Genomic DNA, 60,948 nt, shown 5'->3' on the forward strand with positions numbered 1-60,948 from the left:
GGAATCTTTTTTCTAAAAAAGTCTCCTGGGTGTTGGTAAACCACGCTAAAGTTTAATTTCAACATGAGAAAAGAAGGCCTATGCTACCGCTTGGTGTGCTTTATTAAGTTGTCTCCTTGGCGGGGGTGATGCTGCCAAGCATGAAGCTACAACTTGAGGAAATAATTATTTATTATTATTTTATTAAAGTAGAAAAATATATATATTTACAAAACACTAAAATGTCTCCCTAGCGGGGGTAACCCACGCCAAGGAAGCATCTCCATAAAAAAGCCAAGCAAGGCCAGTACCCCAACAACGTCTAGGTAGCAAGTCTCCTTCAAATTTGGGAGTTTGGATCTGACGTCACCATACAACACCTTCTTAGTAAACTGTACTTTTTTGAAAAGAACAAAATCCAAGGATTTGAAATATGAGCATTTTGAAAAGAACTCAAAGGAAATAAGAATTTTTTAAAACTTTCTTGGATATATAGAAGTCTTTCACAATGGTAATCACCGATCAATGAGTTTTCAAATAGCTTTCATTTTATATTCATTGATTCTTTTGAACCGTTAGCTCCCAACTTGGACAAACTTGATCTACCGTAATTAATTCCTGGTCAGCTCATTCTATATTCATCGTTTCTTTTAGGGGTAATGACTTTTTTTTTACTATTCGAGGCACAGAACTTATACTCAAGGAACGGGGGTCTCACTTGTTACACATTTTCGGTTTGTGAAGGTCTAAACCTTTGAATTCTTTCTATATAACCTATATTCTTTGCTCGCTCCTTTCTAGTCTGAGACCCCAGAGTGACTCACATCTCTTACTTCCCAGAAGGTTTCTTCATACTATGATTCCAAGGTTTTTTCCCAACATTTTGATTATTATGCGAGGTTTTCCGCTTCCTATTGACTTTTGCTTTGTTAAACAACTCACAACTTGACTCAACGATACAAGCTTTGTGCACTAACATCGTGTAACCAACAATCTCCAGGATAGCAACCCTATTCTGAATCCGGGGCTTTAAGCCCGGCTGAAAACGTCTAACTCTCTTTTCATCCTTATTTACTTAATGCGGAATCAATCTTGAAAGTTCGATAAACTTAGCTTCCTACTCAGCTACTGACATATTCTCTTGTTTGAGCTCTAGAAATTGAACTCTATTTAATTATCTATGCGTTTAGGCAAATACTTTTCTAGTAATAATTTTGTAAACCTAGAGCGTGTTTGTCCCAGCTTTAAGCTGGGACTTAAAGCTGTTTCCAGCTTTAAGCCGAGAAATGTCTGTTTGTGTAATAAGTCCGAAGCCGGCTTAAAGTCAGAAATAAGCCGGAAGCTGACTTAAAGCTAGAAGTTAGTTTGAGGTACTTTTTTCAGTGACTTAATTTTTTAAAACATTTTCTTTGATAAAAATTACCCATAAGTCATAAGTTACCTATAAATCACTTTTGTTTTTATTATTATATTTTTAATAACTCATAAGTCATTCATAAGTCAAAATTACCCAAACAGAAATTTTAAGCTGTCAGCTTAAAAAATAAGTCACGTTAAGTCATAAGCCATGTTTAAACATAAGCCATAAGCTCATCCAAACAGGCTCCTAGTCTATGATATCACACTAGACTCTTCTAAAACTTGCTTAGCCTCCCACCAATAATTAGCCTCTCAATTAAGCATATAAGCATCAAAGAGAGTTTTCTTGTCCTCTTCTACACCAACTATTTAAAAAGTCTTCTTTATTTCTCTTAGCCATATATTGGCCTCAACAGGATCTATAGTTCCTTTTACTCTAGGGGTTCCAACTATAGTAAGTACTAAACACATAATTTATTCCACACATTCCCAACTAAGATCCACATATCCCCCAAACCTCTTTTCTAACTCAAAATCACACTAGTATAAAATCGGGTTAAATCTCAAAGTGCTCACTGAAGTGAAAGGCTGGTATCAAATTAGTCATCGAACTTAACGGGGTATCAGTTGAATCACTAAAGTCAAAATAAATATCAAATAGATACCTCAAATATGTGCTCAAGAACTAAAAATTATATCTACGGAGTTCCATACATTTTTCTTGAATGCTACTACAACCAAATGAAAAGCTATGAATTCTAGTATTTTGGATAATACAATGAGATTTTTTAGATTTTATCTACTACTTAATTTTGTTTTTTTAGTTATGTTTTATTTAAATGAAAATAATTAGTAGATCAAATTTTAAAAATCTCGCTATATTATCTAAAATACTAAAATTCATAACTTTTCATCTGGTTGTGGTAGCATTCAAGAAAAATGTATAGAATTCCATGGATATAATATTTGGTTCTCGAGCACATATATGAGGTACCTGTTTGATATTTACTTTGACTTTAGTGATTCAAGTGATACCCCGTTAAGTTTGATGACTAATTTGATACCAGCCCCTCACTTCAGTGAGCACTTTGAGATTTAACTTGTATAAAATCTTAACACTACTTTCGCCGATACTCGAACCTATAGCTCTAATACCGCCTATGAATCCCCGGGTCCAGGATGACCTCAATAACCCGACCCGGGGATGTCATTCTAGTAAACACACCGAAATATATCTTCATAATCTCAAACTTAACATTACAACCTAACTTAAAAGCATTCTGCCTTACGTCAGAAGTCTTTCATCACACCTCTAAAAGTTCAAACCACGAGTCTGTTATGAAATACAAATTTAAAATAATTCTGTCGATTACATAACACTTCTACTAAAATTCTACTTGCGAATCCAACCAAGTTTAGCACTTCAATTCATCACACTTTTACCCTTGCCTGAATATCCTTCTCCAAAATTCTTTCCTTTGAAGTTAGTACTGTTACGTAGGAAGATTCATTATGCATCAGGATATCACACAAAGAAGCGATAATGAACAATGCAGTTGACAAAAACTGATGACCACATCAGCAACTAATGGAACCGCATCAGTAAGCGGATATTTGATCAGTATCGAGTATAATCAATATCTGGAGATTGAGTTTGAGAAGGAAATAAAGAAGATTGATACGATATAGCTTATTTATAGATATAAACGTCCGTTTGAGTAAATCAAGTAAGTAATTATAGAAGCTGTGTACTATATAAACACATATTATTAGGTCTTACAAAGACATGAGTAAGAAGCACAACACGAGTAATATTTGTGTAATCTAGCAGCTCTTGAGAACATTATTTTTCTTGAGGGAGTATCGTAACAGTTCTTATAGTGATCAATAAGAGTTGAGTTAAATTGAACCTTATTTGTTGTCAATTCTAGCTTATTCAACATTCGATTGATCAATAGATAAATTCCGCTTAAGTCTATTGATTCAAATCAAGGCCTAACAAGTAGAGCAGGCTGGTTATTTACTACCAGTAAAGATCGAATCATGTCAACAACCGAACAAGAATCACTCAAAATTCTAGTCCTCAACAAAGCTGATTATCCGACCTGGAAAATCATGATGATACTCTATCTCGAAGCTCAGATCCTGACTTCATCGACAGGATTACTAATGGTCATCATGTTCCAAAGAAATTGGTCCATAAAGAAGGAACGACACCTTAACACTATGTGGATAAAACTAGAGCAGAGAAGACACGAGAAGAAAGACTTGAAGTAATCAAAGACTCAAAGGTAAAATCAATTTTTCATAATAGTCTTGATTCTGTCATGTCCAATAGAGTAATTGCTTGTAAAACTTTTAAAGAGATATGGGATACATTAGAAGTTCAATGTCAAAGAACGGAAGCGATTAAAAAGAATCGAAGAGCATTGCTTGTTCATGAAGTTCTTACTGACTCATATGATCTTTTTTTACTCTATTGAACAACTTATCTCTTACTGGAAAAGAATATGAAGCTGAGGATTCCAACACAAAGTTTCTCAGATCATTACCTGAAGAATGGGATAATCAGAGCTCTATCATAAGGCATTAGTATGACTAAAGTACTGTTTCTCTGGATGAAGTATATGGATTACTAAGAACTCAAGACTTGGAGATTCAACAGAGAAAAGCCAGAAAGTTGAATAGAGATTAGTCATCAACACTGAGAGCTAAGACAAGAAAGGAAGTGAGCAGCTATGCTGAAAAGCCTAGAAATCAGATCAGGAATCAAATCTCAGTTACTAAGGACTCTTCCGGAGAAGATGAGGATGATAGTTCTAATGAAGCAAAGATACAGGAGATTATGGCCTGTATAGCTAAAGGACTGATGAAAGTGAAATTTGGAAGAGATAATAGAAAGGTAAACTACAAGAAAGACTCTTCTGAATCAGTAAGTGACAAAGATGGAAGCAAAGTTGATTGATCAAAGATAAAGTGTTTCAACTGTGAAAAGACAGGACACTTTGCAAAAGACTGCACAAAGCCCAAGTTAGATGGAGGCAAAGGCAAGGCACTTTTTACTTCAACCAAAGATTGGATGTACGTTGTAGAATTTCAAAAGCGAGGTCTTCCTCACGTGCATATGTTGGTATGCTTAAGTTCTAATGCAAAGAGAAATCTATAATCCAACGTAGACCACTATCTATCTACAGAAGTTCCTGATCCAATAGAAGATCATGCAGGCTATGCAGCAGTCCAGTTCTTCATGATTTACGATCCTTGCGGTTCTGATAACCCGAAGTCGCCCTGCATGAAAGATTTCAAGTGTATAAGGCATTATCCAAAGAAGTAAGCATCTATATACCTTTGTAATTGTAGGAACAATCGGACCTTGGCCCTGCGTTTTATGATACTAATTAAAAGTTCGAACAGAATATTAACCTTAATCGCTACGGCGCAAGCGATTCAAATCCACGTCTTCTACTGTATTCCCTGATTCTCCTTGGACGAAGTGTGGCCTTCGATCTCCCAAGGTGTGCCTCTCCTTAAAGCTCCGAAAACCCAAAACCCTAGCTGTCTCCTTGAGAAAAACGTCTGCCTCTCTCAAACTCTAGGATGAATTTGTTTTGGTGTGTCTTTCAGCTTTAGGAGAACGAGAATATATATAGGCTACAGTAGGGATCATGGACCATTAGGTCAGGCCTTCCAATGACATTCCGGGCCAGGCCCAATGTCATTAAATATTAATTCAATCCAGTAAAGAATTAATATTTGCACTACCTTTCCTAATTCCGTAAATTAATTGCTTATAAATTCCCCATGTTTAAGATATCGCATGTCCATTAATTAAATTAATTTCTGACAATTAATTTAATCAATATCTTTTATCCTTGATCATCCACTTAACCTTATAATTATGCAAGAACAAATCTGCCTGCAGGGCTAAAGCATAATTATCTTTATGAGCTTTCAAGTGGACATCATCACCCGAATATATTTTGCGGACACGGTTTCCTTCTATAGTCAATATCCCACTCTGTATATAATGTCATTGCCCAATACATAAATTCATAATTTAAAATAAATTACTTAACTTATAAGTCAAGGCATGTGCATTAAATACAAGTGTCAATCACTATATCCGGATTAAGAACTTAAGCATTAATAACATCATAGAATCTTAGTTCTTTATTGTCAGAATTAAAGAAACAATTATTCTACTATTTCGATCCCGTTCAATATACACAAAGTATATAAGTATTATTCAATAGTCAAGATAAACTATTTCCAAATAATACTTCAGCCGTTCCAGTGGTTTGTCTAACACCACCTCGACTGTGAACCTTTATTATATTATATAAGGAGTCTGACAATCTAATCTTCTGCTATCCCATTTGATACTAGATTGTCTACAATATATAATATACAGACAATGTGAAAACATGCATTCAAGATTCTCAAATAATTGTTATATACTTCAAACGAATATTTCAGTATAACCCTAACAATCTGCCACTTATACTCAAGATATTCTTTGAGTATATCAGTGTCTATTACAAGCAATCCACTACCAACTGTAATAACTATGTGACCAAGTATCTGACTCCTATCGCTTCCATGTGCTCCTGAAAAGCCTTAGCTGGTAAGCTCTTCGTGAAAGGATCTGCCCAGTTATCCTTCGATGCTATATCAGCCACAATGATATCTCCTCGCTTAACGAACTGTCGTATGAGGTGATACTTACGCTCTATGTGTTTCGCTGCCTTATGGGCCCGTAATTCCTTGGTATTCGCCATAGCACCAGTGTTATCACAATAAATCGTGATTTGTTGTGGCAGATTAGGAACCACATCCAAATCCAGCAGGAAGTTTCGGAACCATATAGCCTCTTTGGCTGCCTCAGAGGCTGCCACATATTCGGCTTCCATGGTTGAGTCTGCAATGCATCTCTGCTTCACACTCCCCCATATTACGGCTCCACCTCCCAAAGTAAAAACACATCCCAAGGTGGACTTTCTCTTATCCTTATCTGTCTAGAAATCCGAATCGGTATATCCCAGAGGCAATAAATTAGAGGACTTGTAAACCAACATATACTCCTTAGTCCTTCGCAGGTACTTGAGTATTGCTTTGATAGCACTCCAATGTTCCTGTCCTGGGTTTGACTGGTATCTGCTAACCATGCCCACGGCAAAGCAGATATCAGGCCTCGTACATAACATTGCATACATTAGGCTTCCACATGCCGAAGCATAAGGAACTGCCTTCATGCTTTCTATCTCCTTAGGTGTCGAAGGACACTGACTCTTTGATAGAGTAACTCCATGTCTGAAGGGTAAATTACCCTTCTTGGAGTCCTGCATCTTAAAACGAGCTAATACGTTATCTATGTAGGGCTCCTGAGATAAAGCCAACATCCTTTTCTTGCGATCCCTTATAAGTTTGATCCCAAGGATGTATGCTGCTTCACCTAAGTCCTTCATTTCAAATTGTTTGAACAACCATGCCTTTATTGAAGACAACATCTTAACATTGTTTCCAATGAGTAAAATGTCATCAACATAAAGCACTAGAAAAACCACTGCATTTCCCTCACATCTCTTATACACGCATGCTTCGCTTGGACATTGATCAAATCCTTACGACTAGACTGCCTGATCAAAGCGAATGTTCCAATACCTAGAAGCTTGTTTAAGTCCATAAATAGACCTCTTCAGCTTACATACAAGATGCTCTTGGCCTTCTTTAATGAATCCCTCTGGTTGTTGCATATAGATGGTTTCCTCAAGATTTCCATTAAGGAAAGCTGTCTTGACATCCATTTGCCAAATCTCATAATCGAGATGGCTGCTATAGATAAAAGAATACGGATTGACTTAAGCATGACTACCGGTGAAAAGGTTTCCTCATAATTGATACCTTCTTTCTGAGTATACCCTTTCGCAACAAGTCTTGATTTCCAGGCTTTCACCTTTTTGTTTGATCCCCTCTTTTTCTTGTAGACCCACTTATATCCAATAGGTTTTACACCTTTGGGTGGTTCCACGAGCTCCCAGACCTGATTAGAATACATTGATTCCATCTCAGAATCCATTGCCTTTTGCCAAAGACTTGCATCTTTGTCTTGTATGGCCTCTTCGTATGTCCGGGGATCATCATCATGTTCACCAGAGACCAAGTCCGAAGACTCCCAAAAACATGAATCTGTCGGGCTGTCGAATAACCCTCCCACTACGACGAGGAACTGGTGCGGTATTAGTGACCGGTTGCACAGTCTGCTGTGGTTGTTCTACTTGTACTACAGGTTCATTATTCGCCCCTCCCACTAGTTCCTATAAAACGATACTACTCATGGGTTTGTGATTCATTATATAGTCTTCCTCTAAGAATCTTGCATTGGTGCTAACAGTGACATCCCGATCCTTAGGACTATAAAATAAATAACCTTTTGTTCCCCCATGGGGTAGCCTACAAACAGCTTTACTTCTGTACGAGATTCTAGCTTAGTCGCGTTCTTGTTCAGCACATGTGCTGGACAACCCCATATCCGAATATGTCTTAGACTCGGTTTGTCCCCTGTCCACAATTCCAAAGGGGTTTTAGGAACCCACTTAGAAGGTACTAAGTTCAGAAGATAAGCTGCTGTCTCTCAGGCATGTCCCCAAAACGACTTGGGAATCCGAATAACTCATCATCGATCTAACACTCTCTAAAAGAGTCCGGTTCCTTCTCTCTGCTACACCGTTCTTCTGGGGTGTGCTTGGTGCAGTTAACTGGGATTCTATCCCATTCTCTGATAAATATTCCCTGAATTCCCCAAGCAAGTATTCGCCACCACGATCAGATCGTAGTGACTTGATACTTTTATTATGTCGCTTCTCCGTTTTAGCTTTGTACTCTTTGAATTTATCAAAGCACTCAGACTTACGGCGCAACAAATAAACGTACCCATATCTAGAATAATCGTCAATGAAAGTGATGAAATACTCATAACCACCTCTTGCTTGGATATTCATGGGTCCACATAAATCAGAGTGAACCAATCCTAACACTTCTTTGGCTCTATTCCCCTTTGCCTTGAAAGGCCTATTGGTCATTTTACCTTCCAAGCAGGATTCACAAACTGGAAATGGCTCCACTGCCAATGAGCCTAAAGGCCCGTCTACTACCAGTCTTTGAATCCTCCTCAAGTTAATATGACCTAATCTCAAGTGCCAAAGATATGTTTGGTTCAAAGTAGAAGGTTCCTTTCTTTTATTAGAGGTAGAAGATGTGTTGTTCAATACCCTATGTTGTAGTTGCAGTGCAGGTTGACTAGGATTAATTATATACAAATTGTCTTGCAATGTACCAGAACATATAATCCGTTTATTCATCATAATAGAAACATTACGATCCAAACAAACATTATAACCATCCATAGCAAGTTTAGAAACCGAAATCAAATTCCTTCTAAAAGAAGGTACATAAAGACAATTGTTCAAAACCAAAATCCTATCAGAACCAAAAGATAAATGAATAACTCCTACTGCAACTACTGCTACTTTCGTAGAATCTCCCATGAACACGTAGATCTCACCATCTCTAAGAATTCTGGATTGCTGGAACCCCTGCATAAAGTTACAAACATGATCAGTGGCTCCAGTATCTACACACCAAGTGCTCGTAGATATAGCCGCTATAAATGTTTCTGTAACTAGAGAAAGAGACATACCAATATTGTTTGTTTTCTTAGGAAGATGACAATCCTGTTTCCTGTGACCTGACTGCTTGCACCGGTAGCACTTTCCCTTAGGCTTTTTCACACCACCTTGAACTCCCACTGCCTTCACAGCTTTCTGTGTCTGAGCCTTTTTCTTCTTCTTATTGCCTTTCGGCTTAGAGAAAGAACCTTTCTCAGCCACATTCACATGAACACTCTGCCGAAACAATCCTTCAGCTGCCTGAAGTTCTGTCAGCAGTTCCGCAAGACTATACTGCCTCTTGTTCATGTTGTAATTTAAGCGGAACTGCTCAAAACTCTTGGGCAAGCTTATAAGGATAATGTCAATCTGGGTTTCCCCGTCAAGCTCAGCACCAAGGATCTCTATCTCATTCAGATGTGACATCATCTTGAGAACATGATCCCTTACAGGTGTACCTTCAGCCATCTGAGTGTTCATTAAAGCCTTCATGGCTACTTGCCTAGCAGCCCTATTCTGATCTCCAAAAAGTTCCTTGAGATTAAAGAGCATATCCGAAGCAGTGGCCATAGCCTGATGCTGATGCTGATGCTGCAAAACACCCGACATTGCTGCCAGAATGTAACATCGCGACATCTCATCAGCCTTTATCCACCGCTTATAATACTCTTTCTCCTCATCAGGAGCATCAGCAGCGGGCTGCTCAGGCTTGGGTTCATAAGTGCAAAACTTGTACTCCTCAGCAGTCAACACAATATCCAAATTACGTTTCCATTCAATATAGTTGGGTCCGGTAAGTTTCTTATCCTTAAGTATGGTGAACAGTGGATTAAAGCCCATTTTATCCTGAGAATCATGCATGAAAAAATCACATTACACATAAAGAAGGGTGCATTAAAAATTAAGACCTATTGGTTCCTCTAACAATTATTAAAATTAAATGCACTAACCTTTAAACACCATAAGTTTCTGGTACGTCACGATGGGTGACATGTATACAACCTAAATTTATTTAAACGTTACTTCGGTCCTATTACTAAACAATAAGCCACGTTGGGGTGGTCCATATTATTTGTCATAGCTAAGTGTATACCATCATCAAATCTTAAATTATCCGAAACCTATGGAACTTGGTACGCCACGATGGGCGGTATGTATACCTTCCAATATTCTTTGAATAGAATACTTCAATTCAATATTCGTGTCTGGTTTGATTTTTAGGCAGTGGAGGAGTCACATCAGTCTCACTTAATACCCATAAGCCTTAGAAATCGCCCCAAATCAGAGATAATGAAAATTCGTATTTATCCGTATTAATATAGGAAGTTTGTTCCAATAATATCTATAACATTCTAGACACCATAAATTACATGCCACGATGGGTGACGTATACATAATTTATATCCGTCTTTATGTTAAATTACATACAAACAATGATGGAGACCATGTGATTTAATATCATATTAACTCCCTCTCCCACTTAGAATTTACTTTGAGGATTTTAATCTAGATGCATCGCCCTATGTTAGTTCTTCGAAGTCCACATGCATACTATCATGGTAATAGCAACACAAAGAACACATAACATGGCAGCATACTATCATGATTAAAGCATTAATGAAAAAACATCCCTATGTCCATGTCATTCCAGCATGCGAAGGGTTAGTATCACATGGCATAACAACACAGACAAGAAACACATAATAACAATAATCAAGGATTATGTAAATCATAATTGAACACATCCACTATTATGGCCCCCGGAATAACAGCTTCGAACTCATCCTTCGAAAGATTCCTGAAAACTTCGAGAACCCGTTTTGAGGCCTAAACGGCCTAAGAATGCCTCGAAAAATTCTGAAAACAGCCTCAAAAACACCTCAACCGAGCTTTCCCGGGCTGTAGCTACGTCCGTCTCGTTCTGCCGTCTCCGAAAAGTGCTCGTTCACCCAAATCGGACATCGTATGCAAAAGTTACGGCCAAAACAGTGCAGCACTCCCAAAACAGATCGCAGCAGCGTAAGATCTCTGTTTCTTGCAGCCCCGTTGATCAAACAATTACATACAAATTGTACAGACGAACCAGCCTATTCTATTACATCAGATCATAATCTAAAACAATTACAAATTGAATTACAAGATTAAACTATCACGATCAACCCTCGTGATTTACAACAGCCACGATAAACCATGTGGAATCCAAACATAACAGAATAATTAAAACACAGCCATAATAGTGGACAACGACCTGCATCACAGAACCACTACATACATGCATATATAATCATGACATGGACTACATATCATAAAACGCAGAACCGCAACCTGGCTCTGATGCCAATGTAGGAACAATCGGACCTTGGCCCTGCGTTCTATGATACTAATTAAAAGTTCGAACAGAATATTAACCTTAATCGCTACGGCGCAAGCGATTCAAATCCACGTCTTCTACTGTATTCCCTGATTCTCCTTGGACGAAGTGTGGCCTTCGATCTCCCAAGGTGTGCCTCTCCTTAAAGCTCCGAAATCCCAAAACCCTAGCTGTCTCCTTGAGAAAAACGTCTGCCTCTCTCAAACTCTAGGATGAATTCGTTTTGGTGTGTCTTTCAGCTTTAGGAGAACGAAAATATATATAGGCTATAGTAGGGATCATAGACCGTTAGGTCAGGCCTTTTAATGACATTCCGGGCCAGGCCCAATGTCATTAAATATTAATTCAATCCAGTAAAGAATTAATATTTGCACTACCTTTCCTAATTCCGTAAATTAATTATTTAATTCGGCTCCCATATTAATTGCTTATAAATTCCCCATGTTTAAGATATTGCATGTCCATTAATTAAATTAATTTCTGACAATTAATTTAATCAATATCTTTTATCATTGATCATCCACTCAACCTTATAATTATGCAAGAACAAATCTGCCTTTAGGACTAAAGCATAATTATCTTTATGAGCTTTCAAGAGGACATCATCACCCGAATATATTTTTCGGACACGGTTTCCTTCTATAGTCAATATCTCACTCTGTATATAGTGTCATTGCCCAATACATAAATTCGTAATTTAAAATAAATTACTTAACTTATGAGTCAAGGCATGTGCATTAAATACAAGTGTCAATCACTATATCCGGATTAAGAACTTAAGCATTAATAACATCATAGAATCTTAGTTCTTTATTGTCAGAATTAAAGAAACAATTATTCTACTATTTTGATCCCGTTCAATATACACAAAGTATATAAGTATTATTCAATAGTCAAGATAATCTATTTCCAAATAATACTTCAGCCGTTCCAGTCATTTGTCTAACACCACCTCGACTGTGAACCTTTATTATATTATATAAGGAGTCTGACAATCTAATCTTCTGCTATCACATTTGATACTAGATTGTCTACAATATATAATATACAGACAATGTGAAAACATGCATTCAAGATTCTCAAATAATTGTTATATACTTCAAACGAATATTTCAGTATAACCCTAACACTTAGTTTTAAAATACAAACACTAGAAAATACCAGACTAAGAAGTTAGATTGAATAGTGCAAAAAGAGAAATGACTTCTTACAAGGAGAACTAGTGATGATGAATAAATTTAAAAATCACTGCAAGATTGCTAAAGACTCAGAATCCATATTTAGACTCAAGTATGATCAAATATAAATAGAATTAGCCATTGAGAAACAAAGAATTAAGAATTGGGTTAGCACAGGAAAGAGACTATATGAAACTGAGTCCACTAGATCAGGATTAGAAGATCTGGGATACAGATTTGAAGATGACAAAAATGAAAATAAAAAGAAAGATTTAAAAGAAATTTTTGTTAAAGCGATAAACCTGTCGAGATATCAAAAAACTGTATCTAATAACATCATCCGTGATGAAAAAGTTACTCCTCATGAGGAAAAGAAAACTAAAAAGGTTCTCATAAAGAAAATAGATAAAGACAAAAATGATGTCAAAAGGACAATTGTTGTTACTCAAAAGAAGGTAACGGGTAAAAATATTGGATTGATGACAAAAGGTCAATTCAAGAAGAAGCTAGGTGAAGTTACAGGTAAACCTGAACCTAGAACAACTCCTAAAAGAAATAGGAATGGGAAGCAAGGAATTTGCAGAGCAAATAACTATGAATATGCTCCTTTTGCACCTAGGAAGAGATGTTATAATTGTGACAGTTGTAATCATCTTGCTATTGATTGCAGGAAAAACAAGAAGAAGCCAAAAGCTATACATAAGTCTGATGTAGCTGGAAAAACAATGAAAATTAAACAATAAAATTAAATAGATAGTGATGAGATTCACTATCTATTTGCAAATCTAAAGAAAGAATTTCAATTTGTAGCTCGAGTCAGCCATTCGTTCAGGATGATCTTTGACTCATAAAGAACCAAACTATATACTATATACTAAATACATGATACTCTAGCGAGTTTGTTAGGAATATGTGATGCTTGATGATACAAAGTTTGTTTTATTCTTTCTTATAATAAAACTAAATGTAGCTGATCAATGGCTAGCATGCTAAGGCAGTAGCAATTGATCAAATTCACCCATCAATGGATGATGTGGTACTGTAACAAAGCTGGAGCGTCTTAGCAATTGATATGTTGATAATGTATACTTTTAGATTAGCAGTTGATCTATCAATGGATGAGTAGATAGGGTGACCTAATTGTAAATATTTGAAGTCATGTAATTTATCCAAGTGAAGTGAAGATCGATCGCTAGTCATGAAGTATCAACGACTAATAGTAAGTTTATCAATCGCTATATCAATCTCATCAAAGGCTAATCAAGGAAGGCTATCAATCGCTAGTTCAAGGATGCTATCAATCGACAAATTTATCAATTGATAGTTAGCAGTTGAAAGCTACAAGTCAAGTAAAAGACAAGAAGCACATGGGTTGATGTGACAGATGTTGCACCAGTTTTGGAAGCTAAACCAAAAGCAGTTTAGTCAAATATTGAGAACCTCGAAGCCTGCCATTTCTAGCAAAGCAACAAGAATTTCAAACTGCCAAATATTCTATCAAGTCCAAGAAATTCTATATTTGTAATAGCTAGAAAAGGAGTAGGAAAATACTTTTACAGACTAGTTTTGTTTGTAGTAGTATATATTCAATTTGTAAATTTCATTTGACAGTATCAAACACTAAGAACTGAAGAGCAAAGCAGTAGAGATAGCAAGCAAGAAATTATAAGCTTTTGCTCTTCATTCTTTTGTAAGCCGCCAAGTAATTTTTACTTGGAAGGTTCTTAATATAAAAATCTCTCAGGTGGATCAAACAATCCACCTGAAATGTTTAAGATCCTTGTTCTTTAAAGTTCTGTTTTAGTTAAAATATTCTCTTGTAGCTTTGAATATAATCTGTTAAGCAAAAATTGGTTGAAATTTTTGTAGATTGTATTCAACCCCCCTTCTACAATCTAACTTATTGTTTGCATTGTCTGAATAACAGAGTTTCATTTTAATCTCTTGATGTTTTGCTGAACCTTGAGAGAGACTTATTCTTAATTATTCGAATCCTTCCTGGGCTTTTGTGCGCACAAAATCACGCAAGCGTACGTGGTCACAAGTAGTATAGAATCAAATTCAGTTCGTTCCCACAGAGACTGGTGTATTCAAAAATATGCACTTATGCACCAATTTATAGCTATTATTCAATGCTCGGACAAATAACAATTTGGTTGGTTTTATCTAAATTAACTGAATCAAGTCGAATTATAACTAAGAGAATTTAAATCGAATTACTAATGAGAATAAAACATGGGATTCTAACTTCATTATATACTTCATTCAGAGTTATGCCTTATTGATATGTGATGGTTGATAACTAATCTGATAACACGAAATTGATACACGCTAACTGTCGTTATACGTGCACCATACTGTTTCACATCCACAATTAAGATAGAAGGTAAACAGACACCAAATATGCTTAGACCCTATATGTCTGTAATATTTGAAAGCATAACGGTTGAAGAACAAGTTATCTATCAAGATTACATAGGGCGATGCAAGATGGTTAAAATCACACTACTAATCATGTATATCGAATACATAATCCTATGTTCACATGGAAAGTTTTAAATCAATATATCCACTGTCGCTTCAATACAGATTAACACACAACTTAGATGTTAGCTACGCATCCAAATAGAATAAGTACAACCAATACGAAGAAATCAACATTCATCACACAAATATTTAAGGCAAATCAACTACTGAAATCCATAGATAAATCCGCTAGAATGCCACGATAACGTTTAGCTCATAATCGAACTACTCGTCATCATGGGTTCGAATGTAAACATAGTACTGAATAGTCTAAAACAATACGAAAGTACTAGAATCAAAGTTTAGAATCAAATCCGAATGAGCATCCAAAGTTACGCCTACTTCGAAGAATTACAAAGATGAAATGAAATAACTTGATCTTCTCCTCTATAGCCGTCACGCGCTCTCTCGTATGATTCGTTTTTCCTTTTTCTTCCACAAGTCATGTCTTAAGTGCCCTAGGAAGCCCGTAGCAGAAGCCCATTCAAAACATGCGAAACAGGCCCAAGAAAACCTTCAGGACGCGGGGTCGCCGCGCCGCCCCATGGCGCGGGCGCGCCGCTGTGCAGGAGCACGGCGTGGGCGCGCCGCCCGTTCCTTGCCCGGCTCCATTCTGACGCGTCTTTTTGCCTCCAATGCGTTCCAACCACCTAAATAGCCTCCCAAACACCAAACTCCTTCCAAGCCATGCTCTACACACATTAAACAAGAAAACAATCAAAAACACCACATACTTGAGAACAAATTCATCAAGTTAAGCATATATGAAGGCTTCCAAGTGGATGTAAAATCCACTTATCACCTTGTAGCGCGGTCGCGCCACGGGGTACGGTGACCGCCCCACTTCGACGGATTTTTTTTTGTTTTCCTTAAAAGCAAACTCGAAGTACGCGTGGGTTGCCTCCCACGAAGCGCTAGTTTAACGTCTTTAGCTCGACTTGAATTCCTCAGAATCAAACAATCGCAAGCACAATGCTCACCGACTCGCGATTCACCGTTCCTCCGAAATACGGCTTTAATCTCCGACCATTCACTTTAAATGATTCATCCGGTGTTGTCTCAAAAATTTCTATGGCACCATGTGGAAACACCGTCTTAACCGTGAAAGGACCAGACCATCTAGACTTCAACTTACCCAGAAATAGTCGGAGACGAGAGTGGTAAAGTAGAACTTGTTGGCCAACAAAGAACTCCTTATGCACCAACTTCTTATCATGCCCTCTCTTGACTTTTTCCTTGTAAAGCTTATTGTTCTCGTACGCCTGAAGCCTGAACTCGTCGAGTTCATTTATTTGAAGCATTCGTTTCTTACCAGCAGCTGTCATATCAAAGTTCAATTTCTTTAAAGCCCAATATGCTTTATGCTCTAACTCCGCGGGAAAATGACATGCTTTTTCATAGACCAACTGAAAGGGAGACATCCCCAATGGAGTCTTGTAAGCTGTTCTATAGGCCCAGACGGCCTCATCAAGCTTCAACGCCCAATCTTTTCTCGAAGGACTCACCACTTTTTCCGAGATTCGCTGGATTTCATGATTAGATACCTCAGCTTGCCCATTCGTTTGAGGATGATAAGTAGTGGCAACTCTATGATTGATACCAAACCGTTCGATCAGCGTTGTGAACTTGCGATTGCAAAAGTGTGATCTCTCATCACTGATTATAACCCGAGGAGTACCAAAGCGAGTGAATATGTTCTTCTGAAGAAAACTGATGACTACTGCAGTTGTGTTGGTTGGTAAAGCCTTGACTTCAACCCATTTAGACACGTAATCCACAACAAGAAGAATGTAGAGATTATTGCAAGATGAGATAAAGGGTCCCATAAAGTCTATACCCCACACATCGAAGATTTCAACCTCAAGAAGTACATTGAGGGGCATTTCGTCCCTTCGAGAGATATTACCAACCCTTTGACAACGATCGCACTTTAACACAAACTGATGAGCGTCCTTAAAGAGGGTAGGCCAAAAGAAACCCGCCTGCAAAATACGAGCAGCTATCTTCTGTCCTCCATAGTGTCCTCCATAAGTTGAGTCGTGGTAAGCCTGCAAAATTCCTTCAATCTCACTGTATAGAATGCACCTTCTGATAATTTGATCTGAACCTTGTCGAAACAAGAATGGTTCATCCCAACGATACCACTTCGCCCCGCATGAAGAAACTTTTTCTTTTGAGCATAAGACAAATCGGGATGAATGACATTACTCACAAGATAATTCACTATATCTGCAAACCAGGGCTCCTCTTCTTGGATCCCAAAGAGCTGTTCATCAGGGAAAGACTCGTTGATTAACGTGGTGTCCTGGGATGCTCGCGCTTGATCTTCTAAACGAGAGAGATGATAAGCTACCTGATTTTAGTACCTTTTATATCCTTGATCTCCAACTCGAATTCCTGAAGCAAAAGAACCCATCGAATCAACCGAGGTTTCGAGTCTTTCTTCGATACCAGATACCGAATGGTAACATGATCAATGTAAACCAACACCTTCGTCCCAAGCAAATAAGACCTGAATTTCTCGAATCCATAAACAATAGCCAGCAGCTCCTTCTCCGTAGTAGTGTAATTCAGCTGAGCACCATTGAGAGTCTTACTCGCATAGTAAATCACATGGAAGATGTTGTTCTCTGACCAAGCACGGCTCCCACTGCATAGTCACTAGCGTCACACATCATCTCGAACGGCTCATTCCAATCAGGTGCAGTAATAACAGGTGTTGTAGTTAATTTCTTCTTGAGAGTTTCGAACGCAGCCAAGCACTTTTCATTAAATTTGAAAGGCATATCCTTCTCTAACAAGTTGCACAAAGGTTTGGTGATTTTAGAGAAATCCTTGATGAATCATCGATAGAACCCCGCGTGACCAAGAAAACTCCGAATCCCCTTGACTGAGATTGGTGGAGGAAGATTTTCAATTGTCTCCACCTTAGCTTTATCTACCTCAAGACCCTTGTTCGAAACTTTGTGCCCAATAATGATGCCTTCTTGAACCATGAAGTGGCATTTTTACCGGTTAAGAACGAGATTGGTTTCCACACATCTTTTTAGCACCATCGTCAAGTTGCTCAAGCATTCATCATAAGAAGAACCAAATACCGAAAAGTCGTCCATGAATACCCAACATTGGTACCAATCATCTCGGAGAAAATAGCCATCATGCATCTCTGAAAAGTTGCTGGTGCATTACAAAGTCCAAAAGAAAGACGACGGAAAGCAAATATGCCAAAAAGGCAAGTGAAAGTAGTCTTCTCCTGATCCCATGGTGCAATAAAAATTTGACTATATCCCGAATACCCATCAAGAAGACAATAGTACGCATGACCGGCCAACCTATCAAGCATCTGATCAATGAAAGGCAATGGAAAGTGATCTTTTCTGGTGGCTTTATTGAGCTTCTGATAATCCATGCATATTCTCAAACCTGTGACTGTCCGAGTTGGAATGAGCTCATTCTTCTCATTAGCTACCACAGTCATGCCTCCTTTCTTAGGCACACACTGAACAGGGCTCACCCAAGAACTATCCGAGATTGGATAAATAATACCGGCATCAAGCCACTTAAATATCTCCTTCTTTACCACTTCTTTCATGATTGGATTGAGTCTTCTTTGATGCTCAACAGTGGGTTACCCTCCTTAATCAGAATCTTGTGTTGACAATAAGAAGGGCTGATTCCCTTGAAATCTATGATAGTCCATCCAATGGCTGATTTGAATTCCCTAAGAATTCTCAAAAGCTTTTCTTCCTCGATACCTGAAAGGTTAGATGAAATAATCACAGGTAACGTAGAAGCTTCTCCAAGAAAGGCATATCTTAGGTGTTCGGGAAGTTGCTTGAGCTCAAGTTTAGGAGCTTCGACAATAGATGGTTTCAGCCGTTCATGAGAATCTTTCAACTCCGATAACCCAAGAGATTCAATTGGAGGATCCATCCTTCTTTTCCAAGGAGAAGCATTTAAGAATTGAAGGTGTTCTACTTCCTCCTCATCTCCGAATTCAGAGTCACCTGATAGAACCCTTTCCAAGATGTCAGTTTTCAGCCTGTTGTCGATTTCCGAATGAGCTTCAGCTTCGAGCACATCCACTTTAAAGCATTCCTCCTCGTCCGATGGGAGTTTTATAGCATTGAACACGTTGAATATGACCATTTGATCTTGAACTGTCATTATGAGTTCACCCTTTTGAACATCGATTAACGTCTGCCCTGTCGCGAGGAATGGTCTTCCCAAGATGATGGGAATCTTCTGATCTTCCTCAAAGTCGAGAATGACAAAATCAACAGGGAAGATTAGCTTATCCACCTTTACCAAAACATCTTCAACTATCCCCCTTGGGTATGTAATCGAACGATTAGCCAGTTGCAAAGACATATTAGTAGGTTTCAGCTCTGGAAGACCAAGTTGCATGAAAATAGACAAGGACATCAGATTGATGCTAGCTCCCAAGTCATATAAACACTTGTCGAATGACAATTGCCCAATAGTACATGGGATTGTGAAACTTCCCGGATCCTTCAGCTGCGGGGGCAATTTCTGCTGCAGCACCGCACTACACTCCTCGATCAAAGCTACAGTCTCCAATTCCTTAAGCTTGAGTTTCCGCGATAGAATACCTTTCATGAATTTAGCATAACTCAGCATTTGTTCTAGAGCCTCCGCAAAAGGTATGTTGATTTGTAATTTCTTGAAAACCTCTAGAAACTTAGCGAACTGTTTGTCGAGCTTATGCTTCTGAAGTCTCTTCGGGAAAGGGGGAGGTGGATATACTTGATTGACCCCAATATCAATTTTAGGACTAGACTTCTCGGCTGATTCCTTGCTTACTTCCTCGTTGATTTCATTCTTGTCAGTGTCAAAAACAGTTGACACTCTCTTAGATGAGAGCACGGGTGTTTCAACCTGTTGATCACTCTCTTCCTTGTTATGCTCTGTTGATGAATCTTTATCCTTCGTAACCTTTCTGGACCTCAAGGTGACATCCTGTACCTGTTCCTTCACCTCTTTCTTTCTTGGATTGGCCTCGGTATCACTATGAAGAATTCTTTATGGTCTGTTTATCAACGCATTAGCAATCTGTCCAATCTAGTTCTCCAAAGTCTTGATAGACACCGCTTGGCTTTTAATCATTAGTTTCATCTCTTCCCATTCAGATCTTTCGTTGGAAGATTGTCCAGCCACCCCATGATTTTGTTGCTGGAATCCGGATGGATGGAATTGTTGCCTCGGTGTACATTGTTGTTGAAAACCAGAAGGGTTGTAAGGTCTAGCTCCTTGCTGCTAAAACTTGCTGCGGTTGTGGCATGAAGTTCTGATTGTTGCTCCAGCTGAAATTCGGATGATTCCGATTATTCGGGTGATAAGTAGCAGGAGCTGGCTGCTGAAATCTCTGAAAATTGCTCATAAACTGAGCTGACTCGCTAGATATGGCACACTGATTAGTGGCATGAGTACCCGCACAAAGCTCGCAAACAGGAGATGGTGGTTGAGCTCCCAAGTTAGCTAAAGAATCCATCTTCAGAGTAAGAGCCTTAATTTGAGCAGTCAAGGCTGTAGCAGCATCAACATCTAGAACACCTGCTGCCTTCACCTGATGAAGACGCTGAATAGGATTTTGATATTCATTCGCAGCCATCATCTCGATCAACTCATAAGCCTCATCATAGTTCTTAGCCCATAGAGCTCCACCTAATGCTGCATCAAGCATTGGCCTCGATTGAGGTCCCAAGCCATTATAGAAGCAATTAATAACCATCCAATCAGGCATCCGAAGATGTGGACACTTTCGAAGCATCTCCTTGTAGCGTTCCCAAGCTTCACATAAAGTTTCACCAGACAGCTGAGAGAATTGAGTGATAGCATTCCTGATTGCAGCTGTTTTGGCCATAGGTAAGAACTTAGTAATAAATTTTTGAGCCAGATCCTCTCATGTCGTAATAGATCCTGCAGGAAGAGAATGCAACCATCCCTTAGCTTTATCCCTCAGAGAAAATGGGAACAACCTCAATTTGATGGCATCGTCAGTAACACCATTGAACTTGAAAGTGTCGCAGATCTCAATGAAGTCCCGAATATGCGACTTAGGATCCTCAGTCGGAGAACCCCCAAACTGCACTGAGTTCTGTACCATCTGAATAGTGCTCGTTTTGATCTCGAAAGTGGTGGCCTGAATTGCTGGCCTGACAATGCTCGATTGAATGTCATTGTTTTAGGCTAAGAGAAAGCCTTAAGAGCCTTGGTATCATTCGCAACTGGTGGTTGATCACCAATTGTAGTACTCTCTATCTTTTCTGCTTTTACCAATGCTTCTTTACGGGCCTGAGAGCGTGTTCGCATAACGTCACTCAAGTACCTGAAACACACACAAACGAACTAAAGTGAGAAAAGAATCCAAGTCAGTGAACTTTAACGACCTTTGATGACAAGCACATAAACTAAAATATAACACCGAGTCCCCGGCAGCGGCGCCAAAAACTTGTTTGCACAAAAATACACAAGCGTACGTGGTCACAAGTAGTATAGAATCAAATTCAGTTCGTTCCCACAGAGACTGGTGTATTTAGAAATATGCACTTATGCACAAATGTATGGCTGTTATTCAATGCTCGGACATATAACAATTTGGTTAGTTTTATCTAAATTAACTAAATCAAGTCGAATTATAACTAAGAGAATTTAAATCGAATTACTAATGAGAATAAAACATGGGATTCTAACTTCATTATATACTTCATTCAGAGTTATGCCTTATCGATATGTCATGGTTGATAACTAATCAGATAACACGAAACTGATACACGCTAACTGTCGTTATACGTGCACCATACTGTTTCACATCCACAATTAAGATAGAAGGTAAACAGACACCAAATATGCTTAGACCATATATGTCTATAAGATTTGAAAGCATAACGGTTGAAGAACAAGTTATCTATCAAGATTATATAGGGCGATTCAAGATGGTTAAAATCACACCACTAATCATGTATACCGAATACATAATCCTATGTTCGCATGGCAAGTTCTAAATCAGTATATCCACTGTCGCTTCAATACAGATTAACACACAACTTAGATGTTAGCTACGCATCCAAGAAGAATAAGCACAACCAATACGAAAAAAACAAACATTCATCACACAAATTATTAAGGAAAATCAACTACTGAAATCCATATATAAATCCGCTAGAATCCCATGATAATGATTAGTTCATAATCGAACTTCTCATCATCATGGGTTCGAATGTAAACATTATACTAGATGTCCAAACAAATACGAAAGTACTAGAGTAAGAGTTATGAAACAAATTCGAACAAGCATCCACGATTACGCATACTTCGAAGAATTACAAAGATGAAATTATGAAACTAGATCTTCTTCATAGCCGTCACGTGCTCTCTGAATGTTTCTAGGTTACTTGACTTCTCCCTTGAGCTTTTGTTTAAGTCCCCCAGCGATCAGGCCTTCAAAACGCTCCAAAACAGGCAAAACGGGCTTTTTCTCCCGCCAGAGTGGGGTGGCCGCCCTACAAAGTGGGGTGGCCGCCCTACTTCAGGAGACTCAGTAGGGTGGCCGCCCTACAAAGTGGGGTGGCCGCCCTATTTCAGCAGATTCAAATTTTGCACTTCGTTGTTTATTTTTCCTTCTTCGCTTGATTTCCTTGGCTTTCATCCACCATTTTCACTTGGAATTGGCCTCGATCCTCCCTCTAGATACCCTACACAAATCAACACAAAAACCTATCAAAAACACCACATGTTTGAGGCCAAAATCATCAATTTAAGTAGAAACGAAGGCTGCCAAGTGGATATAAAATCCACTTATCAGTTTTGGAAGTAGTTAAGCACTCTTGTACGAGAATATGTGAATCATTTCTTTATTTTAGCTGCCTTTCTTCCAAAGCAATATATATATATTTTAATTTCTTCTTGCAAAGACCTCAAGCTATCTTATATTCCAAAGCAGCCTTGATTCTAGTTCAATGTTGTATATTTTTCTTAAGGTATTCAAGATATCTAGTGATCATTAAATCATACTATTCAGTTCAGTTATGTTTAAAATAATCATTGACTCGCAGTTGATTGATGCATTGTTCATATCTGATGAAAAAGTAAGGATTTATTTGCAGAGAAGAGAATTTTGTTGTACTCGGGGGAATCCTATATTTGGTCCACACGAATAATGATATTCGTGGTAGAGAGGAGAATAAATTTTATTGTCGGTAACTTCAGGCAGTTTGAGGATTGAAAGCAATAACCCTTATGCTAGAAAAAGAGAGAATGATGCGTGTGACGCCTCTTGTAGATTGCAATCAGACCGTGATGGTATCACGGGAATTGGTATTCGCTAAATGGTGGTCACCGAGCCATATAGTGGTACCGCTAGGTTGGATGACCAAAAATTTCTTTCATTTATATTGTTGATTATTCTTAATTACAGCTATTCTTGTAAATTGTATTAATTGTTATTATGCTAAATTCACTATGTAATTATTGTTGTGCTAATTTCAATCATTTAGTGCACATGTTGATCATTCAATTACTCATTCTTGTATCTATTTAAAACCTGTGAACAGTAAAGAGTGAATATGATATGTATCCGAAGGACGGTCTGGAAACAAGCAAGTTAGAAGGAGGGTTAGTTGGAATGTTCTCATGAAGAAGGTGAAGAAGCGACAAGCAAGTTAGAAGGAGGGTTAGCTGGAATGTTCTCATGAAGAAGGTGAAGTTGATTATATTTGTAATATATGACTATGTACTTTGTATTATAATAATAATTTAGACAAAAATTGTCTATACTTGTGAGACAAATACGTTAAGACATGTATGTTAGAAGTGGTGTGACGGCCTAGATTGGGATGTGAGTTTGGAACGTCACCCCAACGATCTCTTAATCTGATAATATCTCCAACTTTATTTATACATTAATGCATAAAAGAGGGACGCATGGACATGCGTGCATGACTTTATACAGATGCTAAATCGATTTAGGAGGAGGGTTAGGTGGAATGTTCTCATGGAGAGGGTGATGTTGGTTATCTTTGTAATATATGACTATGTACATTGTATTATAATAATAGTTTGGATAGTGATGTAAGTAGATGATTGACCCTGATTTGTGTGACGAGAGTTTGTATATTAAGATAGGTATATTAGAAATGATGTGACGACCTAGATTCACGGAATGTGAGTCCTAAACATCACACCAGCAATTTCTTGATCTAGTAATATATCGGGCTTTCTTTATACATTAATACGTAAAAGAGGGACGCATAGACATATGTGCAGGGTTAATAGGCTAAGACACCACTAAACTAACTCAAAGCTTGCAATTGGGTTATTGAACTTAAAAACTTTTATTCAACTAACTGAACTAATATAAACATGCAATTAAGTAACTAAACTACTATAAACTTTCAATCGGATAACTTAACTGATCCTCAACTTGTGATTAGGTAATCAAAGTCTAAAAATTATTAAATTATGCATATCTTCATTTATATACATTTATTTACTCAATTAAAATTAATTTATTTACTTTTTAATATAAAAATTAACAATTGAAATTAATTTTGTCCTTATCAAAATCATAAAAAAGATAATTGTTTAACAATTATATTATAGTATTCGAGATAAAAAATTTAGATTGAGAGAGATTGAGATAGGTGAGAGATCGAGAGAGGATGGAGATTGAGAGAGATTGAGAGAGAATACAAAGGAGAGAGATTAAGGGATGAGAGAGATTGAGGCTATGCTGGACATTGTTGTTGCATACAATTGATTCTCATTCTTTTGGAGAAAGCTGATTTTCAGCTTTTCTAGGAAGTTGTCATAAAATTTCAATATCAAAACTCATCAAAAAATATTATTTTTGATATTATAATTAAAAATATATAAATATCAAAAAGATTGATAGAGAAGACAGTGGAAAGTGGTTAATATTGAGAAAGGAGATAGATTGAAAGAGATGAGAGTGATTGCAAGTTTAATTTTGTTGAATACCGCAAATATCAGCATTCCTCTTGCAGATCAGTTGAAGACCTGGGGTTGGCCAGCTTAATGCTTTGAGATTTGCCTATTCGGAAATGGACATCAGCGAGATGGATGAGATGATTAATGGGGAGGTGGCGGACTCGTTTGTGGGGAGTTTCGGCCCCAAAGGTTCTCTCTAGGCTTATAAGCCACCGATCGGGGAGATGGACTAAGCTTGGCAGTTAGGAAGTAGAGGCTATAGTAGTACTCTATTTGTTGTAAAGGCTATATCTTATCTATGGTCATCAGTTAAGAACCTAGAATCTGATCTTGGTAGCCTTAAGGTTCTAGTTAGGTTGTCTGCTCTAGGATGTATCCAAAGTCTTTTCACTTTCAAGTGAGAAGCCCGTGTTTTAAGTATGAAATTAAATATCGAATTATCAAAAATAAGTTATTTTTGTTAATGGTCATTATTTGAATGCAAGTTTTATTTTCTTGAATTATGTAAATAAATGCTATTTGAGTTGAGTAATCCACTTGCAAGTTTTGGGTTAGTTCGATAAATGGTCTGGTTTGGTTTTTTAAATTCGGTTTCGGTTTTAAATGGTGCGGTTTTGGTTTCAAAACCAACTTTATAAAATATTTTTTTTAATATATTTACTTATCTAATTTTGGCAAAGAATATCTCTAGCCTCTTGCGAGTGTACTCATCTAATCATCTTCATTCTGTCCCTAGCAGTTGATCTAATTATCTAATTATGTTTATTGGACATTACAGTAGATTTGTCCATAATATAAAAAGCTTAGACGGCCATAATGCTACAAAAATATTTTAACTAAATAGAAATCTGGGGTCACTTACTAAGAGGTTACAGCTATATTCTTGCAATTAGGTGTTAATTCCCAATTTCAAAGAAATTTAGTGCATTCTCATACAGGAAGTCATATCTTGGATGAAGCAGTTGAATAGATTATAGTAAATGAATGAATGAATGAATTCAGCAACAAAGGAGAGCATACTAAGAAAGGAATAGACTAATTAAACATGCAGCTATTTCTGTGCTCCAGACATTATTAATATAATATTATTTATATAATTTTATTAGTTTATGTAAAATAATACTCCCTCTGTCGCATGGGATAGTTAACATGAGAGTTGTGCACAGAATTTAAGAAAGTATGAAAAAGTTGGTAAACTGATTAATTTATACTAGTATGCTTGCCCGCTGCGCGGAGCAAATATTATTTTTCTGTAAATAATTTTTGATTAAAACTTTATTTTTTTTTGATGATATAATTAGTGAATATATAAATTTGATATATGAGGTAATACGTTTTCGATTTTTTTATTGTGTTTCTTCGTTCTTGAATGGATATGAATATACGTTTGTTGGTTTTTTTTATTAATTTCCCTTTTGTGCATTATTTTTTTTAGATCGAAAAGTTTGAAAAAATAAAATAAAATTTCAAAACAATATTTTTGTGTAATTAATTTTTTATCAAACTTTTTTTAATTTCATAAAGATTAATGTAAAGAAAATCAACAATCTTTATGCTAACTATTTTTTTGTAAAATTTGAAAATTAAAAAAATTAAAATTTCAAAACATTGATCTGTAGGAGTATTTTTAATGCACTTTGCACCTAATTACAGGTCTAAGGAGTAAATTGGGGTAATTGCTCTGTTTTTTTTCATTTAAGCTCCTCTGGATTGATCCTTCCTCAAAAGCTCTGGTGAGGTATGGTTTCGCATGTAGTAACTGTTTTATTTTTATTAGGTTTGTGTACGAATTTGTTTTGCATGCAACTCCTAATTCATTTGTTCCTTGAACTTATATATGTAGCTATGGAATCTTGGGGTCGCATTGTAAAAAAATTCATCAAGTTCCTCACTGTTGCCGATAGGGAGTCAGATGAGTTGGACTGTAACAAAAATTTCTGATTATTGTCTTTTATAAACTGTGTCCTTTGCTAGCTCCCATTTTTTTTGTCAGAAACTGCCGACGGAGATTGCGAACCAATGTGGGCACCGTCTTGAATTAGGTTTCGCTTTGAATTTCCGAAATGGGTTCCGGATTCCTGTTGTGTTCAACGATAAGAAAGGGACTATTTTTGGGCTTTCAACCTTTTATGATGACTTTGATTTAGTAGGCGGTGAAATGCTGGTTTTTTAGTTCGGTGGGGTATCTGATTTCAACGTGTACGTGATAGGGAATGATCTATCAGAGATTGATTACCCCAATGTGTTCCATTATATGCAGAGGAAGCGGCCTCGAGTGGGTAATGTTATGAACCTAACCTATCTACTAAATTCTTTTTTGTAATTTGATTTGTTTTTATTTTCATTTTGTGCTGTAGTATCTGTGAAAAATGGTGGGATGAAGTTTGTGAACTTTGTGACTGAGGATAATCCATTTTCTGATGAGTTGGTAAGTTGAATGTAAATTTGTCATTCATGTTGCAATCTGTAAGCACAAAATATATCATAAACTTAGGATGTTAGTTCTGGTTAATCTTGCTTCTCCACATTAGTAATTTATCCCTTTTTAGGTGGCTCCCGATTCATTTAAGCAAGCTTGTGGCCTGATTCCTGGATATCAGACCTTTACTTTTAGCAATGGGAAGGAGATTATTGGCGGATATAACCATCAGTCGGGCGTATTTCATGGCATTAGGAAATTTTGCACTATTTTGGGAATTAAAAACTTCAGCAAGTATAACCTTGTGCTACTAAGTTATGAAGAAGGCAGCGTTAATAACATTTCTATTTTCGACGACAACTTCTTGGAGGTGTTGTTTCCTGGAACACCACTTTCACCAGCTATATACATTTGGAAATGTTAGATATTTCCTATGTTTGTTATTTAATTGATGGTTTATAGATGTTTGTTACACTAGACTGATTAGGCCTTAACTCGCATAATCCCTCTGTTGATGGGCGAATCGAGATGACTATTCAGCCCTGCCACATGTATAAATATGCTTATGGGGTGGTAAGAACTTGTAATAGATGATTTAAAATTTGTTAGTCTTACATTGTTGTGATCAGACTGATTTTTTTCCGCATAATTATGCCAGACATATCTACTGAGTACAATCGAGTGACTAACTTCTGGCGACAGACTGACTACATAAATGTGTATTATGGCGAGAATGCTTGGAAGCTGCAGGTCAGAAGTCGGGGCTTCAAATGTCACAGGACAACAATTAGGGAAGGGTGGATGGAGTTCAGAGGTGATATGGGTCTGCAAGTTGGTGATGTCTTGGTGTTAGAGTGTGATGACTACTGTGTTCATCATTTTGTTGTTCGAGTGATCAAGAATGGCAGTGCGTAATAGATATTTCGGTGATTCTTAATTTCTAGACTATTTTATTTTGAACCAAGTCCAATTAGGTGATATTATTTTGTTTGGAAGTAAACTTGCAACAGAATTTGGTGTTCATTAGTAACGTTATTTCCGCACTGTTTAATGGTGATAGGAGAATTTGTTACTTTATTTTGTTGGGAATTATGAAATTGTATATTTGGTTTAGAGATCTGTTCTTGCATTTATATTAAGTTTGTTATTCTGTTATTACTCTGTGGTTAAGCATAACATGCCTGACCCAAAATGTTGGTCGAAAGTGTATTAACTGCTTTGCCGAGGAACATAATAATTTGTGGATATTATTATGTTTGGCACTAAACATGCTTAAAAATTTGGTGTTCATCAGTTTGAGTTTATCTGTACTGTTTAATGGTAATTGTAGAATTTGTAACTCTATTTTGTTGGGAATTATTAGATGGTATTTTGGGGTGTAATAGAGTAACATTTGTAGAGATCTGTTATTGCATTTATATTAATTTTGTTACACTTTTATTATTCCGTGGTTAAGCGTAACATGAATGACAAAAATTGTTGGTTGATACAGTTATTTGCAAGTTGGTATACTACATAGTTGAAATTGAACTGAATTCCACGTAAGGAGATGAAATAATACTTGTCCTTTGTTAGTTAAATAACGTACAATAACTTTGTCTGAATTAGTTTCTGAATCCTAAAGAAGTAAATAAAAAAGGGACACAGATTACTTGCATATATAGTTGCATATATAGTTGAATAGCTTCATTTGCCCAATGTGTCCAGATGGATGTTGTTCCCTTCACTCTGAAGACATTTAGAGTTTAAATTAGTTAGTTTATAAATTCGGTTGCAGTATAAGATGAATTTTTTAGTTATACCTCTGCAATTGAACTATCCGTAGCTTGCTGAGCACCATAATCGATTTGTTTCATCTGAGGTAGGATGGAAAATCCTTCGTAGATGTCCGTTGCAAGATAAACTTCATCCTTGTCTTTGATATTGAATTCCCTTATCTGTAGCTTGACTGTGTACTTTCCGTTTTCCATGTTCTTGAATTATGATGGGAACTTACCCTGTACCTGCATATGGATATATATGTTGTAAATAGGCAAGGTGTTTTTTAGTTGTACCTCTTTTCTGGGTATGGAATTATTCTGTTGTCACATTTGGTGCATCTGTACAAACCCTGTACTTCATCAACCTGCTTGTAACATGATGTACACTCTGAAACCACGGGTCCGAATCTTGAACAGTTTTGATCTAAATATGACATTTAACCTCTTCCCGGAAGAGATAGAGTTATTAAGAGAACCAATTGCACCTATGTACGTAATAGAAAAGAGCTACCTCAGTATAATCTTCCCCCAGTTGCGTAATTGCATCGATGGTCATCAACTTTGGTTCCTTTTTTGCTTGAACAATCCGGCCCTATTGCATCTTAAACTGTGGTTGTCCACTCCTGTGTAACAATTTCTATTGTTAACTTGCACAGCGGATTTTAAAACGATAGACATGCAGATATATTCCTTACACTTTGCGTAACTCTGCCACACTATGGTGATCATAGTTGATGTAGTATGTTGTTGGTGAGAAGTTGCAAATATCAAATTCATCTTTCATGAAAAGAAAGAAATACGTTGTTAGAAGGTGATGAGTAGAGAGCTTATGTGAAGATGATTCGAAATATACTATAGAACACACCTTGAAACACCCCTACTTTCCCAACTGCAATGATAACAATCATAGGTTCCTCAAATTTAGTTGAACTAATTTCTTGTTGAAAGCACTCAGCCAAATCGTTCCAGAGAGTAACGTTTAAGTAAGTCCTATAACATATATACCTAGCATTGTTAGATATGTAAACGGGTTTATTGTAAACGGATTTAGACACTACCTTCTATCTGAGATAGTCATTCTTATTTGTGGCTTATCAGTCCCCTCTTTTGTGTGAACTATCTTCAAGTCATCTCTTCTTCTGACAGCTCCGACCACATCTGCTTTTTGGAAAATAGCCATTGTTTGATATTGTAGGTAATGAACAATGGTGGTAGTTTATGATATGTCCACATACCTGCCAAGTAAGTAGATTGTTTTACGAAGTTCTTCACATCTCCAAGGTCGCAGAAGTCAAAGCAGTTCTGCGGGATGAAGTACTTGCGTTCATCTATCTCCTTTGCTCTAGTTTGATTTGTGAACATGAGTTGCTTGCCAGTGGTAACACATTTCCATTTGTCAAGTTCTGTGTATTCTTTCACTTGGAAATTTGTTATTGTGTACATCCTTCCGACAAAGAAAATTTTCAAAAGCTTTTCCATGAGGAAGGTTGGTACAAAAGCTTGCATCCTAACATTCTAAAACATATAATCGCATAGCAAATATGTGTTAGTTTTAGTAATTATACAATCTAGCATGCTATAGTTTTTGCGGTGAGAGTTACACCTTTGCATCTAGGATTATTAAATTGTAACCTTTGTATGGCTCTCCAATTTTAGTCTTCCCTCTCCATTGGTGAACAAATCGCACTTTCACCCACCAATCTGTTCTGCCTGTGTGGACATTACTTAGATACTCATAGTTGATCGACATTTCTTCGCATTGTTTCCCTCTCTTAAAGTTTGTAATAGATTAATGTCTGTATATTTGTTTTTTGTGTGTTGTAGGATGAATATATGGAGGATATATTGATACTAGGAACCATGTCATTTAAGAGACGCTATTAACTTCTTCATCTGTACGCTTTCAATTAGTGGCAACCATTTGATTTTTCAATCTCTTCATTTTAGAAAGATATACAGTAAAATGGTACTTAAAGTAAATGCTGTCATCTGCACACTTTGTAATAAACTGAAGAGAGATGGAAAAAGAAATCGTTCAATATATAGGCAGCTGAAAACAGGCATGCAGCAAATGATGAATAAAGTGAAGCCTTTAGTAAACTTTCATAACAAAAGTGCTCCGAAAAAACAAAAGAGGAATTGTAGTTAGGTGAGTTCATTACAGGACATTCAATCTGTAATAAAAGTTTAGATTCGGCTTCTGCAACCAAGATTCAGCTGCTTTGTCCTACAGTCACTTCATCACATGACATACATAACAATTAATATTGTTGTTGTAATCCACCTCACGTCAACAGTTATTATGTGTAAAATTTACTGGTTCCATCTTTACGTGCTTGACCCTGCGGTGTGGAGTTTTTTGTGGTAACTGAAGTTCAATAGCATCAGTAGTCTTTCGAGCTCTTGTTTTAGTTGTCGATTCACCAGTGGGAGGGCTACTGCTTTTAATAACATTGGTGTCCTAAATACAAAAAATAAATAATAGTATGTGAGCACGTAAAACTTATATGGTATTTCGTAAAGCTGTGAAACTTACTTGTGAAATCTCAGTTTGTTTAATCTCGGCTGAAATGTATTCAGCCGGATTGTGATGGCTTGATATTTCCTCAGCATCTGATACAGTCACAACTGTGTACATATTTGACCCTTGAAGAACATTTTCCTTGCTAACCAAAAGGGTGAATGTATAACATCTCTTTTCAAACTACTACAGTATTGGTGGAAATTTATCACCATCACCGACCTACATATTCATGTAGTTTAAAAATGTTTTTGTCAAGAGGGACAACATGAAAATAAATTGTACATTGCATGCAAGTTTAATATATGTAGTTTTGAAAATACCTGACTTTCATCGGCAAGAACATCATAAACAGTTTTTCCAGTGACACGGGTGAGCTCTTTATCACTCCACAATACAGGAATGCTACCTGTTTCGTTGGAGCACAACATACAAAACTTATACCTGGACATTGTAATAATATGTTTTTAGTTTCCTAACAATACTTTGGTTTGCTATGTATTTAGAGTAATTAACAGGAATTTAATACCTCCGATCCAGATAAGGCTTAAATTTCCCATATTTTCGACATTTGAATCTTTTTTCCACCAGCTGAAGATCAACATCACAGGGTATACAATAATTACAATATCAGGTCATAGTTTTGTCTATTTTTTGCACAGTCATCCTCACAGCAACACTTTTCTGTTGTCAATACAGAGTAATTAATAAACATTTTGTCTGATTTAGTGCTTGATAATTGGTTAGTAAACTCGCTTGGATGTAATCGTCTTTCAGGGTACGGACTTGCTTCACAGTTAATTTTGAAATCTCCTTCTCATCTTCTTCAACAACATTTGTAACATAAAAGGTTGAAGCGACAATACTGCAATATTTGCAAAGCGTTTAATCCAGGAAGTATAGATTGAATTCCTTATTCTAAAAGTGGTTACCTTCCACGGATAGTTTTGACAACATGGTGTTTTGCAGTTAAGGTAGAATCTTGTTGCGGGGTAATTAGTCAGGCCAACTTCATCTAGAAAATAAGAAAACATCGTTAAATAGATTAACATATTATGACTCAAATACTCCCTAACACTCTTTATTCTTACCTTTCCATTCACTAATCTTTGCACTTGCTATTATTATTATGACAGGATTTTGTAATTTCTGTTCAAGTGCTTTAAGAAGAGTATCTCCTAGTTCATTAAAGAAAGTAACAATAGCATAGTACTTCCCATCTGTTACACCAAACTTGACCATAGACCTATCAACATCGCCTTTGTTATAATTATTCTTGACCGGTTGTCCATCGATGACTCCCACTACATCTAGAATGACATAAGAAAAATAAATAAATGGCAAGAATAAGACTATGTGTATAGCATTACTTATATGCATTACAATGAACTCACCAATTAAGAACCGGTTGTCCTTTTTTAAATTTTCAACATCATCCAAACACTACTAGAATTACTGCCTACGACATCGGTGCTTGGATATCGGTTGCTTAGACGACCGATGTTAAGTTCATTTCAGACATCAGTTTTTTTTTAATCGATGTTATCGTGAAATTTCGACATCGGTTGAGCAAATAAACGATGTCAATAGTTATTTTTAAAAAATGAGAATCGTGAAATAAACATCGGTTCAGAGCATAACTGTTGTCATTTTTTCTTAGACATCGGTTTAAATTATACCCGTTGTTAATTCAAATTTTTAAAAAAACTAAAAAACACGCGGGCTTGCTTTGCCCTGTTTATTTCACAAACATTTCACACTTAACCAAAAATATTTCCCCCACACTGAACAAAAACATCTCCCCCTCTTTCCAACATCTCACGCCACTCCGTCACTCCCGATATCTCACCTCTCACTCACTCACTCCCGACTCCCTCAAAATCTCCTCCGCCTCTCGCTGCCGCCGCATCTCTCTCGTGTCTGTCTCACATCTCTGTCACATCTCTCTGTCTATAACTCGGCCCAATTTCAATTAGGGGTCCAATTGAACCCCAAATTGGATGAATTTTCAATTAATCAAGCTCCAGCTTCGAGAATGCCTAATTTCTTGACCATGCTTTATTTATTTCGATTGGGTTTTGTTTATTTGTAATTAGGGTTCCTTCTTTGTTCAAATTTTTTATCTGGGTTTTTCATTTTTGAACAGATCTGGAGGTTTGGAGCCTTCAAGAGGTTTCAGCGAGCTTGAAGAGGTTTGTTTCATTTTGATTGTGTATAGCTCTGTTATCAGATTTTGTTCGGTGCATATCTGTCCCGAGGTTATAGAATTAGATGCATTTTCCTGAGCTGAAACCTATTTTACAAGGTCTTTGTAAGTTAAATTGTATTTGTTTTGTGGAAATTGGATATTAGATTAAATTTCCTGCATATATTGTTAACATATATATTTCAATGTACAACTCTTTGGGAAGAATATCAAGTGTATATTGATAAATAAGAAGTAAGCATTACCTGAGTAGTGATAGAATCGCATAAATGCATATCGGTACTGTAAGAGTTCACAATTTAAGAAAGCCCTCGAGCAAATAAAAAGTCGGTACATAGTAGCTTACAGCAAGCCTGCCAGAATATGAGAGATAGAGAGATGGAAACACTCCTTAATTCTACATTGGGATCATTTGTCCTGATAAATGAATAACTGGATGAAGTAATAGTCTCCGTGCTTGTCTTTTGATGCATATCTTCTGATGACCTTGCTGTGTATGTAAAAGCTTTAGAAGATTGCCTTCTGATGTCATTAGTTGCATTACTTCTTGAACTAAAATCATTTATCTGGCTTATGCCCTAGCCAAAAGCGAAGTCAGGTGTCTAATGAAACTACAGGTTCCTATATTTGAAGATGCATATAATACATAGATGTAATTTGAGGATGACCAAACAGACCTTGTGCTGCGTAACTATAGACACTACATCAGTAAGGCTAAATGGTATTTTGCGTCAAAGTTGCATATTCAGCCAAATTCATGCAATATCAATATAAAAGATTAGATTATTATTCTACCAAACACGTAATGGAAAACTCATAAATAGTGAATTATTAATTAGTAGCAACATGGTAATTAGGTATATTTAATTTTATAAAACTGTGGGCTCCTAATGGGATTTTTGTTTCTTTTGCAGATTAGGTATATTCTTTTGCAGATTGCTTTTACCTTGATGATTTATCATGCATTGATACTGGCATATATGGGTCAAGCAGCTTACTCATCGAAGAATCACATTAGTAGCTACCAGATCAGTTATTATGTCTCTGCATCCCTCAATGTTATATCAATTATTTCACAGTTAATATAATCAATTCTTTACTACTGGTACTTTGCACTTCATCTTAATATAACTTCTACAATTTACAGGACCAGAGCAATTCTTTTTTTTGCTAAGGGATTGCATGGTTTTGTTGTACCAGACAATTCTTTTCTTTGCTGAGGGATTTGGGCTTTTTTACAATGCCTCAAACTATATTTGTAAGTGTTTTGTTCTGTTTTCCTCTTAGATCCTCATTTATCTGAGGTCTAGTGTTCTACTAGTTGTTTCTTTTTTTGTTTTTTAATTAAAAAGAATTGTATGTATTTCTGTTATCTGGTTCTTTTTAATCTGAAGGGTGCAGATTACTCATCATGGATTTGCAATGTTTCTACATTTGGTCTTGAATTTTGATGCTCAGGCTGTGTTCTTGATTATACTAATTGAATTTATGTTAATTTTTTTTTGAAATTGTAGTTGATGTGTTTCGATAATCTCATTGTAGGTTTTGGCAGACTTATCATCATTATCCTTGTGTAGAGTCTCTAAATTTACGCAATAATATTAATTTACACCATGATTATGTGGGTATAAATTTGGTTGAAATCTGCTGTATACAATGTTGGACATATATCATATTCTAATTCATTTATCAATACAGAAAGTATAAGGTGCCCCGTGCTGATGCTTTTCATCCTTTCTTTTGTTGCAGGAAGCAAAGCAATCAGCAGTGCAACATTTTCTATCATAGACCAGAGACGTCAATCACTTGGCCGTTTTCATGGAGTTAAGGTTGTCCACACCTCTAAAAAGATACACACGGTCAGATCAATATCACTGAGATCAACTGGATGCTCATGATTCGTTGCATTGTTGTAATGATTGGCTTCAGAGACACAAAACACATTGAGAATTATACTCGGAGAAATTGTGCTTGGTTGGATGGTGGATTGTATTTGGTAGCTAGGTACCTAGTTTTTTGGATTTGAAATCGGAGAAGTGGATATATGTGTATATATATATGTGTGTTTGTTTTTTTTGATCTGTTGGTTTTATAGACATGACTTATTGGTTGTATGGACATGACCTGTTTGCATTTATATTTAGTACATTTTGGTTTTAAGCAAAAACAGGGTGGTCATTTAAATTCAGTTCAAAATGGACATCACTTGTATATAAAAACTGATGTTAAAACTCTTGACTTCACAACAGTTTAGTGGAACATAACCAATGTCTAAAAACTCTGTACACATCAGGCAAACATCATAGCTAAAAGTCTAAAACAACTGATTTTAAATATAAGAACAGACATCAGGTACATCCCAGAAGCGCTGTGTAAGCCCAGTTTAGACATCGGGTTTTAGCCGATGTCTTTGCACATGTATCTTTAACATCACATGCGAAGACATCGGTCGAATTTTAGATAGACATCGGGTTTTAGCCGATGTCTAAGGCCTTTTTTCTAGTAGTGAAACAATGGAAATCAAAACTCAGAGGCTGAATTTTCAAAGCAGTTTCAGTGAGTTTGGTGCAAGTCGTGTCATTGTTGAAGTAAATGTGTTTGACATTTTTAACTGCTCGATAAGTTTCATCCCCATGATACAACTTGACAGAGAAGTTTGATATTTGATAAATCGAGCCTTCCTCAAGAAGATTCTTGAATTGTTCAGAAAGTGTAGCAGCGATAAAAGCATGGATTCGATGATTCTAAAATGTAGAAAATGTAATTTGTTAGGTTAATCAAAATTCATCAGTGCTCAACATTCGAACTGGTCTTTGAAGAGTAGTGACTTACAGCATCATCAACAAAGAGTATGTTCAGACCGCAGAACTCTTTGTTCCACATATTAACTCCTTGCCAAATGGCTTGTGCCCTGACGCAAATGGTTCAATCATATCTTGACTCATTCAGATCTGATAAAGCAGCATGTTCGATGAAAGCCATGATACTATACTCAACTGCGGAATAAATGAGAAAAAGAATAACATTAATTTCAACTGCTTGTTGAGGAACAATAAATATCAACATAAACGCGTAGGTGTATACCTTCAGCAGTGATGGAGATGGTAGCTCGCCGAAAGTGTATTTAAGTCTGTGTCAGATGTAAGAGGCTTTATGTGGCCTCAAGAGCAAGGAGACTAATGATAAGATTCTCTACTATGTTAGAGTTAAGGTTTGTGGACACAAACATATAATAATAATATGTTCCGTGTTTGTCATCTGTATTTAATCTATTAAATAAATTTCCTCGTTCGATTTAGTTAAATCCAATCCATGTTTGTTAAATATATAAATGATAATTAATGATATAGTGAGACAGTAAACTGAACATCAAAATACTACTCCCTCCATCCCATTTTAAGTGTCCTGTTTGACTTTTGAATGGTCAAATTGACTACATTTTGACTGAAATTTACACATATAATATAATATTTAAAAGTAAAAAAATTATATCATTATACAGTACATATAATATACTATAAAATGTAATTTTTAATTTTTTAAAATAATAATAAATTTGTTCTTTATGCTTGGTCAAAGATTGGTCAATTTAACCGTTAAAATTCAAAACAAGACACTTAAAATGGGATGTAGGGAGTATTAAAACTTGAATTTATTAACCTAGTATAATGCGGGATTTGTAAAAATGTAGAATTATGAAAACTGCTCTATATTTAAATGATATTTTAAGTGAAGTCATAACTACTTTTAGGTTTTAAATATAAGAACTCACTTCGTTAACGTAACTAAAAATACTTGTAAATATTATTTATTATGGGTCACATTATTATATAAGGCTGTTCTTAGTGGACTGATGGGTACATATCAGGAACAACAGTTGAACACATATGCACTCACAATTCATATCACAACAGTTGAAACGTAATATAAATGTGTCCTAAATGTTGTAATACAAATTTGAGATGAAGTAAAAATATACAATTCATATTATGTAACAAATTTAAATTTAAAAGAAGTAATTCAATTGTTCCACATGATTAAAGAATGATATGTATTGAAATGTTTAGAACATCGGTTTGATCTGGTTGCTTATTTCACATTGATTGTTTAAAATCAATGTTAATTAGAAATGTGTTACGCAGTAACCTATTAGTTATCTTCTAAACAATTGCTAATTAGCCTATAACATACAACATGGTATTGTGATTTTAGACACTTGCTTAATTGTAAGTAGTTTTTTGATTTAGAAGATAATATGTTGTTAGTATAATAGTACATTTATGTTTAGATGTGTCCTCCGGAGCAAGGAGACTAAAGATCATATTTCATAGTAAGTCAAAACAGATTAAAACTCGGTAATTATGAAAGCACTTATATACCAAATTCATTAATTTAAACTTTCGTTAATAATTTTTTAATATTTTTGGATTAAGAAACACCTTTTTAACGTATATGTGAGGCATGAAACGTTTAACGATTAGGTCCGAAATGTTTAAACAAAGATTTCAATTGAAGTTTAATATATAATTCGTATTTGAATTGAAGTAAAAGCATAGAATTCGTATTAAAATTTTGCACATCACCGACCAATGCCTTTAAATGTTAGTAAATTTATAAAGTCTGTAGTGCAGAACAATTTATCAAAGTAGGTTTTCAACTGAATTAAATTTATTAAGAAATATTAATATAATAAACTAAAAGCATACAATACATTCTTAGACCTTAAGAACAAAAGTTGTAATAGGATAATGTATCTGAAGACTTTATTTGTGAAGTTGAATACATCACTTTACGAACTGTTCTTTCAGACCTCAAGCTTCTTCGTTGCTGTGGAGGTGTTAAATTTTTGATGATGTCACATGTATCTGACTTGTTTAGTGTGCAGAAATGAAGATCAGAGTTTAGCTGGAAATCAGAGTTTATCGACTGCCAGCTGGATCAGAGTTTAACGATGGTCAGGGTTTGCAGGCGCCTGATTTCTAGAAGAAGATCTCGATAAACAGGGAAGATAAAGATTAAGGAAGATTATGCAGATCAGGACAGCAGAATATAGCTATTGATTGGATTATTTTAGGAAGCAGATTATTATTAAATCAATCAGTAGATATCATGTAACTGTGTATATAAACAAAGCGTAGGGTTTACTCTAGAGGATTTAAGCAATCGAGTACATTATTCTTGTAACCTAGCAGCTCTTAGTGGTAAATTACAAATCACTAAGAGATTATTTGTAAGCTACTATGTTTTGTGTTAATAAGAGTTTAGTTATTTTATTCTCTTATTCGTGTGTTCTGAATTGATTGTGTTCACTATATACATCAGTATAGTGATTTGATTCGTCCTTAACAGGAGGTAGTCGTGTTAGTTGTGAAAACATATTTGCCATTGTTCTTTTCGCTCTGTAAATACTTTTTTTTTCAATTTCATTGCTGTATGTTGAAATGGTTGAGCTGTTTATGTTGATTTTGTTAGATCCATTACGGTGGTTAATAGTGTGTATACTTTTTTTTTGTAGTAATGGAATCCTCTGGACTTGTTGCTGCGAAATTCTGCTTCAAATTAAGTTGCACTGATACATCTTCGAATGAACTGGTACCACCGTATTTTATTTGACATAGTTTAATCTGCTTGTGTTAATACGGTCATTTGCTACTTGATACTGTTGAGCTTACAGTCCGGAATGGTTACGTGCTGCCACTACGATTGGATACGAGTACAGGTGTTTTGAGTGGGTTTTCACTTTTTTTAAGGATTTTGAGCTGAAAGGGGGTGAATTGATGTTAATTGAGTACTTTGGTCGATATAACATCTATGTTTACATATTGGGTGTTAACGGTTCCTAAATCCGCTACCCAAAATTAGTTCGCTATTATAACGATTGTTATCCCCGATTAAGTAAATAACCTAATTCATAATATATATTGTTTATGCTTTATAGATTCAATCCTAATATATAATTAGTGCATGGATTAATCACAGTGACTATCGGGGATGGATGCTGGAGGTTTGTAAAGATGAATTGTGAATTTGACAGTGATGGAGATGAGATTGTAACTACTGTCAAAATTGTTTCACTGTACTTTAATTTATGCTTGTATTTTTAGACATCATATTGAGCATTTTTCAAGTTCTTATTAGTTATTGTGAAACAGACCCCTCCGGCTGCATTCTTGGAGCGTTGTGAATTTGCTTTACCTAATTGTATTGACTATGTAATCAGCAATGGTAAGAAATTTCGTGGTTCATAGTGTCGAAATGAGAAGAATTTCACGGGCTTGCGGAGTCTTTTTGATATAGTAGGTGTTGCTGGCCTCGGCGTATTCCATATGATGTTGTATGAGTTCCATGTGAAGTTTGTGATAAAAATCTCTGTTTTAGATGGAAATCTGAATGAGATTGTTTTTCCCGGCACTTCACTTTCTATTGGTAAATGGAATATTAAGTTGTATGTTTTCTTACTAAAACTTTCGTACTGGTGTATTACTTATTGTTTGATCCAATATTTGATGTTGTCTATTTCATAGATGGTAATTCAGAATATTCGTCCAAAGGTTCATTTTTCAAGATAGTTGTTGAAGAGAAGCATATGTCCGAGGATTGTTACTTTGTTGTGAGTTGTATTGGATGTAATTTTTTTGATATTTTTTACTATGATTGATTTTGTTCAGCGAGTTGGTGTTCTTTTAATGTTTTTCTTAATTTTTAGGAAATATCAATCAGTTCAGAGAGTTGGTTAATATGTGGGACACTTTTCAAAGTATTAACGCTTATTCGGGAAATGGATGTTGGATGCTCTGCACTCGTAAGAAAGATGGTATGAAGCTTGAGGTAGGTGACGTCCTCATATTTGAATGTGCAGTTGATTCATTCGATCAGTTCACTCTCCAGGTAGTGAAAGATGGTGAAGCAGAAATGTAGAATTTCTGTATCCTCCTTACATTTGGAGTTTTTTACATTTGATAACTTTTGTACTTTTGCGGTTTATTGTTATTCTCCACTGTATTTTGAAGACAAATGTAGTTTGCAAGGTTTCCATTTGGAGTTGTCTACTGGTTACTTTTCTTTGAATTGCCTCGCCATTCAACTCTCTATGTTGCACATAATTAATTTGTCCACATTATCTGTACATAGATCTTAGTCTCTAAAATAGGAATTTGCAGGAAGAAGGCAATGGTTAGCAAGGTGGTCAGATGAGAATTTTAAAATACTGTCATCAGGGAATTTTCTTTAACATTTAGTATTGATAATGTGGTGGATGACTTTATCAATGTGAAATAAAGTTTGTCATGGAATGATTTAGTTTCTGATCATAAATACGATTTTGAATCAAAAGTTATATATTCTGTGTTTAATGTCAAAGTGTCTATTGATAGATTTGCATTGTAAAAAAGATATTAAGACCTGTGGGCAAGCACTGTAGTAAATGACAAATACTGTAATGATCCAACTTTTGAATGCGAAACAAAAACAAACTTCACCAAAAGGTCCCTGTCACTTGTTATGGTTCTAGAAATTACAATTTTCTTAGAATAGGAATACTGCAGAACCTAAACAGTTGGTAAATTGTAAAAAACTTCTTTGAACACTATATTCTGGGTTATATTAGTAGTGACACCCATTTCAGATTCTATATATATTGGAAGTCCTTCCGGGGACGTCACACGGCTGATGGCAACGTACAATTGACCATGATTGAATAGCGGATTAGGTAGATATAACCCCACATTTATCAATAGATTGTCCCTGTGACTTATTAATTGTCATTGCATAACACACCTGCAGGGGCATCTGTTTCCTCATCAACTTGTATGGTAGTTTGGAATCGGTGGGAAAGAGTTCCATTCGAGGGATAAAATGTCTACTGCCAACAAAGTTTCCAGATATCACCTCACACTCTACACAATGAGGAAGTAACTTAGTCACCATCATCCTTGTTCCATTGCATAATCCAAGTGTTTGATTAAGATAACGCATCAGCATCACCACCACTCCAATCTCAGTTTGAGTTCATGGCTAGGAAGTCCAGGAACAAAAAGGGAGTTCAAATATTCTGGAGGGAAACTATGGTTTAAATCAGACTCAGTTCCAGAATAATCCTCCGCATGATCAACACTGTAGTAACTTCGCGACTCCCCCGGGATTCTATCAACAATTTTTGCATTTACATGAGCTACTATGTTGTTGGTTGGAGTTAGTATAGCTCTTTCACTCAAATATTTCGGGTCATTGAAATGTTTTTCAAGATCAGAGAATACAGTAGAAGACATGGATTTGAATCGCTTGCGTCGTAGCGATTAAGGTTAATATTTTGTTCGAACTTTTAATTAGTATCATAAAACGCAGGGCCAAGGTCCGATTGTTCCTACAATGGCATCAGAGCCAGGTTTGCGGTTCTGCGTTTTATGATATGAAGTCCATGTCATGATTATATATGCATGTATGTAGTGGTTCTGTGATGCAGGTCGTTGTCCACTATTATGGCCGTGTTTTAATTATTCTGTTATGTTTGGATTCCACGTGGTTTATCGTGGCTGTTGTAAATCACGAGGGTTGATCGTGATAGTTTCATCTTGTAATTAAATTTGTAATTGTTTTAGATTATGATCTGATGTAATAGAATAGGCTGGTTCGTCTGTACAATTTGTATGTAATTGTTTGATCAACGGGGCTGCAAGAAACAGAGATCTTCCGCTGCTGCGATCTATTTTCGGGGGTGCTGCACTGTTTTGGCCGTAACTTTCGCATATGATGTCCGATTTGGGCGAACGAGCACTTTTCGGAGACGGCAGAACGAGACGGACATAAAACTGTTTTCGAGTCTGTTTTTCAGAATTTTTCGAGGCATTCGGAGGCCGTTTAGGCCTCCAAATGGGCTCTCGAAGTTTTCTGGAATCTTTCGAAGGATGAATTCAAAGCTGATTTTTCCGGGGCCATAATAGCGGATGTGTTTTATTATGATTTACATAATACTTGATTATTGTTGTTATGTGTTTCTTGTCTTTGTTGTTATGCCATGTGATACTAACCCTTCGCATGCTAGAATGACATGGACATAGGGATGTTTTTTCATTAATGCTCTAATCATGATATTATGCTGCCATGTTATGTGTTCTTTGTGTTGCTATGACCATGATAGTATGCATGTGGACTTCGAAGAACTAACATAGGGCGATGCATCTAGATTAAAATCCTCAAAGTAAATTCTAAGTGGGAGAGGGAATTAATATGATATTAAATCTCATGGTCTCCATCATTTTTTGTATGTAATTTAACATAAAGACGAATATAAATTATATATACGTCACCCATCGTGGCATATAATTTATGGTGTCTAGAATGTTATGGATATTACTGGAACAAACTTCTTAAACTAATACGAATGGATACGAATTTTCTTTATCTCTGATTTGGGGCGATTTCTAAGGCTTATGGGTATTAAGTGAGACCGATGTGACTCCTCCACTGCCTAGAAATCAAACCAGACACGAATATTGAATTGAAGTATTCTATTCAAAGAATATTGGAAGGTATACATGCCGCCCATCGTGGCGTACCAAGTTCCATAGGTTTCGGATAATTTAAGATTTGATGATGGTATACACTTAGCTATGAAAAATAATATAGACCACCCCAACGTGGCTTATTGTTTAGTAATAGGACCGAAGTAACGTATAAACAAATTTAGGTGGTATACATGTCACCCATCGTGACGTACCAGAAACTTATGGTGCATTTAATTTTAATAATTGTTAGAGGAACCAATAGGTCTTAATTTTTAATGCACCTTTCTTTATGTGTAATGCAATTTTTTCATGCATGATTCTCAGGATAAAATGGGTTTTAATCCACTGTTCACCATACTTAAGGATAACAAACTTACTGGACCTAACTATATTGAATGGAAACGTAATTTGGACATTGTGTTGACTGCTGAGGAGTACAAGTTATGCACTTATGAACCCAAGCCTGAGCAGCCCGCTGCTGATGCTCCTGATGAGGAGAAAGAGTATTATAAGCGGTGGATAAAGGCTGATGAGATGTCGCGATTTTACATTCTGGCAGCAATGTCGGGTGTTTTGCAGCATCAACATAAGGCTATGGCCACTGCTTCAGATATGCTCTTTAATCTCAAGGAACTTTTTGGAGATCAGAATAGGGCTGCTAGGCAAGTAGTCATGAAGGCTTTAATGAACACTCAGATGGCTGAAGGTACACCTGTAAGGGATCATGTTCTCAAGATGATGTCACATCTGAATGAGATCGAGATCTTTGGTGCTGAGCTTGACGGGGAAACCCAGATTGACATTATCCTTATGAGCTTGCCCAAGAGTTTTGAGCAGTTCCGCTTGAATTACAACATGAACAAGAGGCAGTATAGTGTTCGCAAAAATCTACACGCAAGCGCACGTGATCACAAGTAATATATTTGTTCGTTCCCACAGAGACTGGTGAATTAAGAATACGCACCTATGCAACAATGTATGAGTAATTTTCACTGCCAAGACAATTAACAAGGAAGGGTTTTTTTTTTATACTAATAACTAAATTTACTAATCAAATTCAGAATAGGAAAACACATGGGATTCTAACTTCATTATCGAATTCATCTAGAATTGAAATTACTGATTAACATGCGACTGTTGTTCCTAATCAGACAACACGAAAGTAATACATGCCAACTCTCGTTGCACACATATCATACCAATCAAAATCCACAATTAAGATAGAAATCTCATGGACACCAACAAAGCTCAGACCCTATATCTCTATAGCGGTAGTGTAAGCAGAGAGGTTTAATAGCAAGTCGTCTATCGTGATTACACAGGGTGATAAAAATAGTTCAAGTCTATCACAAATTATGTTTCATTCACATAATCCTATGTTTACATGGCATAGTTCTGAATTCAATCATCCACTCTCGCTTCAGAAAGAATTAACAAACAACTTAGAAGTTAGCTACGCTCCTAAGAAGAAATAAGCACGGCTCATGCAAAGAAATCAACGTACGTCACAAAATCAAGCAATTAATATTCGTTACTAGACTACATCGATAAATCCATTAGAACCCCATGAAGGCGGTTAGTTCATAATCGAACTAATCGACATCATGGGTTCCAATGAAAACATGATAAATAAAAGACAAGAATTAAACGAAATAAAAATACTTGAATTAATAATAAGGATCACACGTTACAGATTTGATGTTCACGATCTCGCTCGAAACTGTCACTTCCTCGCGAAGAACGATCTAGTCCAAATTGATAATGTGCTTGAATGATTAAAACTGAAACTACGATATTGTTCTCTACTCAACTACTTCTACCAGGCTAGGGTTTTACACACGAGAAATTAAATTACATTGACCAAGTCAACCGGGCCTCGACCGCTGCGAAAATCCGTCAGAAAAGCTCCAAAAATCGGCCCGGGGCACTTCTGCTGGGCGCGGCCGCGCTAAACTAGCGCAGGCGCGCTAGTGACAGCAGAAGGTAGCGCGGGCGCGCTAACAAGTAGCGCGGGCGCGCTACTGTCTGTCATGGTGGCCCTGTTTCTTCGTTTCTCGCTCGTTCTCGCGTGCATGTCCTTCCTCGCTCTAGTACCACTTCCGTAGGTGATCACGGTTGCATTTAGCATATGCAACAAGCCCTTTAAACCCCTAGATAGCTCTAGTGGACGAGTGTGCTCTCGTGAGGGTTTGTAGAAGATATACCCACAAAATCCCAAGTCGCGATGAATCCACAATTCTCTATTCTTGCAAATAATGCACCAAAACCAACCTAAAATGATAGAAAATCACTTCATCACCTCAACTCGTGACCTGCACAGAAAAACAATAAAAACACATTAAAAGACACTAAACACTTAAGTACAACCAACCAATTTAAGTGGAAATGAAGGCCTATAAGTGCGTATAAATACCACTTATCACACCCCCAAACTTAAACTGATGCTTGTCCTCAAGCGTCAACGACATTATACAATAATACAATGCAATGCATGAATGCAACTACTTGATGAATGAGTGAACTATGAAGTAATTGTCGTGCCAATTATAATACCTCAGATTGTGCTAATGTTCTCGAGTTTCATCTCTCTCGCTACCAAGTCAATTACTCTTCTATTTACAAGTGTGGAGTGCCAGTGTGTGCAAGCATGCTCTTTTATTGAGACAAGACAAAAACTACTACTCCCACAGAATCCCAATCAAGAATCGTAAAAGTTTAAAACTAACACCCCGTCACTCAAGTCCAACTAAAGCCAAGGTCCCAAAGAATATCCACACCCTTCTATTTTATTACCTATATATTTTTTTTTCTATTGGTGATTAATTGCTTGGTCTAAGGTCAGAGCGCTTCGCAGTGTAAATGCTATACGAACACCACAAGACTTCACACACCAATTATTCACTTTATTCTAGTGGTTTATATTAACTGTGCAATGGTTGAGATCCCTAAAGATTTATGCACTAGTACCCATGTAGCGAGTGTTGGGTCAACAATCCCAAACCACGAAGGGCTTTAGGTTGTTAGGCACAAAGTCCCCTCAGACTTAATTACTCGAGTACTAATGAGCTCAACCTAGTTAATTATACCACTTATTTTTCTAGTGAATTTATTTACTACTATATTTTATTTTATTTTTTTTTTCTTTTTTTTTTCTTTTTTTTTTTAGAAAGGCATATCTACCCCTCAGTTCCCCCAAACTTAAGATTTACAGACCTAAGCTGAAGGGTGCTCAATTCAATCCTAGAATTCATGGAATTTCGTCTAAATCCTATCTCAAGAACATATGTGAATTACAATTTCCAACACAAGCAATTTTCAAGTACTAACCTAGCATTGCAATTGAAACTACTAATCAAGAACTACGCACATAACTCATCATAGGCAATTAACTTGGCTTAACTTCATAATTCATGCAAATGCTCGTGATACTAACTACGACAATAAATAAAAAAATTGAGAAAAATAAAAATAAAAATAAAAAAAAAAACATGAGAAAACGTAGAAAACATGAGAAAAAAAAAATAAAAAAAAACATGAGAAAACATAGAAAACATGAGAAAAATAAAATAAACGTGAACTACATGAACTAACTAACACATGCAATAGTAACATAATATATGCTCTTCCTTAGATTACCACCCCCAAACTTAAAATTTTCAATGTCCCCATTGAAAGTGATAAAAAGGCTAGAGCACCCACATACCTACTCGGAGTCCGAGTCCTCCCCCTCCTCTGCTGGAGGTGAATCAGGTGGAGGATACTGCATCCCTGCTCCGAATACTGGCCACTGAACTGTGACCCCCTGTGCCTGGAAAGCACTACCTAGAGCCTGTGTCAAGTCAAACGCAAACCTCTGGTGGATGTCATGCATGGCGTCCATCCGTCTCGCTAGTCGGCGATAATGAACATCTCCCATCGGTTCGGAGCTCCTCTCCGTCTGAGAAGTACCAGCTCCAGAAGCTCTAGTCTGCTCCCTCCTCACAAATGCTGGACGTCCCCCTGGCATCTCATCATATATGTATCCTAGGCCTCGAGGGTGGGGAACTCCTCCTTCCCACTCTGTCATCCGACTGATCGCCGAATGATCAATAGGTGTTGCCGGCAACTGTAATTGCTCGTTGGCTGGCCAACGCACACCACTCGATCGACAAAGCTTCGTAACAATTGTGCCATATGGAATGGCACCAGTGGTTCCTCCCTGTAAGAACCTCAGAATCCCCTGATGAATAACATGTCCCAGATCAATATACTTGCCCGAGACAATCCCAAAGAGCAGAATAGCTCTATCCACTGTCACCTCATGCCCATGTGAAGATGGCATGATGTTAGCACAGATGAAGGCGTTCCACGCCTTCGCATACCGGTTCAAAGCGGCTGCTGGAAAAGAAACATGTGCCGGCAAAGGAGGTGCAGTCATCTTCCAAGTCGTGTCCGGCACACACATATCATACACCAACCGCTCAAGATCAACCGGATCATCATCAAACCGGCGTTTAGCACGCCCGATCCTCTCAACAACCCAATCTTCTTCATTACGGCGCTTGGCACGCCCCCCAATCACTCTACGGATCGCCTCCGCACTATAATCCACCCGGATTCCCCGCACCACCGTGAATCCATCTCGATTCTCCTTGGCATTAGCATAAAACTCTCGAATAATAGCCAAGGGAACCGCCTCCGGAGCCTCGCAAAAAGACTCCCAACCCCGTTCCTGAGGTTCATCTAAGTTCCTCGCAAAAATCACTCTACACATAGATGCATCATCTAAGTTCATCTGATCACTCTCTTCATCGGTGTACTCAGAAAGTTCTTTCGGAATGACCTGATGAGGTATCAACACACCATCCTCTTCGTGTGCTAATATGACCTTCATCGGAGTAGTAACACCTTTGTCCAAAATCCCGATGTATTTTCTGTTCGCAGTGCGGAGGAATAGGAACATGTGCCTCTTCCATAGGCCAAAGTGTTCCTGGCTGAACGGTGGGATTTTGATGCTACTGATCTTTTGTGTACTCATGTTTAAGGATTTGAAGTGAATAGTGTTTGGATGAGATTTGGATTTTTGAAAGAAAAATATTTTAAATCAGAATTAATTTTTGGAATAAAATTAATTCGAATAAAAAATATTTGGACGTTACAGAGTGTGTATAGGATCTGATACGGAAAAATGGTATCAACCTCGCTCTGATGCCAATTGTTAGGTCCTGAAACGATTGTAGAAGGGGGGGTTGAATACAATCGTCACTAAAAATCGCGGCGGAATAATCTGATTTGAATTAAACTTGTTAATCAGATTTTAATTAATTAATATAACAATGTTTTAAGTCGTTATATAATTAATAAGGTTCGTTTTAATGTCCACTAAAGTTCGTAGAATAAATTCGACAGGATGTATTCTAACTTAGTGATTAAAACAATCGAGTGATCAAAGCACAGAAAACTGTGGATATAACAATTGCAAGTTACAAACAACTTGAAAGCTTTTACAATGCTTGAACACTTGGAAATGAAGAAGTGAAGCCATATTTATAGGCAAGCACTTTGAACTAGGTATGACATTGAAAGGAATGACTTTTAAGCTTAGGAATGACATTACAAAGGAAGATATGACATTGTTACACAAAGCCATGCCCTAAAACAAGAAAGGAATGACATAATTAAGCAATGTCATACTGCATAGGCACGGTATGACATTTTAAACTTGGTCACTAAGTCATTCGGTATGACTTACACCTCCAAAGCCATGTAGAACATTTCGGTATGACATTTATATGTCATAATAACGCAAGTCATACACACAACTGCCAATGCCTGAATGGATGACACGGTATGACTTTATTAAAAGTCATACCAGACTAAGTCAGGAAGCATACACACGGTATGACATTCCATGTCATGCCAGGTTATGTCTGTTGAGAGCAAACGGTATGACTTATCAAGATAAAGTCATACCGAATGATCTACTCACACAAACAGCCATGGTATGGCAATTTTCAGACAAATCAGAGAAAGCCTTGTAGGAGAGCACGGTATGACATTCTTTTATAATGTCATACCGAGCTATTTGATGTATTAAAACAGTTTTAATAATTAAACAAATATTAGATAATTACTCACTTAATTATATTAATTATATAAATTCATAAATTAAATTAATTCGAAGATGAATCAATTTAATAAATAAATTATACAACTAATTTAATTATTTAGAATAGTGAGATAATTAAATAAATATTTATAAAATTGTATATCTTCATCAACAGAGACTTCCGGCAGGATTAAACTTTGTCGATCTTTGTCTTGATTGAACGACCACTTGTAGTTGATGCAGAATACTTAATTGGAGTAGCTGACACACAAATGTACTGTCTGGTTCATCTGTATCTAGCTGAATTAAATTTCCTTTATCAATTAAACATTTGAGAAGTGGCTTGTTCGTCGATTCTTTGTCTTCGTAGTTCTTCTTCATTAGAAACAATAGTATGGAATCTTTTGAATAAATAAAGTATTAAAACTTTATACCTTCTGGACTTCTGGACGTGCTACAAAAGATTATTTGTACACTGAGGCTTGAACATATTAATGAACTTCTTCCAGTGGTGTGCAGCAGCATCCTGAAATTCTTCAGACATATAATTTCAATAAATCACTTGACGTTCTTCGTACGGATTCCTTCAACAGTACTTGCTATTTAACTTGCTTTCTTATCAGAGTTGAGTTGGTACCTCTTTAATTACAAATAGGCTGAACATATGCCTTTCAATCTCCCCCTATTTGTTTGTTAACATAACATGCAAATTATCGAGAGGATAACTCAACTAACTGATAAGACAAAGGATTAAACATGAATTGTAAATAGCAAAAAGTTTCTGGTATTTCATTAAACATTCACCAGAATTCAAAAGATTACATTAGATTACAAAAGGATGTTCTTACTGAACATATATTACAAATCCCTAATGAATCTAAAGATCAACTTCTCCTTCTTCGATATCAGAAGTGTGAAGGATAGGAGTTGATGGTTCTTCCCTGGTTGGCACTTCAGATGTAGTGGATTCACCACGCTTCATTCGTTCCTTTGCCAGAGCCAGTTGATGTAGTACTTCCAAATCCACAGGGTCTTCTCGGAAGTCTGATGGCTGAGATTTAGTAACATGTTTCATCTTTCGAAAGTACTGAGCAACATTCTTTCGAGTGCAGTAAGCAAGAATCACATCATCAGCATCAGACTTAGCTTTAGAAGCAAAGCCCTTGGTTCTTAAGAGAGTGGAGGCAAGAGCAAGTTGTTTAGCTGGATACTTTGGCAAGGCTTCTTCGTTCAGATAGACAGTGCTGAAGATCTCCTTGTGAACGAACTTAACACAATAAGGATTCCTGACAACCTGAGGACTGTTGAATACAGCTTGTTCCAGCAGTTTGTCACGAAGAAGTTCATTCAGGTTGGAGCTGCGCTTTACCTTATTCCGAAGCACCCAGAGCTCAGATACAGAGAATGATTTCAGAGATTCGACAGATAGTCTGAAAGAACCATTCCTCTGTGTATAGACAATTAGCTCCCATTGCTCTAGCAGGTTGTTGACCCCCACAGTCACATAATTTAATTCCAAAGCAAAGGCATGCATAAAGACATCCTCGTCAGAGTTTACCTCTCTAAGATCATAGATCAGAGATAAGAACTTGTTGTCATCGAAAGGCTCTCTTTGAGGTCCATTAAAAATTCTTCTTGCTATGTCCCAGCTTTTTCCTTCTTTCCTCCTTATATCAAGATTCTTCTGCTTGATTGCAGCATCATAGATTTTCTGTTTCTCGATCTTGATTTGTTCTTCTGTGATCAACTTGTCCTCTAGAAGTTTTTGGAAATCACGAAGCTTACGCTTTCTAGCTTCATTTTCAGCTTTGAACTTCCGGACATTCTCCTCATGTTCTAGGTCAACAGGTTCTTCATCCTGAAACAAATAACCCTCATCAAATATACCTTCTTCTCCTTCTGCTTGACGATAGGTAGCATCGAAGATGTCATCATCATCCATATCCTGTGGATAGTCATCATAACTATCAGAATTGAAAACATTATCGGACTGATGTAACGGTTCTTTGCCTTTAGACTTATGAGTTTCTTTGTCAGGGGCAGATCCAGAAGTGGTATTTCCCTTGTTGCTTTGATTTGAGCTATTGCCTCTATCATCCCTGTCACCTTTGTCTCTATTCTCCCCCTTAGTTGAGGGATCCTCTCCGGAGGGTTGATCATCAGACTTGTTGGAGTTTCTGAGGAGTTGATCTAACTTACTGTCGATTGTCTCAAATTTGGACATGTAAAGCTCATGATTAGACCTCATTTCAACAGCCAAGTCATGGATTTCCTCTTTAAGCTCATCCCTGTAAGAATTGGATGGCCTCTCCTCAGTTTTCTGTTGCAGGGTCACCAACTGTGCACCCTTGAGCTTCTCGTTCTCAGCAATCATTCTGGCAAGCTCAGCTCTTAGCTTTGCCATTTGTTCCTCAAACAGAGCAGGGTTAGTGTGTGCGCTCACCTCACGTACACTCAAAGCTGTTTCACTAGCCTCACGTGCATGTGTATCGCTCGGTGTTTGCCTTACATCACTCTTTTCAGTCACTCTTCCTGCTGTACCTGTATATACTACCAATGTCCCCTGAGATGGGTTCAAAGGTAGTGGAGGAACAAATTGTCCTCCGGACGCCTGTGAGGGCAGATTAACTTGCACGCTGCCAAGTTCCGCCTGATCAGAAAATAAAGGGAGATCAGCAAAGTTTTCATAAATAATACATTGATTTTGAAAATCTGTGCACTCAGTAAACATAGTAACCTGTGTATCTGTTTGGGCTGGCACTAGCGTGAGTGCTAGCGCAGTGCTTGACTCTGTACAAGTTACCGCGGCCGGACGGTCAATTTCAATGGCCACATCCTGTAGAGAGAATGGGTCCAGAGACTGTTTATCTGCCATTTCAAAATCTGAGCCTTGTTGGGAAGGCACAGATGAGGCTACAGTTGTCTCCAAGGTTTCCACCCTTTGCTTCTTTGAGGGAGACAGAGCTGTGGGTTTATTCATTAAACTACTCGAACTCCGTTTCCTCGCAACTTTACGAACAGGTTGCATTGAAGAGTTGGTTGATGTGTTTGGAGAAACGAATATTTGTTGAAGAGAATCTTCAGCTAGGTTATGAACCTGTGTGTTGTCAGGTTCATTGCTGGTAGGCTGGAAAACAAAATCAAGGTCACAAACAAGATCACAACCATAATCTGACGTATCAACATTAAAATTAGATGATAAGTTAGAGAGTACCTGAGCTACCTGTAGGTCCTGACGGAAGGACTGCAGCTCTGGGTTGATAGGAGAGTCAGAGGGAAGGGGTTGTGAGGTAGATTGTGTTTGTGGGATGATTTGGGATTGTGTTTGGTGTGGGAGAGGTTCAGATGAAGATGGTTGATGCTCGAAGAGATCATAATCCAAAGTTTGATCTTCAAATGATGGGTTAGATTGTTCTGTTTGATGGATGGGGGAGTGATATGATGATTGGTTGGATGAGTGGTGTGAAGATTGTGCTTCTTGGGATTGTTGAGGTGAATGCTGCGGTTGTTGTTGTTGGAGAAGTTGTTGATGTTGAAGTGTAGGTTGTTGAGTCTGTAGGGGTTGAGGTTCTTGAGGTTGCTGCTGCTGCTGTTGTTGTTGAGGTTGAGGTGGATGAGCCACTTGCATTTGATATGGTTGAAGAGGAGCATTGAACATTTGGAGCAAGTGAGGAGTGGTGATTAGTGGAACGTTAGCAAATTTATTCTTGTTATCCAACTGAGTCATAAGTTTGGTGCAGGCACGAGGAACTTGTGCCACAGGAGAGTTGGAGTAGTGTTCCTTTTCAGCGTCGGTCATCTTGTCATTCAGAAACAGCATGATAAAGCGAGGATAAAAGCATGCAACCTTCGCGTTCTGTTCAACCGATCTGTTCCTCAGAGGCCCTAACTTGGAAAGAATGGCTTGAAGAATAAGCTTTCCAAAGTTAATCCGACGATTGTAAACAATGCTGAACCCAATCTTCTGAAGCAGCGAGGTTATCACATTAAAGTTCTTGCGAGTGGTCGGAGCAAACACTTTAGCCAAAGTGTCGAAGAAAAGATCCCACTCAGGCTTCAGATTGCCTTTCAACATTCTAGGTAAATTAATCTCACCCTGATATAAGATTGTCTCGAAGAAATTGGTGAGTTCAGCTTCGGTAGGGAGTTCAGCAAAATTCTCCCTTGGAAACCCCAAAATCCTATTAACATCATCAGTGCTGATAGTAATCGTACGTCCTCTGTGTACATCTCCAGAAATCCGATGATTATCCAACAAAGTAGTATTCAGAGCTGTCGTGTAGAAGTCCTGAATTGGCTGTATCTGGAGGTCTGCATGAGCTGTAATAGCAGTGCTGACGAGCGACTGGCTATTCAGAAACCGAACCCACGGTCTAAATCGAGCTAAACTAGCCTCGGGGTCAAAGAATCCATTTAAGTTTGTCTCCTCGATAACAAAGCGACCGGCCATTGTTTAAAATTAAAAATTGAATTAAGTGAGAATTTTTCAAATAAAATGATAATTTTCAAATTTCTCACGAATTTCAATTAATAATTAAATATCAATTAATTAAATTAATTAATAATTCGAATTAAAGGGTTAAATTCGAATTAAAACTTAATTTAATTTAAAATGGCTAAGTAAGGTCCCCAAACAAAGTCTTAAGCTCCACTTAGTACAAAAATCCCCAAATACTTTCACAAAACCCTAATTTCGAAATACAAGGCAAAGAGGGTTTCAAATCAGTTGACCCAAATCATCAACAAATCGATTTAAACCTACAATCCACAATCACAGTAGCTCGAAACCGGTGTAAACTCGGGCAAACTCGCTTGAAATCGATTCAAAAACAGTGACTCAGTTCAACTCGGCGACTCGGTTCAAAACTCAACGAAATCGGGCAGCACTTCGACTTGTTTTCTTGATTAAAAGTAGTAACCAGCAAGTTTTTAGGCTTGTAAATCGTAACCAGCAAGTTTTTAATCGAAAACTTGAAAAACTCGAACTCAAGAACAATGTCTGTGCGTGTATACGAGTGTGTGTATAGTGATGAACAGGTATGACTTTCTTTTGTTAAGTCATACGAGTTTTGAAAGGTCGGTATGACTTAACAAAGGAATGTCATACCGAACGAGTGAGTATGATATTGCGTGAAGTGCGGTATGACATTTGCAAATAATGTCATACCGTGTTCTGAACGAGAGGAAGGTGAAAAACGGTATGACTTTCTCAGGGAAAGTCATGCCGCGTTTGCACGGCTTACAGAACACGCCACAGCCGGTATGACATTTTCTAAAAATGTCATACCGAGCTAAAAACAGTTAAATAATAAAAAAAATAGAATATTAGGATTTTTGATTATTAAAAACAATTAAAACCTTTTGCACATATAATCAAAAATCTAATACACATAATATATAATATATTACACCTATATTTTGTAAAATTCAACTTTAATTAAATATAAATACTTATGAATTTAACTTTAATTCATTAAAATGAATTAACTTAAAATCAAATATTTATGCTTAATTAATTTCGAAAAATACAAACTAAATACATATAATTATCTAAATGCATGGAGAATATTACAGGGGAGTATGCAGCACTTAGAAAATTATAGAGACAGATATGAACATGCATAATTACACATAAAATTATCAGATAATTTACAAACAATTATATAAAATCTAATAAAGTAGATATAATTACACAGAAAATTCACAATAATATATAATAATATATATATACAATACATATAAAATATATACAGAGAGAATCATGGCATATTTAACATCCCTAGTTCACAAACCAACTTAGAGAAAGTGGATTCATCAAGTGGTTTCGTGAAGATGTCTGCAATCTGATCAGCTGTGGGTACGAAATGTAACACCACAGTACCATTCATGAAATGTTCTCGAATGAAATGATACCTGATATCTATGTGCTTGGTCCTGGAGTGTTGCACTGGATTGTTTGAAATGGCTATGGCACTGGTATTGTCACAAAATATTGGAATTTTGTCGATCGAAATACCATAATCATTTAATTGGTTTCTGATCCAGAGAATCTGAGCACAGCAACTGCCAGCAGCTATGTACTCAGCTTCAGCAGTAGAAGTGGACACTGAGTGTTGCTTCTTGCTGTACCAGGAAACCAATCGACGTCCTATAAATTGACAACTTCCAGACGTACTCTTTCTGTCAATCCTGCAACCTGCATAATCAGAATCTGTATAGCCGGTTAAGTCAAAACCAGTATTCTTAGGGTACCAAATACCTAAACCAGGTGTACCCTTAAGATATCTAAAGATTCTTTTGACGGCTATAAGATGTGATTCCTTAGGATCAGCTTGAAACCTAGCACATAAACATGTTGCAAACATGATATTTGGTCTACTTGCAGTAAGATAAAGTAAAGAGCCAATCATACCTCGATAGCTTGTGATATCAACTTTCTTACCAGATTTATCCTGGTCAAGCTTTGTGGCAGTGGCCATGGGTGTCTTTGCCGGAGAAGAGTCTTCTAGATTGTACTTTCTTAGAAGATCTCTGACATACTTTGATTGGCAAATGAATATTCCATCTTCCTTTTGGCTTACTTGAAGACCAAGGAAGTAAGACAGTTCACCCATCATACTCATCTCATAGTTACTCTGCATTAACTTAGCAAATCTCTTGCACAAGTTGTCGTTAGTAGAACCAAATATAATATCATCAACATATATTTGAACAAATATCATATCATTATCATGCAATTTGTAAAAGAGAGTTTTGTCTATGACACCTCTAGTAAATTTATTTTCAATTAAAAATTCAGAGAGGGTGTCATACCATGTCCTTGGTGATTGCTTAAGCCCATAGACAGCTTTGAATAGGAAGTACACAAAATCAGCAAATTCTGGATTTTCAAAGCCAGGGGGCTGTTCCAGATATACTTCTTCTTCCAGCTTTCCATTCAGAAATGCACTTTTCACATCCATTTGATAAACTCTGAAGTTGGAATGTGCAGCAAATGCAAGAAATATTCTGATGGCTTCAAGACGAGCAACTGGAGCATAAGTTTCACCATAATCAATTCCTTCTTCTTGAGAATAACCTTTTGCAACCAGTCTGGCTTTGTTTCTCACAACAATGCCATCACCATCTAACTTGTTACGGAAGACCCATCTAGATCCAATTGTAGACTTTCCTTTAGGTCTTGGAACTAGGGCCCAGACTTCTTGTCTCTCAAATTGATTGAGTTCTTCTTGCATGGCAAGAACCCAATCAGGATCAGCAAGTGCTTCATCTATTTTCTTTGGTTCTAATTGTGAAAGAAAACCAGAGAATAGACATTCATTTGTCGTAGCACTTCTAGTCCTTACACCAACATCAGGATCACCAATAATCAGATCAAAGGGATGATCTCTGCTCCAAATCCTTTCCCTTGGAAGTTGTGTCCTTGATGATTCAGCAGTATCATCATTAGGCTGATGTGAATGACTAGTTGATCCACCAGCTCCCCCTGAGCTGTTGCCAGGTTGACTTGATGATCCACCACTAGCATTAGTGGAATCTCCAGCATTATTGCCATTTCCTCCACCATTGCCTGGATCATTATCATTGTTGTCATTACCTGTTGCAACCTCAGGTGGCACATCATCATCTGAATCAGAATCTGGATAGTTGTCAAACCTCAGAGATTCAGATGGATCAGCAGATTGTAAACTTGGTAGTTTAGTGTCATCAAATGTTACATTGACACTAACTTTCACTGACAGAGTATCAATTACAAAAACTCTATAAGCATTATTTGTATAACCAACAAAAATTGCTTCAGATGCCTTTGGCTCAAACTTGTTCAAGTTCTCTTCACCATCCTTGAGAACATAACACTTGGCTCCAAAGACATGAAGATGTTTGACATAAGGCTTCTTGTTGTTATACAGATGAAATGGAGTTTTCATATGATCCTTGTTGATCAAAGTTCTATTCTGGGTATAGCAGGCAGTAGACACAGCTTCAGCCCAAAAGTACAATGGAAGCTTTGACTCAGCAATCATAGTCCTTGCAGCTTCGATCAGTGTACGATTCTTTCTTTCGACGACTCCATTCTGCTGAGGAGTCCTTGGTGCTGAATACTGCCTACTAATTCCCTTTTCAGAGTAAAAGTTGATAAGAGTTTGATTCTTGAACTCTGTGCCATTGTCTGACCTTACAGCTTTGACTGGCACACCTTTTTCCAATTCAACTAACTTTATATGATCAATCACTGTCAAAGGGGTTTCATCCTTAGAAGCCAGGAAGTAAACCCAAGTAAATTTTGAGAAGTCATCTACAATGACTAAGGCATATCTTCCTCCATCAATAGATGCAACATTCACGGGGCCAAACAGATCCATATGCAACAAATGAAGTGGATCTGTAATGGTATTGATGGTTTTGCCTTTGTGAGATGCTCTCTTCGCTTTTCCTTTCTGACAAGCTTCACAAAGATTATCAGTTGAGAATTCCAGGGAAGGCAACCCTCTCACTAGATCTCTCTTGACTAGAGAGTTCATGGTTTTGAAGTTGAGGTGTGAGAGCTTCTTATGCCATAACCAACTATCTTCAGCAGACGCTTTGGCGTAGAAACAGTGAACTTCGTTTCCTGGTCCTGAAGACAAATCAGCTACGAATATATTGCCTTTCCTTATGCCACATAGTGAAGGACGCTTATCCTTGATATGTTTAATGATACATATCTCCTTTTCAAAATGAACATAATAACCTTTGTCACAGAATTGACTGACACTCAGGAGATTATGTTGAAGTCCTTCAACTATTGCAATATCTTCTATGATGATCCTTCCAATTTTGTACTTGCCATATCCCACAGTACGACCTTTGCTATTATCAGCAAAACTGACTGTAGGGCCAGCTCCTTCTCTTATGTCTTCTAGCAGGGATTTATTGCCAGTCATGTGCATTGACGCTCCACTGTCAAGCACCCAGGTAACACGAACAACTCCACTGGCACCCTGCAAAAGACAACTTGATTAGACAGTCTTTGGGACCCACACTTGATTGGGTCCGGCAGTCTTAAAGAACTGATTTCTATTAGGTAATACAACAGAGCCTCTTGGGCTGATATTTGGCTCACTCTTGACTGAACTTACTTCCTTAACAACAGCCTTATAAACCTTGGTTTTAGGCTTTGGAACATAAGTTTCCTTCCTAACTCGAGGAGGACTAGCAGTCTTTGATCTAGCATGCTTATGTTGTGTGTGTTGTCTTGGTGTCGTGTTTTCATTTTTAGCATGCAACTTATTAAAATAAGCAGACATAGTATTGAAAGCACAGAGCATACAGTTATCAACACCACAGAATTTATGACATGAATCAAATGTAGGAGCAACAGGAATATCAGTCATCATAGTAGGAACGTCAACAGATTCTACTCTAACTTTGTTAACAATTTTAAAGTTCTCAGTAGAATGACATCTGTTATCTCTGTTCTTACTGTTCACAAAACTATTAGGCTTGTTGAATTTGGTTCTCTCAGAGTTGACACCTAAACCAGCTTTAGGCAACCTAACATTGCCTTTCACTTTGATTGGTTTCAGTGATGTCGGGATCTCATCTTTCTTCTCATTACTCTCTTTCATTTTAAGGTCTTCCTGTTTGAGTTCATATGTAATGACAACAGGAGTTTCTAACAGAGGTTCAGCTTCTGAGACCTTAAACAAAGGTTGAGGGGAATCTTTCAAAACAAAAGGAATTCCTCTCTCCTTTGCACTCTTCTTAAAGGGAGTAATGTTACTAGCCTTACCTACAGATTTGTTATAGTCAAAGCCTATTCCAACAGTTCTCTTGATCTCTTGTTTATCATTAAGTTCTTTGACTATCATGGAGGCATCCTTAAAGGCTTTACATTTCACTTTTTCTTCGTCTAGCTGAAGTCTTAACGCAATCTCACCTTTCTCTAGAACTTTGACTTTAGCACATTGAAATCCTAAATCCATAGTCAATTGTTCTATTTTAGGTTTTAATACTTTCATCTCATTCATTTTATAAGCATGAATATCTAAGACTAAAGTATCAATTTTAAGATTGGCAGCTTTCAACCTTTTAATAGCATCATCTCTTTCGAGTCCTAATTGCATAAAAAGTTTAGGGCATGTAGGATCTACCTGAAAGCTTCCAGCAGGAGGAGGTGAAGATGATCCAGCATTAGCCATGAGAGCAACATTCCCAATCTGCTCTTCTTCATCACTGTCTGTATCATCCCAGCTTTTCCCTTCTGCTAGATATGATTTGCTCTTGAAGCTTTGACTTCCAGAGGTACCATGATGCTTTCTAACCAGTGCATCATACTTCTGCTTCAGCTCATCATACGAATCTTTTCTTTTTCCTTGAACCTTGGGCTGTTTGCATTCAGTTGCAAAGTGTCCAGGTTCACCACAATTGAAGCATTTGAACTTGCTTCTGTCCACCATCCCAGTCTTGTATCCTCCTTTGCTTGTAGAAGATGAATAGCCTCCCTTCTGAAACTTACTAACAGTAGGTTTGTATTTATAGGAAGGGTTCTTCCGAAATCTCATGTTTCCAAACTTCTTGGCAAACAGTGATAGAGATTGATCTTCTAACTGTTCAAGCTCTTCCATTGTATAGAACTCTTCGTCACCACTGGAAGAAGCAGTCTGACCCATCTCAGGTACAACAAATTCCTGAGTGGTTTTAGAAGGAACAACAACATCCTTCTTTTCTTCCAGCACCGGTGACTCAACAACTAGAGCTCTTGACTGGTTCTGTGTTTTACCCCAGCCATATCTCTGTTTACTCTGAACTTGCTCCAGTTCATAAGTTTTCAAAACTCCGTAGAGTCTTTCCAGAGAAATCTCATTCAGATCTCTGCTTTCCCTGATGGCAGTGATTCTGTGTTCCAGATGTTCAGGAAGGGTTAAGAGAAACTTCATGTTGACCTCTTTCTTGTGGTTCCTCCCTGTAAGAACCTCAGAATCCCCTGATGAATAACATGTCCCAGATCAATATACTTGCCCGAGACAATCCCAAAGAGCAGAATAGCTCTATCCACTGTCACCTCATGCCCATGTGAAGATGGCATGATGTTAGCACAGATGAAGGCGTTCCACGCCTTCGCATACCGGTTCAAAGCGGCTGCTGGAAAAGAAACATGTGCCGGCAAAGGAGGTGCAGTCATCTTCCAAGTCGTGTCCGGCACACACATATCATACACCAACCGCTCAAGATCAACCGGATCATCATCAAACCGGCGTTTAGCACGCCCGATCCTCTCAACAACCCAATCTTCTTCATTACGGCGCTTGGCACGCCCCCCAATCACTCTACGGATCGCCTCCGCACTATAATCCACCCGGATTCCCCGCACCACCGTGAATCCATCTCGATTCTCCTTGGCATTAGCATAAAACTCTCGAATA

General features: G+C 37.2%; 2 protein-coding genes, 2 long non-coding RNA genes and 1 other non-coding gene across 5 annotated transcripts; 2 read left to right on the forward strand and 3 right to left on the reverse strand.

Annotated features, from left to right (window-relative positions):
* Positions 1-7,823: 7,823 nt before the first annotated feature.
* Positions 7,824-9,311, reverse strand: LOC135147889 (uncharacterized). The gene is made up of 2 exons (XM_064081925.1): positions 8,977-9,311; positions 7,824-7,896 (listed from the first exon to the last, which is right to left on the reverse strand). The coding sequence occupies exons 1-2, from the start codon at positions 9,309-9,311 to the stop codon at positions 7,824-7,826; spliced, it is 408 nt and encodes a 135-aa protein (XP_063937995.1).
* A 9,354-nt stretch (positions 9,312-18,665) lies between these two features.
* Positions 18,666-20,961, reverse strand: LOC135147890 (uncharacterized). The gene is made up of 2 exons (XM_064081926.1): positions 20,366-20,961; positions 18,666-20,106 (listed from the first exon to the last, which is right to left on the reverse strand). The coding sequence occupies exons 1-2, from the start codon at positions 20,959-20,961 to the stop codon at positions 18,666-18,668; spliced, it is 2,037 nt and encodes a 678-aa protein (XP_063937996.1).
* On the forward strand, positions 20,840-20,944 carry LOC135148103 (small nucleolar RNA R71). The gene has a single exon (XR_010285998.1). It is a non-coding gene; the product is annotated as a small nucleolar RNA R71 (small nucleolar RNA).
* Positions 20,962-29,725: 8,764 nt separating the features above from the next.
* On the reverse strand, positions 29,726-30,329 carry LOC135147724 (uncharacterized). Its single transcript, XR_010285512.1, has 3 exons — positions 30,091-30,329; positions 29,921-30,002; positions 29,726-29,848 (listed from the first exon to the last, which is right to left on the reverse strand). It is a non-coding gene; the product is annotated as an uncharacterized LOC135147724 (long non-coding RNA).
* A 2,984-nt stretch (positions 30,330-33,313) lies between these two features.
* Positions 33,314-36,068, forward strand: LOC135147867 (uncharacterized). The gene is made up of 3 exons (XR_010285810.1): positions 33,314-33,938; positions 35,100-35,210; positions 35,702-36,068. It is a non-coding gene; the product is annotated as an uncharacterized LOC135147867 (long non-coding RNA).
* The last annotated feature ends 24,880 nt before the right edge of the window (positions 36,069-60,948 follow it).

The sequence above is a fragment of the Daucus carota genome, chromosome 7 (genome assembly GCF_001625215.2).
Source record: "Daucus carota subsp. sativus chromosome 7, DH1 v3.0, whole genome shotgun sequence".
NCBI lineage: Eukaryota > Viridiplantae > Streptophyta > Magnoliopsida > Apiales > Apiaceae > Daucus > Daucus carota.

What these genes read in the sequence shown, in the direction of transcription:
- LOC135147889 (XM_064081925.1), bottom strand. Translation starts at nt 9,311, where the DNA reads ATGAACAAGAGGCAGTATAGTCTTGCGGAACTGCTGACAGAACTTCAG. An exon ending in GCTATATCTACGAGCACTTG is followed by an intron (nt 7,897 to 8,976) that starts GTGTGTAGATAC and finishes AATTGTGGACAG; the next exon opens with GGGACAAACCGAGTCTAAGA.
- LOC135147890 (XM_064081926.1), bottom strand. Translation starts at nt 20,961, where the DNA reads ATGGCCAAAACAGCTGCAATCAGGAATGCTATCACTCAATTCTCTCAG. An exon ending in AACTTCATGCCACAACCGCA is followed by an intron (nt 20,107 to 20,365) that starts GCAAGTTTTAGC and finishes AATTCTTCATAG; the next exon opens with TGATACCGAGGCCAATCCAA.